The sequence below is a fragment of the Rhineura floridana genome, chromosome 9 (assembly GCF_030035675.1).
Source record: "Rhineura floridana isolate rRhiFlo1 chromosome 9, rRhiFlo1.hap2, whole genome shotgun sequence".
Classification (NCBI taxonomy): domain Eukaryota; kingdom Metazoa; phylum Chordata; class Lepidosauria; order Squamata; family Rhineuridae; genus Rhineura; species Rhineura floridana.
Window position 1 is genome coordinate 27,410,565 of NC_084488.1, and position 72,089 is coordinate 27,482,653.

At 40.6% G+C, this 72,089-nt stretch overlaps 2 protein-coding genes across 13 annotated transcripts; one reads left to right on the forward strand and one right to left on the reverse strand.

Annotated features, from left to right (window-relative positions):
• The first annotated feature begins 8,190 nt into the window (after positions 1-8,190).
• On the forward strand, positions 8,191-40,196 carry GUF1 (GTP binding elongation factor GUF1). Of its 3 annotated transcripts, none has more exons than XM_061585528.1 (18): positions 8,191-8,622; positions 11,628-12,059; positions 13,868-13,979; positions 15,967-16,115; positions 17,315-17,395; positions 20,395-20,472; positions 21,733-21,816; positions 23,442-23,506; positions 23,839-24,042; positions 25,612-25,751; positions 27,846-27,969; positions 28,168-28,300; positions 30,947-31,090; positions 34,057-34,190; positions 37,007-37,108; positions 38,005-38,124; positions 39,357-39,393; positions 39,805-40,196. In XM_061585528.1, exons 2-18 carry the CDS (start codon positions 11,907-11,909, stop codon positions 39,940-39,942), a joined length of 1,998 nt encoding a protein of 665 aa, XP_061441512.1. In that variant the 5' UTR covers positions 8,191-8,622; positions 11,628-11,906; the 3' UTR covers positions 39,943-40,196. The 3 variants fall into 3 exon arrangements, with proteins under 3 accessions (XP_061441512.1, XP_061441514.1, XP_061441513.1); XM_061585530.1 differs by lacking the exon at positions 8,191-8,622 and adding an exon at positions 8,671-8,768; XM_061585529.1 differs by lacking the exon at positions 8,191-8,622 and adding an exon at positions 10,165-10,253.
• Positions 40,163-50,803, reverse strand: GNPDA2 (glucosamine-6-phosphate deaminase 2). Of its 10 annotated transcripts, none has more exons than XM_061585533.1 (9): positions 50,668-50,803; positions 49,191-49,396; positions 48,502-48,665; positions 45,879-45,980; positions 45,521-45,703; positions 45,167-45,351; positions 44,020-44,194; positions 42,937-43,019; positions 40,163-42,514 (listed from the first exon to the last, which is right to left on the reverse strand). In XM_061585533.1, the coding sequence occupies exons 2-9, from the start codon at positions 49,274-49,276 to the stop codon at positions 42,509-42,511; spliced, it is 984 nt and encodes a 327-aa protein (XP_061441517.1). In that variant the 5' UTR covers positions 49,277-49,396; positions 50,668-50,803; the 3' UTR covers positions 40,163-42,508. The 10 variants fall into 10 exon arrangements, with proteins under 10 accessions (XP_061441517.1, XP_061441516.1, XP_061441521.1 ...); XM_061585532.1 differs by having other exon boundaries at positions 49,191-49,415; XM_061585537.1 differs by lacking the exon at positions 50,668-50,803 and adding an exon at positions 50,444-50,661.
• Between the last annotated feature and the right edge of the window lie 21,286 nt (positions 50,804-72,089).

Sequence of the window (72,089 nt, forward strand, 5' to 3'; positions counted from 1 at the left end):
AGATCAGACTGTTAAAAGTGCAGCAGCAGGCCAGTCAGGCCATTTTCTTGTGGTGTGAATTCCCCACCCCCAAGCCCTTGGATACTGTATGAGTTTTCCTAAGTACAATTGCCCTAAAGTTTTCTCTCTTTCTGCCTCAGCTCTTCACTTGGCCTTCTCTTTCCCCTTTTCTTGTCCTCCCCATCTTTTCTTTCTCTCTGTTTTGTTTCTCCTCATTCAATGGTTTGGTGTGCAGCTTCTGTCTCTCCCTGCCCTCCTCCGTTTCCTTAAGTTTGCTCCTGCTTCTTCCCAGCTGCTTTGAGCAAATAGTGCTACTCTCCTTCTCCCACCCCCTGCCCCTCCTACTTGCCACGGAAAAGGCATGAGCCATGAGGTGATTTTAACTTACAGGAAAAAGTGCACAGTCATTAGCACTAACTGAGTGGGTTAAAGAGGAAGTGATTAATAGAAGTGTAGTAATGGGGGATTTGGGGGCTTGAAAGAGACATCTAGTTCAAAAACCCTTCTCAGTGGCAGGACCCACCATGTGCAACAGAACCCTGAAGTCTTTCTTGGAAGAACAAGGCCTGCTGTCATCAGACCACATTAGATTCTTTTACAAGGCAAAGGCTCCAAAGTTCATTTGCCGCCTATAAGCTTCTAGGACAAAGTTTCCAAACAGGTGAAGTATGCCACAATTTACTATGGGGAAAAAAAGGGGGGAGGACTTGTGAGTCATCATTCAAGCTGACCGGAGGTACAATCTTAAATATGTGGTTTTGTTGAGTTCTGAGTGAGCAGAATCGTGAGAATGTATTATAAAAGCAGCATTTCAAGTGTAAATTTGATTTCAATTGTTGGGGTATCAGTGAGATTCTGTTATGCCATTCTGTTAATCTTATGGATAAAAAAATTATTCTACTACCCCCTGTGTGTGTGTGTTTATTTTTAATATTGTTTTAGGCTACTTAGATGTGTAGCAGCCAAGGCCAGCACCTTTTTAAAAAAAGTAACTGAAATGTAACTGTAGTGATTACTTTTGAGAAAAAGTAATCAGTTACTTTCAGAGCAACTGTATTTGTAACAGTATGTACTACTTTTTTTGGTCAAGTAATTGTAACTAATTTATTACTTTTTAAAAGTAATCTTCCAAGCTCTGGGCTGCATTAACAGAAGTATAGTTTCCAAATCGCGTGAAGTACTAGTTCCCCTCTATTCAGCACTGGTCAGGCCTCATCTTGAATACTGCGTCCAGTTCTGGTCTCCGCACTTCAAGAAGGATGCAGACAAACTTGAATGGGTTCAGAGGAGGGCAACAAAGATGATCTGGGGACTGGAAACAAAGCCCTATGAGGAGAGACTGAAAGAACTGGGCATGTTTAGCCTGGAGAAGAGAAGACTGAGGGGAAATATGACAGCACTCTTCAAGTACATGAAAGGTTGTCACATAGAGGAGGGCTGGGATATCTTCTCGATCGTCCCAGAGTGCAGGACACAGAATAATGGGCTCAAGTTGCAGGAAGCCAGATTTCAACTGGACATCAGGAAAAACTTCCTAACTGTTAGAGCCATACGACAATGGAACCAATTACCTAGAGAGGTAGTGGGCTGTCAGACACTGGAGGTATTAAAGAGGCAGCTGGACAGCCATCTGTCGGGAATGCTTTGATTTGGATTCCTTCATTGAGCAGGGATTTGGACTCGATGGCCTTGTAATGCTTAGGATAGGTGAAACTGACCATAGGGGATGAGGGGAGGAAACACAGAGGAGAGGACTGGGATGGGAGCAGGCAGAACAGGGAGGGGAGAAGGACAGGTTTAATTATTTGCATGTTTATTGAATTCAGTGCGATTTATTCCCGTGCAATCATGCTTAGGATAGGTAAAACTGACCAGGGTGGGAGGAAGGAAGGGCTGGAGTGGGCAGGGGAGGAGGAAGAAGGGGGAGGGGAGAAGGAAGGTAGAGGAGAGGAGAAGAAGGGGAAAAAGCAGGCCTGATCATTTGCATGATTATTGAGTTCAATGGGATTTACTCCTATGCAATCATGGTTAGGATAGGAAAAACTGACCCTGGGGAGGAGGAGGGGGAAGGACCATATTGGAGGGGGCAAAGGAAGGGGGAGGGGAGGGCAGGTTTGATCATTTGCAGGCTTATAGAGTTCAATGGTATTTACTTCCATGCAATCATGCTTAAGATAGATAAAACTGACCATGGGAAGGAGGAAGAGGAAGGGGAGGGGGAGGGGGAGGGAGGAGCAAAGGAAGGGGGAGGCAAGAGGCAAGAGGGAGGGAATAGGAGGGAGGAGAAGGGAGGGTGGATTTGATTGTTTGCATACTTTTTGAGTTCAATGGGATTTATTTCTGTGCAATCATGTTTGAAAATGGAAATGGACTGCCTTCAAGTCAATCCTGATTCATGTTGACCCTCTGAATAAGGTTTTCATGGTAAATGGTATTCAGAGGTGGTTTTACAATTGCCTTCCTCTGAGGCTGAGAGGCAGTGACTGGCCCAAGGTTGCCCAGTGAGCTTCATGGCTGTGTGGGGATTCAAACCCCTCCCAGGTCGTAGTCCAACACTGACCGCAGGAGGGGGAGGGGGAGGGGGAGGGGAGGAGATTGGTTGGGTGGGTACTGGGCAGAAGGGAAGCAGCTTTCCTTTATTTATTTATTTATTATTTGATTTATATCCCGCCCTTCCTCCCAAAAGTAGCCCAGGGCGCCAAACAGAAATGATAAAAACACTTTAAAACATCATAAAAAGACCTTAAAATACATTAAAACAAATGTTAAAAACATTTTAAAAAAAGCTTTAAAAATCTTTTTTAAAAAAAGGGTTAAAAACATTACAGAAAATATATTAAAAGCAATTCTAACACAGATGCAGACTGGGATAGGTCTCAACTTAAAAGGCTTGTTAAAAGAGGAAAAGTCTTCAAAAGGCACCCAAAAGATAGCAGAGAGCAAAAGGAAAACATTGTGAACAGTATCATTGCTTTTCAGCGTTTCCCCCACCTTTTCATTCTACAGCAGGCACATGTAGCCTCCCACACAAATTTAAACCAAAGCTGTCCCTGGCCTCATCCATACCAGGCATTTATTTCACCTTGGACAGTCATGGCTTCTCTCAAAGAATCCTGGGAAGTGTAGTTAGTGAAGGGTGCTGAGAGTTGCTAGGAGACGCCCTGTTCCTCTCACAGACCTTCAGTCAGAGTGGCTGACTGTTAAACCATTCTCTCAGGGGAATAGGAGTCTCCTCTCAGCACCCTTCACAAACTACACTTCCCAGGATTCTTTGAGGGAAGCCATGACTGTCTCAAGTGAAATCAAGTCTGGTGTGGGTGTGGCCCTCTGATTAGCCAAGCCCAGCTGGGAACTGCAGCACAACTGGGGACTCACATTTTTCTCATAATGTGGGGGTACTCACACTCTAGACATCATTTGGAGTGTATGTGATCTATTTAATTCTTTAACTTTCAATCCAAACTCCTGACATATCAACATGCCACTTAGTAATATGTTGTATGCAAACTGTCTCAAAGATTCAGAACCTTCCTGAAAAATTAATGCAATCATGTGAGAAGGAAAACACACTTTCAAATGTCACATTACCATACAAGAGGAGGAGAAGAAGGTAGCCGGGGGGGGGATTTGTTAGCAGTAAAACTCCCCTCATCAATAATATTCAGTTGTTTTTTTAAAAAAACCTTTCAATGTGAAACTTCTTTAAAATGATGTGATTTGTCAAATGCTACTTAAAAATCAAAATCACATAAAAGAATTGATAGATTGCCTCAGCTTTTCCTGAGATAACATTCTGGCCGTTCATACCAAATATCAGGTGGAATCATTGTGTGGTACAGTGGTAGAGGGCTAATTAGCTCCAGCACAGGCCCCAATGACTCATGAGGCTGTTTCCCACAAACCACGCCCATCTGCCCCACACCTGATGCCATACATGCCATCAGGTGTGGGGCAGGTAAAGATGCGGCTACAGAGGAACAATTGGAAACTTAGAGTGAGCTCCCAACTGTTCCTTTGCAAGCAGGACTCTCTTTGTCAGCACCAGTCAGTTGACCAGCATTGACAGGAAGCCCCCAGTGAGATTGGGTTGCATCTCAAATAGCTTCCTCTGCATAGGGAAAAAACTCCAGTGCTTCATGTCTGAGTTTAGCAAGAGAGAAAGAATTCATTCTTCCTTGAATGTTAAGTGTGGCTTGTGTCTGAAAAGCCTTCAGCTATCATTGTCTGCAGCCTGAAATGGAGTCCTCCCCACGCTGACCTGCAGATTTGCCAGCTGGATAGGACTCTATGCCCAGTCTGTTTATTCATAATAGCCTTTGGGAGGAAGAACTGGAGAATAAAGGTGTATGCATAAGATAGGTACTCTTGAATAACCGTCTATAAAAGGGGAAAGGGCACCTGCGATTTGCTAGGCGTTGATGGACTGTAACTCCCATCAGCCCCAGCAAGCATAGCCAATGACCACTGATGATAGAGTCGAAAAACATATACAGAGCTGCAGGCTCTTCACCCCTGCTACGAACAAATGTCTGCCTTCATTCTTCTTCATATGAACACAGTCTCTAAACTCTTTCACACCTTATATCAGGGATGTTTCCTCCAAGGAATTATGCTCTAGCAAGCTGCAGCCAATCAAAAACACCTTGTGGTGCATGCTACTGTGAACCTTGTCTTAAAAGTGTGGTTTGCTTTACTAAACAATATGAGGTTACCTGGCAGGACGCTATCCACACACTCTCTTGAATGCAATGAGTGAAGCAGTACTTTGGAGAAAAGGACTCCATTTTGTATGTTCATTTTGGTGCTTAAACTTTATTTTCAGACTTTATTTTGAAGAAACAAATTCATCATTGAGTTTGAGCCAGCCACTTAAGGAAGGAAATGTTTATCTCTTTCAGAAACCTGTTCATTAACTTGTATGCTGAAACAATGACTCTATAACACCATCCTGAGATTCAGCAGACTAGGTCCTAAACCAATTTTATTCACAGCGTCCTGCTGATTCTGCCCTTGAGAGTCTGTTCTTACATGACAGGGTTCAGGCAGTATTCCATCTTCAGTCTTAATCATACTTGCTTGACCAGATGCTGATTAGCTGCTTGAGGTACATTCCTATGCTACAGAACTTGGAGCTACATACTAGCTATGTTTATTTGTTTGGGTTTTCCCCCGTCTCCTATAGGGTAAGTACTTATCTTCATGTTGTGCACATTACAATGGCATTTTATTTTAGCATATATTTAGTCTGCGTTTGGATGTGCTAGTGAACATTTTGTTGGCAATTAACATAACTGACAATGTCAAATGCTTCTTTGGCTGATGACCAGTCAGTCCAACTAGAAAGAAAAACAAAAATATTTCAGCCTTTCCTAGAGGTGGGAAGTCATATTAGGACACCTGTTTCTATTAAGTCAGCTGTCAGTTCTATGATTACAGAGGCTGCAGATCCCTGTTTCTAAATAATATATAGAATTACTTCAGGTCTTTGATTCCTACAATAATTCCATCCTCAAAGCTTTATAACTGCCACCTTGGTAACAGCATTTGTATGTTGGCAGCTGATGAAGGCGGAAGCTGAAACATTTTGTTAATATAATAAAAACCTCTGTTTGGTTAATTACAATTATGTTTATATATATATATATATTAGGTGATTAACGGAATCCTTATAGGGATCCAGAGCAAGCTTGAGTGAAGTTCTGTTTGTTGCTTTCAAAACTGTCTTATATATGTGTGTGTGTGTGTGTGTGTGTATATATATATATAATTTATTTATTATTTGATTTATATCCCACCCTTCCTCCCAGCAGGAGCCCAGGGTGGCAAACAAAAGCGCTAAAAACACATCAAAACATCATAAAAACAGACCTTAAAACACACCAAAACAAAACAACTTTAAAAACATTTTTTAAAAAAGGGTTAAAAACATGTTTTTTTTTTTAAAAAAAACATATTAAAAAGCAATTCCAACACAGATGCAGACTGGGATAGGTCTCAACTTAAAAGGCTTGTTGAAACAGGAAAGTCTTCAAAAGGCGCCGAAAAGATAACAGAGATGGCGCCTGCATAATATTTAAAGGGAGCGAATTCCACAGGGTAGATGCGCCACACTAAAGATCCATTTCCTATGTTGTGCAGAACGGACCTCCTGATAAGATGGTATCTGTAGGAGGCCCTCACCTGCAGAGTGCAGTGATTGACTGGGTATATAAGGGGTCTTTCAGGTATCCTGGTCCCAAGCTGTATAGGGCTTTGTACACCAAAACTAGAACCTTGAACTTGGCCCGGTAGCAAATGGGCAGCCAGTGCAATTCTTTCAGCAGCGGGGTGACATGTTGGCGATGCCCTGCCCCAGTGAGCAGTCTTGCCATTGCATTTTGTACCAGCTGCAGCTTCCGGACCAACCTCAAAGGCAGCCCCACATAGAGTGCATTACAGTAATCCAGCCTGGAGGTTACCAGTGCATGGACAACAGTGGTCAGGCTATCCCGGTCCAGAAACAGTCGCAGCTGTCTTATCAGCCGAAGCTGGTGAAAGGCACTCCTAGCCACTGAGGTCACCTGGGCCTCTAGTGACAAAGATGGATCTAGGAGCACCCGCAGACTACGAACCTGCTCTTTCAGAGGGAGTACGACCCCATTCAAAGCAGGCAACTGACCAATTATCCGAACTCGGGAACCACCAACCCACAGTGCCTCTGTCTTGCTAGGATTCAGACTCAGTTTATTGTCCCTCATCCAGCCCACCAACAACTGCCAAGGTGCTGAAAGACAGTCACCCAGTTCTATTCTCTGAGAGCGACCCTGGAGATAGGATCGGAACCACTGTAAAACAGTGCCTCCAGTATCCATCTCACCAAGTTGGTCTAGAAGAATACCATGGTCAATGGTATCAAAAGCCGCTGAGAGATCAAGTAAGAATAATAGGGTTGCACTCCCCCTGTCCTTCTCCCGATAGAGGTCATGCATCAGGGCGACCAAGGCCAATTCAGTCCTGGCAACCAAGAGGTCTGTATCTTTAAAAGTTGTGCAGGGAGAAGGGAGAATTCCACCTTGTGGTTTTTCCCATTACAGTGTTGCAAGAACACCTGCACTTGGCTGACTTTCTCTTCTCCTAAAGATACAGGACCAGTCTCAGGCCCTGAACCTGGCAACCCTAGCAGCAATGTATGGAGGAGGGGGAGAAAGGGTGGGAAATTTCTGTCCGCAAAGATGGCCATCTCCGACCCCGCCCACGAGGCTGGCCAATCAGTGCTTTCCCAGTACCTTGCCTACAACCCACGCAAAAGGATCTTCAACCTGGGCCAGCTATTAAGCTGCAACTGAGCGGATCCTTCTTTGCTCTGTTTGCCCATGTAGACTGTAGAGATTAAAAAGGGTTGCATTGTCAGTTTCATTGTATGGCAATACACTTCCTGGCTGGTATTGATACTGTACTATTTTTTTCTTCGTTTGTGGAATTACAAGTGACAATTTATTATAGCCATCAGAGGAGATATGCAGAACTTTACTGTGGCTGGGATTGGGCACCAGCCACTTTCTCTTTGCCCCCACTCAGAAGAAGATACAAAAACAGTAGTGCCTCCACTTTCATAGGACATTTTGTGCAAGAAAAAAATGATGGTGTAAAACGTATTAAAAACTCCCCTGTCCTGTTGATGCAAAAACAATCCTTAGATATTTTCTTCATGTCGCAGTTGGGGAGAGTTGTGGTTTTGGGAATGGCTTACAACAGCCCTGAAGTGTAGCCCAACAACATTATTCACCTATTGCAAATGGGGGAAACAGGCTGAGAGAGTAGTTTATAACAAACCTGCGATGTAGACCCTTTTTAATCCATTTTAATCTATGAATTAAATTCACTGTAGTCCTACAAATATGCACCTCTGTTTGCAGACGATAAATCTACGTGAATTTATTTATTTAGTATCCCGCCCTTTCTCCCAGCAGGAGCCCAGGGCGACAAACAAAGCACCAAAACACTTTAAAACATCATAAAAACAGATCTTAAAATACATTAAAACAAAACAGCATTAAAAACATTTTTAAAAAACATATTAAACAATTCTGACACAGATGCAGACTGGGACAGGTCTCAACTTAAAAGGCTTGTTGAAACAGGAGTCTTCAAAAGGCGCCGAAAAGATAGCAGAGATGGCGCCTGCCTAATATTCAAATAGAGGAAATTCCACAGTGTAGGTTCCGAGTCCGACACACTAAAGGTCCGTTGCCATCTCCATCACCTCTCCGCTCTCCTCCCGCAATGCTCAGCAGAATACGGACACAGTTGTGCCGTGTGCACTAAATTGCACGTAAAAGAATTGCGCTTTTACCCCTTCTGACAGCGTTAAATCGGGATCCCATATCAAACAGAAATCTAGAAACGGCGTTAGAAACGGCGTTCTGTATGTTTAGCTCTAACATTTCTATCTCTACAGCGTTCTATATTTGCAGCTCTAACATTTCTATCTGTATGCGCCCCAAATCCATTTCCTCCCATAGAGGTACGAAAATATTTCGACGGAAGGTATTTCCCCGTTTTCTCCGGGATACATCGATTACTTCCGTGTCAAGCAGGATCTCAATTCCTAAAGTCTGTGATGTCTCAATCTGTTTAGGAAAGGTGGGTGAGCGCGTTTGTTGAACCTCGAGGTTAGCTAATGAGATGCCGGCCAGCCTTAATGGCGGCGGCCTCGTCCTCTCTTGCTCGATGTGTTAAATGAGGCGGCGAGAATCCGTTAGAAGGGTTACTGGGGTTCTTTGTTACGGGTGGGTTGTTCTCAATTGGCCGAAGAAACCTCTTGTTCCTCTTTCCTTGTCGCCGGGGTGGGGGTAGTTAGGACCTCCGTGTGTGCCATTGATTTAGTTATTATATTGATGCCTAGTCTTTCCTGGGCATGTCTGATTATTTTCCTTCTCTCGTTTATCCTTACAACAACCCTGTGAGGTAGGTTAGGCTGAGTGACTAGCCCGAGGCCACCTGGAGGGCTTTATGGCTGCATGGTGGTTTGAATCAGGACCTACCCGATTTTAGCTCAACACTATACCAGGGTGGATCTCCAGATTTGTGTGTAGGCTTCCAAGATAACTTGTCTGTTGCCTTTTATAACTGCATGTCTCTCTGAACTCGGATAACTGCATGTCTAGGAGTTTAACATTTTGCAGAATTCTCACATGGAAGACCTATTTATGAGCTGGATAAGGTGTTAGCTCCCCTGTCTAAACCCCATCAATAGTTGCTGACATAAATAATATGTACATGTGAGCAGTGTAACATATGAAGTGGAAGCACGCAGCAGATTGCACCAGTAACTATGGAACAGAATTGGATTATTACAAGTGCATACTTCATCATCATAGAAGTCACTGCTGCTATCTTCTGTCTGTTCACATTTCAGATGTTGCTTTGCACACATGGAAGCAACAGAACTTTTTAAAAAAGTTATGGCTATAGCAGATCTGGAACTATTCTACACATGATGCAGAATGTGGTGGTAAAACCTGTACAACAAACTACAGAGAGGGAGAGAGAAGTCAGTTTTGAAAGTCTGCCCCCAAACTACTATGTAAGAGAGAACATACAGTGACTGCTTGTTTTATGTGGACAGGCTCTCAGAAATGTCCCCACTTCTACTTGAAGTAGAACATTCTAGAATTCTCCCACCTTGTTCTATCTCTATAATTTCCTGTTTCTAGTAGTCAGGCTGTGAATGTTGATGCTTATGTAGCCAAAATGGCAACATGCACACGCAAGAGGGATGCATCAGTAGGCTTAAGGGAGCCCTAAGGTTTGCAGAAATCCAATTTTAAACCCTAAGGAGTTACCCCTTAAAACATCTGAATGAAGACTGAGAATGTTCAGTGTACCTGAAAGGCTATTACGGAATAAAATAGTAAATAGGGTGGGAGGGAGAATGGAATGGTCATGGTGGAGAGCATAACTGACTGGAATACTGCAGCATTTTGTTGCAGGTCCTTTTTCCCTAGCAACCAGGATGCATCTTTCTTGTGCTGAGTTCCCCTGAGATCAGGTAGTGCCTAGAAACTATTATCTGCAACTACTACACAGCAGGTGTCGGTGACTGTTAAACAGCCTCCCTGCCCCAAAAGGCAAACATGAAAACTTTGCAAAGAGACTTAGGCATGTCTCCTGTTTTGTAGGAGCTAAAGACCAGGGACTCATTAAGAATTCACCATATAGTTAACTTACAGTACAATGGTGTGCATGTCTACTCAGATGGGCCTTACTTCCAGGTAAGTGGGTACAGGAAGGCAGCCTAGGCTTTGGTTTGGGGTTGGTATTGGGGGAAAATAGGGTTGTTGTGCCTTTCACAGCTGCATAGCAGGCAAAACTTTCTAATATGGAAATACAATTATGGGAAATGCTATGGCATGACTACACTCTAATTTTGTGTTATGTCATGCCCCCATGGCAGCTATTTTGTGACTGATGCCCCTAGCACCCTCTCAAAATTTGAAATGTGCCCTCTGGTCCAAAAAGGTTAGCAATCCTTGGTGTAGATTGATTCATATACATAGACAGCGTGTAACCTGCATAAGTTAGCACCTACATTTGTTTTCTGCTATGCAAATATGTCCTGGGAAGGCATGGCCAATCAAAGCTTCCAAGCATATCTACATACAGTGGAAATCAATGCACATTTGCAGGTTTCATGTTCATTCTTTTATGGAAATGCCTTTCATGTAGTAATATAACAGTTGAATCAACTCTGAAACAAACACAAGCCAAGTGAATAATTGTTGAACCTAATGGAGGTGAACTTGAATGGAAATAAGCATGAATGGACTGTTCAAGCTATGGAAGCTAATTGTGGGCAATGACTGACTAATTGGTATGATTATTCCATTAAAGCTTTAATTGCAGATTTAAAAGTCTATTAAATGGTTAATAGGTCATGGCATTAGGCTTGTAGAATGGATTCCTCAGCAACGGGCTATGGAACTCAGCGGCATTAAAGTCTGAAGGAATGCTCATTTTTGCTATTGTAAACAAACTGCTTGCTTCTGCCAAAATTAACAAACTGGTTAATTAATTGCAAAATTAAAATAATGGCCAAAGAGCACACAGGATAGGAACAGGATAATCAAGTATATGAAGAACATAAGAAGAGCTTAGTGGGTTTTTCTAGTCCAGCATACTCTTTCCAACGGTGCCCAACCAAAGCATAGGAAGGCTTACAAACAAGGCAGGAAGGCAGCTGCCCTCTCTTTTTTGCCCCACTGTCATCTGATACTTGGAGGAATATTCGCTCTGACTTGGAGCTTCCACTTAACTGTCTTGGCTATTTATTGTTGATTGGCCTATCCTTCATGAACGCATCTACTGTTGTAACTCTTAGGGATGGTAAACGCAAATGAAGGAAGGAACTCTGAGCTTGGGTTACAGTAAACATAACTGTTAGGACAAGTATTAGGTTCTTTGCAGTGGAGGGCATAAGCTTATCAGGCAAGGTCTGTCACGTTAAGATTGCTTGTTGCACAAAGTAATTCCTCTCTCTCCCCCTCCCCCCAATATTAATGATTTGGTTGCGACAGGGGAAGGAATACAGTTTTAGAACACATGAGATGTACTGCTAAATATTAAGTTTCAGCTTTCTCTTTTCACAGGTATAGCCCAATGTGTAACCCATGGAGAGAGGGTGTAACCACCATGAACCTTTGGATCTTTCTGCTCTGTACAGAGAACACATAGAGACAAGTTCATAAAAACAACTTGCTCCATCTTCTGGAAATGTGTTTTTGTTAAGGATCCCTTTGGCTGATTGTAAAAAGAAGCATCTTGGCGGAACACTATGCTGAACCAGTGGCTGCATTTATGCCCTGTTCTAAGCACTTTGCTTGTCGTACTACAGTCTGAACGGTGACTTCTGCAGCTCACCTAAAAACATGTTTGCACTTGTAAAAAAGGCATTATGTCTTTGTGTCAGCCTCAAGAGGTCATATAATGCTGGCATGTTTTCATATTTTTCTCCGGGACTAGAAAAGCCTCCTGGACATTGTGTCACATTCCCCAGGCAATATTGCTCAGAGACTGGCAAGGTGACAGCTGTCTGTGTACTTATAAATATATCTGTAGGGTAGGGTTGATTTCAGCATTATTAAGCTCATTTTGTAACAATATAGTTGAGAAGTAAATATATGACAAAAATTTCCATAGCAAGTTGGGGGTATTCATGCATTGGGGTTGGGTTGTGTTCTGCAGTAGATGACATCAGGTACCTAATTCCTGCTACTACTTTACAAACAACCGTGTGCTCTGCAGCCATCTGATGTTTTCCTCTTAGTGTTTTTTTAATGAGTATCGGGGAAGTGAATGTTTTCTCAGTAATATCCCAGTTTTAAGTACATTTACTTGGGAGTCCCATTCATTTCAGTGAAATTTATCTCCCAAGTATGTATGTTTTATTTATTTAACAAAACGGAGAAGAACATTGGAAGACCCTACAGGATCAGGCCAATGGCTCATCTAGTCCAGCATCCTGTTCTCACAGTGACCAACAAGTTGCCCATGGGAAACCCACAAGCAGGACTTGAGTGCACGTAGCACTCTCCCCTCCTGCCGGTTTCCAGCAGCTGGTATTTAGAATGCTTATGGAGGCAGAACATAGCCGTCATGGCTAGTATATAGTGCTAGATCAGTGGTTCTCAAACTTTTTTGGTTCGCGGCACACTGTAAAACATATAAAAAATTTCTGGCGCACTTCGTGTACAAAATTAAAAATATATTAATATATTTTAAACTTTGAATAAAAATAAACTATAGAAAACTATTACTTATCCTATACAAATGGGTTTCTTCTCATTTTTAAAATATACTTTCATAATATTTGATGCACACCTAGCCACCTCTTAGGGTGCACCAGTGTGCCTGGGTGCACCATTTGAGAATCACTGTGCTAGAGTGTAAGAAACCTCTAAGTGGTTTACAAAAATGAGTTGCAGCCTGAAACATAATAGTTAAGAGTTATTATTAAGAACGACATATCTGCTGTTTTTGTTTGTGTGTGCATGTGAATCTTCATAGGGTGCTGCTCAAAACATGTATACTCTGCGTATGAGTGTAACATAATCTAGTGTTCCCCAACTTGATGCTGTGCAGATGTTTTGGCAAAGCTGCTAGCTGGGGTTGTTTATTGAGAACTTGCAGCCCCAGTTTTGAAGAGCTGCACTGGCTGCTAATTTGCTACTGAGCCAACTTTAGGTTGTCTTGTTGACTTTAAAACCCTAAACTATTTCTGATCTGGAAACCTGTAAGAATGTCATCTCCCACATACACCTGCCCGTATGGTAAGATCTTTGGATGAGGCCTGTCTGGTAGTGCTGCAGCCTGCTGAGTTTCATCTTGCAGTAACCAGGCAGATGGTCTTTTCTGTTATGGTGCCCAGTTTGTGGAATCATCCCCTCCCCCCATAAAGCAACTGCTGATTTTGTTAAATTTTCAGTGCATGCTAACAACATTTTTATTTGCCCAGGCATTTGCTACTTATTTAAGCTGAGTTTTTTGTAGTGATGGCTGAGGTTGATGGGAGATGTTGTCCAAAACATCTAGAAGTCACAGGCTGGGGGAGGCTGGCATAACTAGATTTAGTAAGGAATTGGTTAGATTGGATCAGAATGGAGATGGAAAATAAACAAATGCTATCAAGCTGCTAAAGATGTACATCAGAATAGCAAACTTGTGTGAGGCTGGAGCTCCTCTCTTTTTCCTCAGTTTGTATCTTGGAACAGAAAATGTAAAATTGCATCTTATGGTTTTAATAAATATAAGTGCATTGGCAAAGATGCAGGATTTGTCCATTACCCTAGGCTATCAATGTTTTGTGACAATTTTCCTTTATGTGCTTTAGGACACGGTAGATATGGCATTGTTTCCTGTTGAAAACATTAGAAATTTCAGCATAATAGCTCATGTAGACCATGGGAAAAGTACTCTGGCAGACAGGCTGCTGGAGATAACAGGTGAGATAATTTTAGAGTGTGCCTCATGTTTTATATCATTCTGCGGTATGATTTATTAATTAGATTTATATGTATACTGCCTTTCATTTCAAAGAAATACCAAGACAGTTTACAGAACATTATGACATCATAAAACAAAATAATAATAATAATAATAATAATAAATTTAATTTATATGCCGCCTATCTGGCCAAAGACCACTCTAGGCGACGTACATAAAGAGTTAAAATACAATACAATAAATACAATAATAAAATAGGACAATGCAGCAACAATAATAATAACGAAGGGTATAAGGCATTTGATCATAACAGTTAACCCTCCCCGGAAGTCCCAAAGGCCTGTTGAAAGAGCCAGGTCTTTAAGGCTTTACGAAATGTATTTAGGGAAGAGGCATGCCGTAGATCTTGTGGGAGGGAGTTCCAAAGAGTGGGGGCCGCCACTGAGAATGCCCTCTCTCTGGTTCCCGCCAATTGAGCTGTTTTTGTCGGCGGGATTGAGAGAAGGCCCTGTGTGGGAGATCGTGTCGGGCGGCATAATTGGTGGCATTGCAGGCGCTCCGTGAGATAAACTGGGCCAAAACCGTATAGGGATTTAAAGGTTAATACCAACACCTTGAATTGGGCCCGGAAAACAACAGGAAGCCAGTGTAGATCGAACAACACAGGCGTGATGTGATATAAGAATAAAAGCCATATCAATAAAACAACAGGAAAACATCAGAATCAATTATGGTAGCTAGAGATGTAAGGACTCAGTATTAATAGTCAGCAAAAGCTTGTGCAGAGAGGTATGTTATAATTGCTGTCGGAGGCACCCAGCAGTCAGGGCCTGTCTGATCTCCACGAGATAGGTGCCACCATGTGGAAAGCCCTTTTCCTCACTGCTATGAGGGAGTCATCTGCAGGCTGTGGAATGGCCTCCACCACAGATTGCAGTGGTTGGCTTCATCTTACTTTGTTATGCATGCACAGCAATACAATTCTCATGCAAGAGGTCTGTCATATACTGACCATTATGTAACAATATAGATTTAGCAATATTTTCATACGTAAAATATAGTGCTTTCTCTAGGGTAATGGCTCATAAAATTTTGTTTATTGCGGTGATGAAGTGAATATTTTATAGAAATGGGACTCCAAAGTTTTGTTTCTATTTCAATGAGTTGAAGTTTCATTACGGCTATTTTGTTGTTGATATCTCTGCTGCGAAACTGCAGTCAGGTTGCATTAAAAAAAAGTATTCACCTTGTTGCCAAGAGAAGCATAGATGTTTCTCCTATTCCATTTGCCCATTCTCTTGTCCTCCCCTTCCATGCCAAACACTTTTAAAAATTGAACTCATGGAGGCAAAATGTGTTAAGCAAACATATGACTTGTTGGCAGAATCTGGATTTGTCCACTGAATGTGCACCACTCTTTTTTTCATTGGTGAATTGTCTTTTCTTATCATGAGGATTGTAGACAGGCCTTCTATACAGACTAACATCTATACAGATGGCAGTATATGCAGTTTGCTGAAGCTTCTGCTCTCATAATTTTGTATGGAATACCTATTTGGTTACAAGATTATGGGAAAGCCCTGGTAAGTCAGATGCAGCCTGCTGGCCTTCGATTGACCATCTATACTTTGGCATTTAAGACAGGACAAGGAAAGGCACACGGCCCATCTGAATGGCTGAACTTGGGTTTAATATTGCACATTAAAACATTTGGGCACCAAAACATCAATTTTGCCTTGCACCATCGATTCTGAGGATATTTGCTTATCCATTGCTTCAATATATTTTAGATGAATTTCCCTGAATATTATCTGGCTGCCATGCCAAACATTGGAACTATAGCTTTCTTGATAGGAATAGATTAAGAAAGATAATACATATAAATTCTCTCTCTCTTTTAAATAGCCATAAGCCTACGAGAATGTAAATTTACAGTATCTTCTTACTCATGTGTACATTAATTATTGAGTATGTTTGACCCTTTAGGAACAATTGCCAAAGCTGACCATAATAAGCAGGTGCTGGATAAATTGCAAGTGGAACGGGAAAGAGGAATCACTGTTAAAGCCCAGACTGCCTCTCTCATTTATAATCACAAAGGAACAAATTATCTCTTAAATCTCATTGATACGCCTGTAAGTTAATTGTTAAAAGTTGTGGAAGTAATGCATATCTGAACTGTAGTGTATGTTCTTTGGTTTTTTTGTTTAAGCTTTTTTTTAGTGCTTTTAGATCTTTTGCATTATTGTTATTTCTTGTTGCTGGTTTTACTTTGGTTTTATTCTGCTTGTGCTTTTATTCTGTTTTAGATTTTCTGTTTGTTTTCTTTGTATACTTTATGTTTTAACTTTTACATTAAGTGGCCCAGTAGCTTTGGTGGTATGTAAATAATCCTTGAATAACCATGGGCTGGAGCAAAATTTGCAGCTGTAGTCTAGCAGTTCTGAACAGGCTGTGCAGCTGGGCACACGCAGGGATGCTGTGTTCTGATATATTAGCAGGCAGGAAACCTTTTGCACATGTGGTAGGTTGGATCAAGCTCCATTGTTACCAGACAGGAGTGAAGTAAAACTGCAATTAATCATTGGACACAGTGCAGTTGTTAAACTAACAGTTAATCTATTCAATAGAAGAAGCTAAGTTAATGAGGAAGTTTACAAAGATTGAGGCTGATGAGTCATCCAGAAAACTTCATCATTTGGCACAGAGACTCTTTGTTGACTCTCATGGCATCTTCATCAGAAAGTCCAAATGCAGAACAGTAGAGACCTTAGATCCTATACTTTCCTCAACCTTATGCCTTCTAGAAGTTTTGTACTGTTAACTCCCATCAACTCCTAGCATGGCCAATGGTCAGGAGACATCTGGAGGCCACCAGGTTGGCTACCACAGAGTGTAACAAATTGATGGAAGTCTGCCCAATATCCCTCTTCCAGTAAAACTATCATTTTTGAACCATTTCCTCAGGAATTACAATTAACTAATGACAGGTCAAGAAGTTTTCATAATTAGTTTCCTAATGGGGTTAGGCTCTGGTTTGGATATTATGGTGACCCATTCCTCCAAGATTATGAGGATGTTGGCGGTGGTGCCATTTCCTCATGTCATGGAGACTTGTCCATTATCTCACTGGCCTCAGATAGCTAGATGTAGCTTCTGTTCCATCACTTCATGAATTTGTGAAATATCAGAAACTAGATTAAGGTTTTTGGTAAGTCTGCAGATAGTGGGTAACACCATGGCTTCATGGCATCCTTTCAATGGTATTATTAACCAGATTTTGAGCTGCCAAAACATTGTTCTTGAAAATCATGTATCATGTTTTCCTCCACAGGGCCATGTAGATTTTAGTTATGAAGTATCACGATCATTGTCTGCTTGTCAAGGTGTCTTGCTTGTAGTGGATGCAAATGAGGTAGGAGTTTTGAAGTACATTCCTTTGCTCCTTGCTATATAATTGATAATGGTAACTTCTGTTTTGTGTGTATGTTTTTTTTTTTCTGGAGCAATGAACAGTCTTCCTCTTCCAAATGGTTCAAGAAAACTTCCATCTGTCATTGTGGATAACTTTTAAAAATAATAATGGGAAAGGACAACTTAGGTGTCCACCTTAGGCAATGTGTGATCATCACATATTGTATGGGATTATTGGGTTTGTAAGAGTTGGATCCTGTGTTATGGCAGAAAATATGTCTCTACAAGTGCTAGGGGTTGCACAAGTGGTAGGGATCATAGCCTGAAATCCTAAACACACTGACAATGCAACCCTTAACAAGTCTTTTCAGATATAGGCCCCAGTGCGTTCAGTGGGACTTCCTCCCAAGTAAATGAGTATAAGATTGGAGCTCACTATGGACTAAAGCCCACTGGACACAATGAAACATGAAAAGAAAAAGTACTGCCTTCAAGTCAATTCCGACTTATGCCGACCCTACGAATAGGGTTTTCATGAGGCTGAGAGGCAGTGACTGGCACAAGGTCACCCAGTGAGCTTCATGGCTATGTGAGGATTCGAACTCTGGTCTCCCAGGTCTTAGTCCAACACCTTAACCACTACGCCACACTTACTTCTGAGTAAACATGCATAGGATTGTACTGTTAAGCTTTGTTGTGAAAGCTCTGTGGAGGATTTAAATCTAATTTCTGGCCAAACAAAATTAAGGTATGAAGAACCAAAATGATTGCAACATTGGTAATAATGCTACAGTGGGACTGAGTTGGAACTAATTTTTATTTATTTTATTTATTCCACTTTTAAACTGCCCTCCATCAGTTAAGATCCCAGGGTGTTTTACAACACGTACATGAAAAGAATAAAATTAAATTTGCCAAGCAATAAGACCATCAATAAACAATAATTAGATTCACTAATAGGCAACCTTGTGGTTTAAGAATGCAGCTATAGCCCACAGATATTTCTATCAAACTTTAAAAAGCAGGGAAATTGGGCAGCTATAGTGAATGCACCAGGGGAGCAGGAGACCTGACCTCCTCTCTGAGATACTGTACTGCCCTACAAATTGGTCAAAATGCAAACACCATTTGGGTTGGTCTTTCACAGTCCAATCCACTTGCTGTGTAGCTTGGAAGAATTTGGTAACGTGCCTCTGAGCATATGATGAGTGGTGGCAACACCTGCCATCTCCAAAGATAGAGAATTATATTTTTGTATGTTTGTTGGTGTTCTTCTTACTTTGCTTCTTTCCTGTGTTACTAATGTTTCTACAGAGAATCTAAACTAGAACATTTTATTTCCCTCATTATTCATCCTACAAATCTGTGTCAAATTTATTTTATTAATTTCAAAGCCTTTTTATTGGTCAATGTCATGATGGTGAAAGCCTTTTGTGTTTCAAATTGGAGGTTATGTTCTATTTCTATTTTGGGTGCATTAAAAGTTGAATCTGAAACTGCAGTTTAATGTAAAATCAGACTGATTACAATATGTTGCTACTTCAGCAATGACTCTAGCTGTTGGAAAAAAGAGGATGCATGTTTTCAGCCCGCTGTGTTTAAACCACTTCATTTAAGGCAAGGTGGGCACGGTCAATTAAAAACATAGAGCACACCTAGAATTTTTCTAGAATATATTTCACCTCCCACTGTTTTATCTTGTGCAAATTGAGACACTCCTGAGGTCCACTGGAGACTATTCTGCAGAAGTCAGTGCCATTATTTCACAATTATGTTCGGAGGTTTTTTTAGTGTAAATTTTGCAAAGTGTTGCTGTACTTCTCAAAAAATCACAGAAATAGAAACAAAGAAAATGATTTCCTATAGGAAACTTCACTAAAATTGCAAAGTAAATCAGACATATTTAAAGTGACCATCTGAACTATATGAACTGTCTTAATAATGTTGCTTCCTCCCTGCTAAAACAAGATCAGCACAACAAATGTCTTCCTGTTATATGGGCTGATTGCAGGTGTTGCCACCACTTACCATATGCTCAGAGGCACATGTTACCAAGGTCACCTAGGGAGCTTCATGGCTGTGTGGGGATTCGAACCCTGGTCTCAGGTTGTAGTCCAACACTGACCTGGGGGAGGGGCAGGGAGGGGAGGGGGAGGAGATTGGTTGGGTAGGCACTGGACAAAAGGAAGGCCCTTTCCTTTCCAAAAGGAAAACATTGAGCTGTGAGTCTGGCGTTTAGAACAGTGACAGTTGGTTCTTACTGAGCATGCCCTGTGTTATTATAGGCTGCCAGCCAAAATTTCTTAAATTGATTAAAAATCAACCAGGCATTTTTTTAACTTTTAAACTGCAGAAGATGAACTTCAGAGTATGGGGCAAAGTCAGTAATAGCATTACAGGTACTCTGTGAGCATGGCTGATTTTAAATGAATTTCAACAGATTATGAGAACTTGGAGAAAAAAGTCCAAAAGGGCTCTGGGGTTTTTTTCTCTCTTTTTAGACTTTGAACTCTTGATTCTCTGACTGTTTTATGCATCGCCATGAAAATTGAGAGTGTTGTTAAGCAAGCGTTTCTGAGTTCAGGACTATACAATTTGTAAGGTTTTGTTTTGAAATGAGCTTATGGGAAGCATCAGAATGGCACGGGGGGTATTTTCAATTTAACATTGTGGAATGTGAAAAATCCACGCTATAGTATACAGCCACTCTCATGGCTGTGTAATAAGCTATTAATAAAAGTGAAGGAATAGTTAATACTGTCTTACACTGAGTCAAACCCATTGGTTAATCTAGCTCATAATTGTCTATACTGAGTGGCAGCGGCTCTCCCAAGGCTCTCTCTCACCTTACTTAGAAATGCCGGGGATTGAACTTGGACCTTCTGCATGCAAAGCATGTGCTCTGTCACTGAGCTACAACCCTGCCTCTTTTCTCTGGGACAGACTTTTGGGGGGAGAATTACATGCACAAACTCTCAAATGTTTAATACTGTTTTCTAGGGTATTCAAGCTCAAACGGTTGCAAACTTTTATCTTGCCTTTGAAGCACAACTATCAATAATTCCTGTTATAAATAAGGTAATCCTTGCCACACTTTGTACAATATTAATAATTCTTCGATAAAGCTTTAACATAGAATAATGACTTTTCCCCAGCACCCCTTAGTGCACTTGGGACAGAGGTGAGCCACAGGAGGGTAAGTTGCCATTCTGATTGTGGGTCACCTCTGTGGCTTTCTCTTCACTGGTTTATGTTTTTCTGTCTGTATTTATAAACTATTATTACTTCTAAGGCCTTCCTATTTCTTCTCCCCATTTTGTTTATTTATTTGCAAAAATTTCTATACCTGCTAACATTAAGAAGAAAAACATCATGACAGTGTACAGCATGAAATACATCACAAATCTGTAGGTCAGATTGACACATCAACATAGCTGGATCATGCCTCAGGAAAAGCCTGGGTGAACAGATGTGTATTAAGCAGGCGCCCAAATGCCAATACTGAAGGTATTCCAATGGTCATTCAAAGCTCATTCCAAAGAACAGGTGCTGCCACACTAGAGGCCCTTGTCTTAGGTGTCATAAGATGAATCTTGGGAGCATATGGCACTACTAAGCTTCTTACTCTTTACACTGCTGAATTAATATTTTGGTTAGGCGTCCTATTTCCTTAGCACTGTTTTATCCTTGACCGTGCAAGCCGCAGTTCTGGGAGCAAGCCTCACTGAAAACATTGACACTTATTTCCAAGTAAACAAGCACAGGGTTATGCGTCACGGCTGGCTTCTCCCTGTGCTTAGAACTCTCTGCCTCCTATTTCCTCTTCCTTTTCTTCAGTAGAACAACAGAATTTGAAACCTTGTTTATTTCTTCTGTGATCTCTTAAGCTGTTCTAGTTTTTGGTTCAGCATCTGTATTTCCTTATGTTTTGCTTGATTTCCCCTTTTTGTGTCACCTCCCTTACTCTTCCCTTTGTATCAGTTGATTTTAGACAGTGAACCTGCAGGCCGGGGATTTGTCTTTTTAAAAATGTTTTGAACACTATCTAGTAATTGTATTTGCTTTGTACATAAAATATGATGCTGCTGAACCAACTGTTTCCAATTTCACATAGTTGCTCTAAATAAACACCCCCTCCTTGGCTTCAGATCACTAGTTTAAGAAAGACATAGAAAGTTCCTAGGTTGCTAGTAAAATATGGAAAAACGAATATGTAACTATAGCAGACATTTTTAAAACACCAGTGAATATTGCTGCCTTCTCTCAGTTTTTTGCTCTAATAGGATTTGTTTATTGTCCTAATCATTGAGCTGCTGTAACAGTAACTTTGTTTTGCAGATTGATCTAAAGAATGCAGATCCTGAGAGAGTAGAAAATCAAATTGAAACAGTATTTGATATCCCCAAAGGAGACTGTATTAGGGTAAGACATCTTTTTATAAATGTGTGTTTTGTTGATAAACCTCTTCAACAGGGACACTTACAGGTTATTTTTACTAAACAGTTATATTCTTACAGCACACTCTTATGCATTATTTACTCAGAATCAGTGAAACTTAGTCCCAAGTAAGCGTGTGCACACTGTTTGTCATAAATTCAAGTCCAGCAAAAGAAGACCCATACACAGGAGTAGTCTTCTGCACACAAGGTGTCTTCTTGGCTGTATGGGGTAAAACACCATTGCATCTAGCATCCAAGGTAAAGCTGATCTGTGCTAGGAATGGGTCCGTTTGCAAAATTCCTAATACATTGTTGGTATGATAACCTTTTATATTACTGATCACTTTGTTGTCAGGGGGATAGAATATAGTGGATTGTTACTGTCAAAGCTGATTACACTGATGATCTGTTTGGTGATCCTTGTATGCATCGGTGTGATTGGATCTGTGGACTGAATCCATGGGTTGTAGTCCATTAAATATTTACATATGTTTAAATATCATGTTGCTCTTCTGTAGTTTATTTGCAATAATTACAGCATCTGAGACTCAATCAAATAGGAATGTAGGAAGTTCCCTGATACTGAATCAGACCACTGATTCACCTAATTCAGTATTTTGAGAGCTGCTGTCAGTGTATGCGAGTTCTTCAGAGGAGTCTTTTCAGATGTCCGATATGGATCCTAGGGCCTTCTGCATGCAAAGCACGTGCTCTGCATTGAGCTGTGGCCCTTTCGCTACTGCTTGAAAAGTGCAATTTTTTTTTTTACAGTGTCAAATTTTCCTGTTTATTGTTAGAGGATTAAAATGTTTGAAATGAGCTTTTTTTCTACGCAATGACTGTCCTGTTCTTTCTTGTTATCCAATATGTCCAAATAAAGTAGCGTTGGGGGAACTGCTGGCTCACGGCCGTAATTAGGCTCATCAGGCCTCTTTGCCAGGCCACACCCTCCTGTCACTCATTTAACATCATATGACATCAGGTCATCAGATGCATGACAGGTAAAGCTGTGGCTGCAAACAAATAAACTAGAACCTTGGGATTGTTTCTTTTCAGCCGTGTCTTGTATTCAGTGTTGAAATCTGGCTTCCAGTGAAAGCTATGCTTTTTTCAGCAGTGATCAGATCATCACCTGACTTCATATGACATTGGGTGATTAACATAAGGGGGGTCCTGCCCACCTGTCAAGGTGGCCAGTGGAAGGTTGGTCAGTGGAAGGTTGGTTTTGGATCCAGTACTTACCCCAGAATGCAGGATATTACTTCCTCCTTTTGTGGAATGAATTCTTAAAGTCATTGAACAATTACAATTGCTTAATACCAAGTGCCCTAGGCTTAGAGGAAGGCAGTGGTAAACCACCTCTGAATACCTCTTGCCATGAAAACCCTATGAATATATCCAAAAAAGATTCTTAGGGTTGCCATAAGTCGTAATCTACTTGAAGGCATATAACAACAGCAACTATTCACTGTAAAGCATTTTTAAAATATAACTGGGCATCATGCATGAAACATAATATATAAATAAAGATGACACTTTTAGTTTATTACTGGGCTTCAATAGCATTCTCTTGAAATAAGGTCAACTTTCATTTTTAATTTACTTTAGATTTCTGCTAAACTGGGAACAAATGTTGAAAGAATACTTCAGGAAGTTATCGAAAGAATCCCTTCGTAAGTTTTCTTTTCTTTTCTGACATATACTCTTGAGAATAGTCTGTATTGCAGTTAGGCCTAGCCTTTTACTTGAGCCAAGTATATGTTGCCATTTGAATCTCTTTAATAATATCCCTAATTTGATGATTAGTAGATTTGTCTGGTAAATAAGACGTGATGAAAAATCAGAATATGGAGATGCTTAAACATTTCAGTTTCTGTCTGCCAATCATATTATTACTTGCTACATTAACTGGAACTGTTGTTATGCGAGCACTTTGAAAATATATATCTGGTACTCAAAAATAACTCTCAGTATGCATTATATATTTATTTATTTCTTATAACAGGCCCAGTGCTAGCACACGTGACCCATTGAAGGCTTTGGTGTTCGACTCCACCTTTGATCATTACAGGGGTGTGATTGCCAACATAGCATTGTTTGGTGGAGAGGTTCATAAAGGCCATAGGATAACATCAGCTCATACTAAAAAGGTTTATGCAGTTAATGAAGTGGGAATTCTGACACCCAATGAGCAGCCAACACATAAATTGTAAGTGTAAAGTTTTTGAAATAAATCAGAAAGTGTTATTTGTGAGGCCTTTGGTGATGTCTTGATCCTTGTTCCTGTGGCTGCCATGCCAGCAGCAGTAAGACAGATTTTCCTTCAACTTTCCATTTTCCTTTGACATGTAGGGCAAAATATGGAGCAGGGGCAAGTTTCTTGTTAAGACCAGCAGATGAAATTGGCTTAATGGCATTTAGGAACTGCTTCTTGGTGCCTCTGCCTGAGGACAAAAGACAACGTGCTGGTCATTGAAATGAACATTTCAGGCAACAATAAAATGCTCATATTTCACTTTATTTGCAAAAGCTGTGTAGCAGTTGTATAAAGATTGTAGCCAGCTAGCATGGGGAATTGATGTAATTGTAGGCAGTTGATTATGTATATCCAAATTCCTAAATAGCTTATTCTGCCAAGAAAAAGGTTTGAAATATTGAATATTCTCCTATTCTGTATCTGTGTAAGAGTGTCTTCCTGCTGGAGGGGCAAGCCTCATCTCCATGGAAACATGGAGGGGAAGAAGCAAAGTGGGGTTGTGGTCTCTGAACTATGTCTGTGCAAACTCTAACAATACTGTGATCCTCTCCTGCCCTGGTGTAGCAGTGCAGACGGGGAGGGGCATGACAGGGAGAAAGTGGCATTTTAAAACAGGAGAGGTCTGAGTAGATTGGGAGGGAAGGAATACTAGGGATTTTTTTTAAGTTTTAAAAAGGTGAGATAGAGAAGATGAGTACAACACAGAAAATAACAAGGGTACAACAGAGCCTTTCCCAGCTCCCTTCTTAGTGCAGTAAAACCTCTCCTGTTTAAAACCAACACGTTTTTCCTCTCTTGTTCCTCCATCCCTGTTTTACTTAAACCTCTTCTGTTGTTTAAAACCAACACTTCCCCCCTCTCAATTGTCCGCCATTCCCGTTTTACTCAAACTTCTCCTATTGTTTAAAACGGAATGTGTGTACAAAGGGGACTGCAGAATAGGAGGGGAGAAGGCGTGGTCCATGTGCAAGGGAGAGTTGAGAAGATGGAGGAGGGAGGGAAAAAAAGATTCAAGGTGAAAATTGTGTGTGTGCAAAGGGAGGAGGAGTCATGGAAATGGGGGTGGTCTGTTTGCTAGAGGGAGTTGAGAAAAGGGAGGAGGAGTAAAGAAAAAGGGGTGAAGGTGAAAATGGGGGGGCAAAGGGGGTTGCAAAAAAGGAGGGAGGAGGAGTCACGAGAATGGAGGAGAAGATGAAAACAGGTACAAAAGAAGAGGGGGTGGCAAGAGGTTACCATGTGTGGGTGGTCTGTGTGCAAGGAGAATAGAACATAGAAGCGGGGAGGAATGGACATGTGGGTGAAAGGGAAAACAGGTGCAAAGTAGGTCTGCAGAGTAGAAGAGGGAAATGGCTTCAGAAATGGGGTTGGGAAGGTGAAAAGAGAGCTTAGTAGTTGCATGGAGTGGGAAGGGGAAGCTCTGCAAGGCTACCATGGCGGGAGTGGTGGGGGGTTGGCGAGTGGAGCAAGCAGGAGCACAGCCCCAAGTAATACATATTTCTGCGTGATGCCAATTTCATTTAGATATGCTGGCCAGGTTGGCTATCTCATTGCTGGAATGAAAGAAGTCACGGAAGCCCAAATAGGAGATACAATCTATTTGCATAACCAACCAGTGGAGCCATTGCCTGGGTTTAAATCAGCAAAACCAATGGTCTTTGCAGGTGAGGTGCACATATTCAAAAGATGGGAAGTGGTTTAATGCATACTAATATTGGAAAGGTGCTCAGGTGCATTAAGGGATCCTTGTTACTGTGACCTGACTCTGCTGCTGCTGCTGCAGTAACGTCTGAATCAGCCCAAATTAGCCTGCTGTCAAAACCAGTAATTTATTTAGGCCACTTTTATGCCATCTTGAGATGACTTTCCTACCTAACCTTCCTTTTCTTCACTGGCTTGGAAGAGTGAGAATATAGGATCTAAAGATGCTATTTATGTATCCCCCAGCAGGAGTGGAGCTGAGATGTGGGGTGGAGAACTTGCAGGATGCATAACCTTGATTGACAGCAGGGCACACTTTCATTGGATACAGCTTCACAGTGGCAAGGCATAGTATACGGCAAGGATCCTGTTTCTGATAAGGCACATGCTGTTGGAATTTCCTGGCCCAGCCTGACTGCTGGCTCCCATTGGGAATGTGAAGAGGCCACCACAGCTGACAGCTTTAGCTCTTCCCATGGCTGTTGCTCTGCCACCAGGGGGTGCAGCAATGATGTCAGCCTGTGAAATGGGTTGGCCCATCCCTGTAACCCTAAAGCCTCTAAAGAGATTCATCCTCGTGTGAGGGAGTAAGGAGCCCACCGGCACACCCTTTCAACTAAGGATCTCTAGTGCCATGTGTCAGATGCCACAGTAGTTGTGACAAACATTTTAACATTCCCACAGGTGCAATATCAACCATATGCAGAAGAGATTGTTAAGTGGAAGGCAAAAAACTGATGAGCAGGACTGTCAAAAATGATCTTGGGTAAAATTCTCTGCCCTGTCAATCAGTAGTTAATGCTAGGTCTATGGCTGTCTGAAACAGTAGTTAAGGCTCTGTCTTAGTAAGTAAAATGTAGAAAGAAGGTGAGATGTCTGGTTAGGCCAAGAACACTGTGGATAGGTATGTGAAGAGCCCGTCTTTATATCTCTGGTAAAGTTCTGCTTCTGGTCCATCCAGGTCAAATGTATGTCCCTCCCTATTCTTCTCTGGTTTGGAAGTGTGAGAATATAGGATCCAAAGATTAATGCTCTTCCCCACTGAGAGCATTTGCAAGTAGGGAACTTTAAAAGAAAATATGTGTTCCAAGACAAAAGTCTCAGTGGAAAGCTCTTTATCAAGTTCTGATGGAGTTTAAACGATCCATCTTGTTTGGCTGTTGATCAAGCGTCAGCGACCTTGCACTGTAATGCAAGTACATTCAAATAATATCTAGAGGGATACCCTTGTCTTGTTGATAGTGCTTTCATTTTGTGTTTATGGTGGACTCCTCTAAATTATGTGAGGTGATGCTTTGGTGCCTGTGAAGATTGTTGCTTATTACCACAGTGACTTGGGACAAGTGGAAAGAACAGTGATTTTTGTATAGGCTTTTGAATAATTGGGTCTTTTCAGAATTATTCAGAGCCGGTTGTACCTTATCAGATTTCATTGTAACAAATGATTTCCATACATGGAAGGGTCATTAAAGCATTTCAGCTAGTTTATTCCAATGGAAACTTTTCAGGGGGAGAATTTTTTTAAAAACACTTTTTGTGGGTTGTATCCAAGGGTTGCATGAGCAGAAGGCAGCTCATGCAACTAATCTTTCTCTCCCTCCCTGCAGCCCCCTGTACTCTGGGTTGGAGGAGAGCTGCATAGTGGGGGTTGTCTCATATGGGGCTGCAAGAGGGAAATCACTCCCAAACTGGTGAATCTTGCTCTAGAGGGAACAATTTCCCTCTCCCACTGTAGCCCCACATGACACAGCCCTCACTGTTCAGCCCCCGACCCTCTGGAGAGGTTCTTCGGTGATACTGGCTTCTGCGGGGGGGGGTGAGAGAAAGGTCAGTTGTGCAAGCTGCCTGCTCTGACGCCATGGTTGAATAAAGCACTCTGTGAAACGAGCTTAAATCTTGATAGTTTTAAAACCTGGCACGTTATTTGTGGGCTGGAATTGAAACAGGCATCTGTCGTCTGCAGAGAGAAGTTTTAAGTGACTCTAAAGAAAGTGTTGAATGAAGTGGATGAGGATATTGATCAGCCACTTTTATTAAGGTTTTCTGTGTGTTGACAGGAATGTATCCAGTAGACCAGTCGGAATATAGTAACCTGAAAAGTGCTGTAGAGAAACTGACCCTTAATGACTCCAGTGTTACTGTTCACCGCGATACTAGCCTTGCCTTAGGAGCTGGATGGAGGTGAGCCTTACTGTATTCAGTCTGCCGCTTTGGGTTTTGCCTTTGGGGAGTATTTGTGATGTGATCATCTTTAGCGCAATGCAGCATGAACAACCTCTCTTCATTTGGCTAGGAAGCTTAATGTTTGTGGAAAATTATTTTTTACTGCTATGTAATTGACAATAAAGATTGAATGCAGTGTACATGTTGTATTTACAGGTTGGGCTTTCTTGGCCTTTTACATATGGAAGTTTTTAATCAGCGTTTGGAGCAAGAATACAATGCATCTGTCATTTTGACAGCGCCCACCGTGCCCTATAAGGCTGTTCTTTCATCAGCAAAGTTGATAAAGGTGATGTAGGGTTTTGTTTTTGGTTTTTGGAGGCCAAAGCAGGAGAGGAGTGTGGGACGCTCCAGATGTTGCAGGACTGTAACTCCCACTGTCCCTAACCACGGTCTGTACTTGCTAGGACTGATGAGGAGTTGGAGTCGATAACATCTGGAGGGCCACAATTCCTCATCCCCTGGTATAAAAAAAAGAATAAGTGATACATGCCACACAGGCTTGATAGGTAGATTGTTGCTGAAATAATTGGAATTAAACAAGTAAATCTCAAGAGACCCGCTTCAGATACCATGTTGGGCCAATTGCCAAAACATGTTTTTGATGATCAGGAGCATCGTGCAGGCTCATGTAACATCTCCCATTTCTCCCATCCATGGTTAGCATTAACTGTGTTCTAACCGGTACCGTTGTATTTTCTGCTAACTTTCCGTTCAGTGTCTGGTTTAAAGACTAGCTGTGATTAGCAATAACTGGTTATACTGATTCAAGCATAATGCTAAAGCTAACATTAACCGGGGAAAGAAGTGGAAAGGAGTGTGAGCCTGATGAACAATGGCAAAATAAGTGAGCCCGCAGAGCACTTCAGATTGCTCGACTGTGGTTTGTTGATGGTAGTGTGACATGCTGGTTTTTTTCCTTTTGTTGAACAAACATCTACATTTTGTTAATTAACTGGTACTAGTGATGAGCTTCTGCAATTCTATCTGTCTTTGAATCCAATCCAATATATTCTTAAACTGTCTCTTTTCTTAGTTGTCCCATTTTCAGAAGCCTGTCTGGCTTCAACTAGAAGTCAGGCAGTTATTGTTTGCAGTCTCCGTGCTGTGGAAAACATTTCTGCAGACATGCAGCAGGCATCCTCGCTGCTAAATTTTAGGCGTTATCCTGAAGACTTTTTATGCCAACAAGCTTATTCAGTTGTTTAAATTTTCTTATGACGAGCCAGTTGTGTTTATGATTTTGTATTGTTTTTATAATATTCTATGTCCTACTATATTTGTATACATGGCTGTATACCACCTCGGTATTTTATGAGCGGGCGGTTTATAAATATTTGTATAAATGAAATAAGCAGCACATAGGTTTTGATTATTGGATTCTTAGTTTTAGGAGTTTGAATAATTACAAATGGACCTGCAACAAAATGCTACAGTATATCTTCACCCCTAATAGGAGTTATTAACCAGAGTGCAAGCCAGCCTCTTTGCCATGCCTTTACATCAGGATATTATAAGCCAGGGGTACCCAAACTGTGGTCTGCGGACCACGAGGAATCTGCAAATCTTCCTGGTGAAGGAATCTTCATTCAGGTGGTCTCTGGTATGTCTGTGGATTTGTGGCTGAAGACAGGAGCTGGCACACCTATCACATTAAATATTTATATTGATTTTAAATTGTATTTTTACTGCTTTTATTTCTTATATATTGTGGGTTCTATCCAGTGCTACTCCTACTCAAGGTGGAGCCATTGAAATTCATGAACCTAAGGTAGTAATCTTCATTAACTTCAGTATGTCTCCTCTTGAGTAGGACTAGCCTTGGATACAATCCTGTATTTTATAAAATGCATATATAAGAAATAAAAGAAGCAATAAAAATGCAGTTCAGAATCATACAGCATCTAGCAGAGTGTATTACAATTGCAACAATAAGCAGAAAAATAATAATCAAGTGGTCTGCCAAGACCCCTAGCAGTTTTGAAGTGGTTCATGGGGGGGGGAGTTTGGGGATCGCTGCTATAAGCTTTAGAGCAGCCTTTCCCAACCAGTGTGCCTCCAGATGTTGGACCACAACTCCTATCTTTCCTGACCATTGGCGATGCTGGCTGAGGCTGATGGGAGTTTTGGTCCAACAACATCTGGAGGCACACTGGTTGGGAAAGGCTGCTTTAGAGGCTCAAGTAAGCCAGTTCAGCCTCCCCACATTTTTCTTTTCCAGCTGACATACAATGTTTTGTGGCAACTGTTGAGCACTGAGCATGCCTAGTCCTCAGTGGGCTGCTTTTTATTTTGGGATGTTTTATTTTGCTGGTTTGGTTTTTGAAGTTTTTGTTGTTCTGCAAACCTCAGGGTTCCTCAAGATTGTGGCCGTCTTGGCAGTGTTTCTGTCACACTAGGTGCCGAGTTTGCTATAAGGAGTGATATCCTAAATACTTCTAGTCCAACGTGTGCTTTCACAGAAGAGGCTGCTCACTGCATTGCTCTGTGAATCATCTCCTTCCAATAAGCCTTTATTCAAGACAGATAATTCTGACCTGCTCTGCTCTGGTTGCGATTAAATCATTGCAGAGACCCAGAGAACAACAGAACTATAGAGAACTATACCCAGAGAACTATAGCAATGTTGGTTGACTGTTGTGTTTCTGCATGAGTCACTGGCTCTGGGCTTGCCTCACTCAGAAAGGAAGGAGTGGACATTTCTAGCCCTAGAAGGATAAGAACTAATGTCTGGGGATAGACAGTGTTTTCCATTACACATGCTAAAACAAAACCTTTGGAGATGTAAAAGTAATATGCCTCCAATTTGAACTCAAAAATAAGTGCCATTTCAAAATCATGACAAAAGAGTTGAGGGATTCACTTGTTAGCCTGAATGATATGTTGCAAAATACTTTCTCTCACCCCCCCTCCCCGGCCCGCTTTTTTTGTTTAGGAATATGGGCAAGAGGAGATCACCATAATTAATCCTGCTGAGTTTCCTGATAAGTCAACAGTGGTGGAATATTTGGAACCTACTATTTTGGGCACCATCATAGCACCAGATGAATATATTGGGAAAATAATAAGCGTCTGCCAGGTTGGTTTATAATTTTAAAGTTTGTGTCTGCTGTCTGCCTTCAAGGGTTGAGAACATTAACAAATTAAATGAGGCAATTTTAATTTGAATTGAACCAGTCTGGTGGTTTTCGTACTTTTAGGGAACAACTTGTCTTATGAAGAACCTCACATATTGCAGAAGATTCTGGGGCATTGTCTTGGTTTACATGGGATGCTGGGCAGGTATCTTGACCCTCATTGTCACCTGTGTGAACTGAGTATGTGCCCAAGAACACACCTAACACTTCCCTGCATCTGTGCAGTACAGAGAATGTCAGTGCTGATGGGCAAACTTTTCAGAAAACCCCAGGTTCCCCCAAGAGAGTTTGAAAAACCAGGACCTTCAGTGTGTGTTTTAATTCTGGCAAGCACATTGACATGGACTAAATCATAATAAACAATAATAAAGTTTTTGAGTGTTCAGAGCATGTTTTATACCAGTAATCTTTCTTGCAATCCTGTGAGGCAGTATCATTACAGATTGGAAATCGAGCTGAAGGAACAGTAACTTGCCTAAGGCCACATACTCAGTTTGTGACTGTGATGAAATTTCAGTTGACAACTTCCGAGCTCTCATAGCTCAGACTCTAAGCTGATACAGTCTTTTCAAAGAAAAGTTTTTTTCCTTTGTATATGGGAGAGGAAGTTACATGTATTGGGCTACTATAATTATTTACTTAACTAGTTGGTCACGCACTACGGTCACCAAACAGGCCGTCTTTGCAGTCCCAGGACCCAGTTCCCAACCCAGGGCAATTGATCTTGGCAAAATATCTCCCCTTGCCAAGGCTGAGCAAACCAACAATAGCCCTGCAAGGTAGGCAGACTGACACCACCCCTTAATCTGAGTAACCACTCTGAGTCAGAAAACCCAGAGCCCAGAAATAGTTCGACCAGGGATTCCAAAAGACAAGAGCCAAACAGTCACTCCTCATCCCGGAGCCCTAAGCAACCCCAAAACACAGTTGTCAGTGGCCAAGGTACAAGATTCAGAGCCAAATTTCCTCTCCTGCAAAGAACAGACATGGGTAAATAAGTAGCTTTATTTGAATAAAATATAAGCGCACAATTAATAGCAGCAAAACATTCCTTAAAACCCACACCCTAAAAAAAGGGGGCTTAGGCAAAATACAGAGTTCAGACACAAACCAAAATAACAAAACTAACTAACCTATTCTACTTACTGAAGAGGTAGTTGTTGCAAAGTCTCACCTCTCCCCAGAGAGGCATAGCTTGGGTAGTGAAAGGCAGTGGAACCCCAGTCAGGTAACCGCCTGTCCAGATGGAACCCAGGGTAACAAAGGCTATAGGTTTCACCCCCTATACTTAAGGAAAAGTCCCTAGTAACAGACCATACTAATGTCAGGGGGCTTTCTTATGACGTTATGCTTCTCGAGGCTTCTCCAATCTTCGCGCCTAACAGGCCCCATCCTCCCCTCAGTTCTCAGGCCAGTTTGACCTTGGTGCCAGGCTCTCATCAGATAAACAGGTGTCTCTTCACAGGCCTCCTAATTAACTGCAGCTGAGAAACTAGGATTTTTCCGCTCAGAGGCCCCATATCTGAACAAGATGAAATCCCCACAATTCTTTGCATCAGAGCCATGTTACAAGCAACCATTCTGAACAATTCTGACAAGTTCTTGACATAGTTAACTAATTAAATGCAGATTTATGCAGATTTAAATGCAGATTAAATGCAGAAGCGGATTAAAAACTCTGGAATTGGTTCACAGATACTTTCAGGCTTACACAGCAATCAATACATATCATAGGACATACTTTTTTCACAAAAATACTAAGAACTGAATTTTATAGCATGAAGGTACCAAGGGGACCGTCCTATCCAGTGACTGCTCTCAAAGAAAACATCCTTTACAGATGCTAGTTTGATTACCAAGGGAGAAGAGGCCATTCCTTCCTTAGGCTACTTACTCCACTGTTAAGCTTCCTAGCTTTAACTGCTATTTCTTCTAAGGTTGATACTAAATCCACTGTACTGTAGTTTGTTTCATGTTTTATCCTCAGTGGCTAGGATGACTTGTTTCCCATTCCTTCAAAATATTAGATGACTGTCAACCAATTCTTTAGCTTCTCTAGGCTAAGCACACCTTTTCCTTCAGCCTCACTCGCTGGATTTATCTTCTGAAGCCTTTCCAGCTTGTGTCAACATTCTTCTTGAACCTTTAATGTAGGAGTTGGACAAACTATTCCAGAAAAGTGGATGTGGCACAGTAATTTCTTATGTACTGGAAATAGGGCTTCTGTAGAGACAAATTACTTTAAGCAAAAAAGAGAGGACCTGGGACATTCAAAAAAGGATTAGGCAAATTCATGGAGGATAAGGATATAAGTGGCTAATTAGTCTTGATGGATATGCTCTGCCTCTGCAATTGGAGGCAGCATGCTTCTGAATACCAGTTGCTGGGAATCGCAGGAGGGGAAAGGGCTGTTGTGTTCAGGTCCTGCTTGCGGGCTTCCCATTGGTATCTGGTTGGCGACTGAGATGTTGAACAAGTTGGGCCACTGGCCTGATCCAATAGTCTGTTCTTATGTTCTTTGTTCCAACCAACTTACAACTTAAATTACAGTTTCTTTTATTCAGTACAGCTTGGTCTCCTGCAGATATTTCTCACCCAGCAAGCAAAGTTATAGATGATCAAGTAAAATAATCTATGATTTTCATGGAACTTTTGGTACCTTAGCAATAAGAATTGTGAGGAATTTGGGTGATGGAAAAAGAACTGCTGAAGAACATGCAAACGACATAGAAAATAAATCTTCCATAAAGAAACACTGAAGCTTTAATGGCTATTATACTTTCCAGCCTTCCTAATATTAGTCATTCAGCTTAAAATTCACCCACCGTGTTGTAGATTTTAACATTTAGTGAAAATTTCTATCATGGGATATTCCAGTTGACGTCAAAACTACTGTGTTGCTTGTCAGACCCGAAGGGCTATTCAGAAGGACCTGGTGTACATTGATGACCACAGAGTCATGATGAAATATTTCTTTCCACTGAATGAAATTGTAGTAGACTTCTACGATGCTCTGAAATCCCTCTCCTCTGGATATGCCAGGTAATGTGATTTTTGTAATAAAACAGGACATTCATTGTATGTTGAATTTTCAGTCTTACAGGTGTGCCCAATACCTAATTCCCATGGACCTTTAAGAGTTTGGAGAAGAGATAGGGTCTCTCCAGTGCATGGCTTGAGGCCTATTGGGGTCTTGCCCCTGTTGTGGGGCAGAATGGACACATGTAAGCGTCTCACAGCACAATCCTATACGCGTCTCAGAAGTAAGCTCCATTGATTTCAGTGGGACTTTCTTCCAGATATATATGCATGTAGTCCATTTCCCAGGTTTATATGCATGTTTAAGGGCATGTAGATGGAACAGGCTGTCTTTGTTTTTGTTTTTTTTTTTTCAATAATTTTTATTCAGATTTTCATAAAACATACAAGACAAAATCATAAAACATTCAAAGACAAAAAACAAAATCAAAAATAGTTAAACAAAAAGAAAAAAAGAAAAGAAGAAAAAAAAAAAACAAAAAACAAAAATAAAAAATAAAGAGTAAAATATTGACTTCCCATTTGTCAAAGATCAAATCAGTTATAAGTCTATAATATATAGCAATCCTGTCTCTTAAGTCATATTATAAAATCACTTTCCTCCAGTAGTTATCTTACTTAATCATCAAATCTCATAAACATTACTTTATTCTTTCCACAAAAAGTCAAAGAGAGGTTTCAATTCTTTAAGAAATATATCTATCAATTTTTTTTTCCAGATAAGCATATCGATTAATCCATCTCATTACTAATTATGATAATCTTATTGTCATAACCATAGTCAAAATAAACATTTCAATTAATCCATCACATCAGAATCTGTTAGGTTCAGTAATTTCAGTAGCCATTGTTCTATTATCTCTATTAGTTCCATTTTCCATCTTCCATCTTCAGTAGTCTTGTTAAGTCCAGTAATTTCAATATCCAATCTTCCATTATCAGTATTCCATAATAATCTTGCTGTCAAAGCCATAGTCATATAATAAGAGTCTGATGGGAATTACCTCTATCCCAAATATTTTCTTGCCATCCATTCTGAATAAGTTGCTGAAATACTGCTGTAAAATCATATCTCTGTTCTTTTTTTCAAAATACACTGGGTCATCTCTTAAAAGTTTTTCCATTGTCACATGGCTGCAGTTAATTCCATAGATTTTCTCTATATTGGGCTCCATCACATCATTCCAGTCCAGAAGATAATCCATGCCATTGATAACTTTATCTCTAGAATCTTCATTAATTTCTTCAGAGATAACATTGAGTTCCAAACAATAGATTTTATTTCTAAAGTCCATAGACTCCAAATCTTGTTCCTGTTCCACGTTTGTTCCAATCTCCGGGATCTCCTCTCTCACAGGGACCCCTATTCCAGTCTCCAGGGTCTCCTCTCTCACAGGGACCCCTATTCCAATCTCCGGGGTCTCCTCTCTCACAGGGACCCCTTCCAGGGTCACCTCTCTCACAGGGACCCTTATATCTTTAATCTCCTGCTTCATTTTACTCAATTCAATTTTCGTTATCTCAATCTCATTCATTATTCTCTGAAACATAGTTATTTCCAGATTCTCAGCCACTTTCTTAATTGCCATTTTAAAAGAAAAATATAGGAAAACCACTTCTTATTTCAGCAACAATTGGGTTAATACTCCAAACTTGGTGACATCACAGTATAAACAGAGCAGACAGCCTTATCTCTCCAATAGTTAAGTAAACAAAATGCAGTTCCCAGGATCGAAGCAATTAATGGCAATCGTCAAGAAACAGATTCGTCAAAATAAAATAGACCAAAAAGAGAGTAGTCTCAAAACAGTATAATATTTTTCAAAATAAAAATCTGGAATAGAAATCCCTCTTCTGTGTGTATCTTTAGAATGCAAATCCAGGACAGCTTTTTGCAACAAAAACAGAGATAAGCTATTAATTAGTGCGTAGCAGAGAGAAGTTACGGCTCCCCAGTGAGATGTCAAAAACCGATCAATCTGGCAAATCTCTTTTAAACAGCAACAATTTAAGTCAAGTAAAAGAAAAATATAGAAAGAAGGGTGCTTGCCTGTTAGTGCGTTCTCTCTTAGAAGATAAGATGAACGTTCGCTTTAACAGATAGAGCTTGCTGTTGAAAATCCGTCCCACCTTCGTCGGCTGGACCTCGTCCCATAAATTAATGAGATCTGGTCGTCCCAACAAAAATAGGCTTTGAGGTTAATCTCTTCGTTTCTCCCTACCCGGGAGAAGTTTAATCAGTCAAAAAAAAAAGAAAAAACTGACTGATATATCTGAATAAGCTTCTTTTGAGGCAGGAGCCCGTCTCAAAAGCAGGCACAGGCTAAGTCACCCTTCCCGGAAGTGGAACAGGCTGTCTTTGAAACCTTATAAGCTTTAGGTGGGTTATTTCCTTACCTCACTATTTTAAGTCCTCTAGCACAGCCTTTCCCAACTTTTGGGTCCCTAGATGTTGCTGGTCTACAGTTCCCAGAATTCCCAACCATTGACTGTGCTGGCTGGGGCTGATGGGAGTTGTAGTCCAGCAACATCTAGGGACCCAGAGGTTGAGAAAGGAGCAATGACCTATTGGACTGATGCCTTTATAACTCTGTTTGAACTTTGTATCTTGGTTTGTTACTAAACTGCAAGTAGATCTGGTTTGGGATTACAAATTTTCCCACCATATATTATTAGTATTTGAAAAGGGGGACATTTTACTGAGGGAGAAAAAGTCTGTGTCTTATCTTTGAAGAATTATTCAAGTATTACATTAAAATGCTGTCTTTCAAGAAATTAAAAGGCCATTTTGAGTGCTGAAAATATTTTTCTCTCTTCAGTTTTGACTATGAAGATGCAGGATACCAAGCTGCAGATCTTATCAAAATGGATATTCTTTTAAATGGAAATGTTGTAGAAGAGCTGGTAACTATTGTTCATAAGTAAGTAAACTAAAAATGTATTCCTATTTTATGGTGGGTATCTAAGAGATGGAAGTTATTTCTGATACTTCCTGAATTATGAAGAAACTGAGCATTTTTAGTGAAAGATCAGCAATTTTTAAAAAAGATTATCCCCAAAATTGAAATGTGAGAAATACATCGGGAAACTTATCTGGGTTTCCCATTGGACAGAACAATTCTACAGCGTTGTTTGCGGGGGGTGGGAGTCTGTGGTGGAGGAGCTGCCAATTCTTAAGCTCTGCTGGGCTCACACTGACTGGGGCTGAAGGTGGGGTGATGCTTTTCCGTCTGTCAAACCGTTTAAAAAAAATGCCTTTCAGGGCATGTTGCGAGGGTTTTGGATCATGTGAATCCAAGCTACCCCACCCATTTTTGTTCCTTAACTACTATTGGAGCACAAGCAGAGCAGCACTTGAAAGTTCCATTGCTGCCCACAGCAGCCTGTGGGTTGGGAGGCCCACAATATCTTATGGCCTGAGACACCCTTCCAGGGACCATAGGATTGTGCCTAAAATGTGATTTTCTGATTTTGGTTATATTTTAAAAACTGCCATTTTGGTTTCTGTTTTGTTGTACAGATTGATTACAATACTCGTTCTTTCTTCCAATGATTTCATTGCATTGTGGCACAATAATTCATCTTTTATGTAATTAAATTGAAACATTTAAGGAATTCTAAATCTTAAGAGCAGGGTAGCCAATGTGGTGGCCTCCAGATGTTGCACTACAAATCCCATCATTCCTCGTCATTGGCCATGCTGATGGGAATTGGAATTGAACATCTGGAGGCCACCATGTCAGCTAACCCTGCTTAAGAGTGATGGGTTTAGACTTTGATATCAAACTGTGATGTTCCTATCTTTTTTCTTTTTCAGGGACAAAGCATACACAGTTGCTAAGGCTATGTGTGAACGATTAAAAGATGTTATTCCAAGACAACTATTTGAGATAGCTATCCAGGCAGCTGTTGGAAGCAAAATAATTGCGAGAGAAACGTGAGTTGTTAGTGATGACTCTCCTTTGTTATATTTTAAAAGGTAGCTAAAGTGCAATTTTTTATACAGCTGTGCTTGATACTGTTACAAACCAAATAAAGTTTTTCCCCTTTCATCTCTAGTCATTAATTTATTTTCTAGTATTTACCCAATGCATTGAAATCCCAGTCTCTTAAAAGGATACTAAAGACAAATAGAAAGTAGCAGTTTCATTCAGGCGTGCCTTTCATTTATTGTTTCTACCTGCTTCCAAAGCCTTTCAGAGATGTTTCCTTTAGTCCTAGTGGATGCCAGCCTTCTTTCAGAGAAGGTATCCAGACCAAGGGCCCATATTAATTAATTAATGAATTTTATACCCCACCTTTCTTTTCATGAGAGAAACCCAAGGTGGCTTACACGATTCCCAGGCAGTCTCCCATCCAGGTTCTGACCAGACCTGACCCTGCTTAGCTTTCGCAGGGTGCTGGCCTCATGTGCCTTCAGACCATAGCCTGGGATTAATGTACAAGGAGATTGGAATGACAGGTGTTCACAAAGATCCCTTGGAACCAGGCCTTAAACATTAGTGGGTTGTATTTAGCTAAGTCCTACTTGGAGTAGACCCAGTGATATTAATGAACCTAGATTAGTCATGTCTATTAACTTTAATGAGCCTACTCTGAATGGGACTAGCATTGAATACCATCAGGTACCTGAAGGTTTCCTTACATGTATGTCATGTGACCAAGGTGGCTGGTGTAGGTTAGCAACTGCAATCGTGCGCTGTGGATTCCTTGAAGTTTCTGAACTGTCTTGAAGAGTAGCTCCACACAGAATGCAGAATGTGGCATGTAACTAAGACAGTAACAAAATACCCATTCTGAATTAAAAGGAATGGTCTTGTGAAAGAAAGGATAATCACATTTCCCTGTTGTACCTCTTTGCAATTAGAATGGAAAGTACAAACTGGGATGTTGGAATTCTCTTAGTGAAATAGTCCTCTTTAGATATGTGAGTAGTCATGGAGCTATGCTGACACCCAGTGGTTAAAACACACTAGAAAACAAATTTCGTTTAAAAACAAGTGCTTGTAGTTGCTACGTGTCAATGGGCATTAGTCATTTGAAATCAGATGCTGATTTATTGTTGATGGAGCTTTTGTGATATAGCACTAGACCACATTATGTAACATTTTTGCACTACACTCTCTAAACATGCACTTTGGTTTAAGCATTGAAACTTCTTTCTTTCAGAGTGAAAGCTTATAGAAAAAACGTCCTGGCAAAATGTGTAAGTATCTGTGTGTGTACTATTTGATCATTACTTTCCTTTTCTTTCAAAAGTGTTTGGTGTTTGTAGAATTATTTTTTCGGTGTGCTGCTGCTTCTTGAGTTCTGGTGCTAAGAGATCTATGTACTCCCAAGTTTTTCTCTTGTGCTTTGGATTCATATTGATGCATGTGCTTTCAGGAAAACTCACAGTTTATGGTTGTAGATCCACAGTTTGTCAGGAGTTTGGATTTTTAACAAGGTTATGCTACTTATTTCACTCACAGCTCAGTGTACCGGTTTATCTGGAGCGACCAACTGTTGATAGTACAGCTGTCACAATTCTGCATAGTTTTAACACAGCCTGTTGGTCAGTATTATGGATATTAATATGTAAAATCTGGAGAAACTTAACATGACTTTTTTAAAACAGTATGGAGGAGATATTACACGGAAAATGAAGCTATTGAAGAGGCAAGCAGAAGGAAAGAGGAAGTTGAGAAAAATTGGGAATGTGGAAGTACCAAAGGATGCATTCATCAGTGTCCTAAAGAGACAGCCTGACAAGTAGTTGGAAGTAACTGTTTGACAGACTAGTGCTGTTTACAAGGTGGGCATCCTGCCTTGAATGTAATCTATGTGAATATATACAGCTCAAGACTATGAAGTTTTATGAATGTAAATATACACTTTTGAGAAGAAGTCTACTTATAAGAACATTTACAAATGATAATAGGTGGCTAGAAAGCCCATGACTGTTCAATAAAATATTCTGGCTGATTGTGATGGCATAATGATAACATAACACAACATCTTTTATTACATGAGCATATTCTGATGAAATTCCTTACTTTAGCATATTATGCACACTAATAACTCATTTTTCTTTAGTCTTTTGATTATAATCTAGCTAATTACCTGGTTTGCACAACATGGTAAGAACAAGTCTTGACTACAGCTCATGGTTAAGGAAGAGAGTTGAACCATGAGCCTGGGATTGGAAAATATGCTTTGCTGCTGCACTGAGTAAAATGCCTGAAATCTGTTCCACAGCAGTTGACACATTCATGATGAGCCATGGTTTGGCTTAGCACTAAATGGAAACGCTGCCACTGAGTTGTGCAAGCTCTTGGGCATACTGGGTAAATGAACAGAGTTGAGTTGTATGATCTATGTCATTGTCCTGTCAGCATAAAGATTTGTTTGCACAATGGGATTTCTCCACCCTCCCCACAAGCATCTCCTTAATTAGTTCCAAGGGTTGCTTCAACCCTCTGGAGCAGATTTGGGATGGGTGCAGGGGAAGTCACGTAACACAAGCAGAAAGCTTTGCACTAAAGGGACACAGTAGTTGGATACCACCCTTTCTGTTATGTCCACTTCAAAATCTAATTTGGCTTGCAAGCCACTGTGTAAAAAACCAAGCTCTGCGGGACCCATGCACTCCAGGGGCCTTTGTAGGAAGAATGGATTCAGTTTTGTCCATAATCCATATTAGCTTCAGATTTTCAAAGAGGTTTCCTCTTTTTTACTTTAAAAGAACTGAGATGGTAAGTAATGTATATAATTGTATATCATTTTTTTTTTACAAACACATTAGCAGTTTTGACACCGGCTGCTTAGCTTTTCCAGGCATTACAAGGCAAGGTTGTCATTTATTTTATTACATTTATATCCCACCCTTCTTCCCAAGAGCTCAAGTTGGCATAGATGGTTCTCCCCTTCTTTATATTCTCCTCACAACAAGCCTGTGAAGTAATTAGTCTGATGGTGACTTACCCAAGGTCTCTCAGTGACCTTGAAAGCCAAGTGGGGACATTCAAATACTATATTATACTGCCTCCTTGCCCTTAATCCTGGTTGAATAAACTTTTTTTTAATTCTCTACTGCTATAAAATACCCGGAGCTCTTCAGACAGTACTTCAACACCCTTATTCCTTGAAATCTCATGGACCTACAGTTGAGAAACAGACACATTGTGCACAAAAGAGTAAACAAAAACAGAGCGACATGAGGCTTGGTAGGGACCCTGATCTGACTCATGGCAGGATAAAACCACCCTAAATTACCTCATTATTCAGACCTAGCATAAAGTAGCTATGTACTTTTAGTATTGAGCATTTTCGGCAGTGGGGAATTCCTTATATGACAAGCTTCTTGCCTTCTAGGAACTACTTCAGTGTTCCAACTTCATTCGGCCTTCCTTGAAACAAAAATATCCTTTTCCACAGGCACCCTGGCTTCAGGAAACAGTCTTCCCTTTTAGTAATTAGCTGGGTTTAAAAATGAAGTGTAGACAGGATAAATAGCTATGTTAAGTTAGAATTACAAGAGCATGACATTCTTACTGAGACTTAACAATGGGGATGTAATGGTTATATCGGCATTCAAGATGTGTATAATCCAGTTTTCTTCCACCTTGCAGGATTATCAATAGCTAGCCTTCTAAAACCTAAGTAAACTTAAATAATTTAACAAAACTAAAAATGAGCACTATAGCAGAAAGATACATGGCTATGGCTGTCAAGGTTAGTCTTGAAGCTGTCAAAACATTTTCTGCAACATAGGTATGAAAAGTCTCACATTGTTACTGCAGCGCATGGAGATGCCCACGGATAGATTTTAAGGCAAACAGCAGCTGAGGTTTCAGTTTGACTGTATGTGTAAATGTTTCAAAGTAAAGTCCCCAATCATCAGTTACACAGCCCATGACAAAAAAAAGAAAGAAAATGTTTTTGTATTTGGAGTTTACACAAAGCTTTTCTTCGCCTGTGGACAGCTTGCATACGGCTACCTTTATAGTCAGAACAACTGTTGCACTGGTTTCCATAGCATACAGGTAGCATGTGACAGGCAAAACACATCTGGGTAAGAAAGCAAAGAATAGCACTTGTAACAGTGCTAAGAGGAATGTATATATGTACATTTGGACCTTTGGGGGGGGGGGGAAGAGACAAAATACCACAGTACTTAAGGGCCTCCATTTTAGCCAGTTTTCCAGCACATTGCATAGCGGTAAGTTTATCTGCTACCCAAAAACACTGCTGGGGGGCAGCCATGAGTCCAGCTTGACTTCTCCTTCAGTTTTGCTCTTTCATACTGTACAGCGGGTCCACAAGTTTGTTGTGCACGTGCATTAAACCTTGAGAAAAGAGAATCAATGTTAACCGTGCTTCCATGTAGATGAGCTGCCACTCTAGATCTCTCTTACACTCCTTGCTATGAAGCAGAGTGAGAACCCTGTGACCTTCCAAATACTGGTGGACTCCAGCTCCCATCATCCCTAGTGTGGCCAGTGATGATAGGAGTTGTAGTTCAGCAACATCTGGAAGCCCACAGGCTGCCTACTCCTGCTGTATACAATTAGGCACTATGGATTAGGCATGAAAAATAAGTTTCTCTTACTTGAGGCCATGCAATAGATTGATTTTGTTTTACTATGTCAACCATATTACAGTGAAAAGGCTGAAAGAATCAATTCCCAGCCCCTTGCATTGCCAATTTCTCCCCATTGCCCAGCAGCGCTTCTGGGCTTTATGAATGGTATGATAGGCAGAAATTCACCTGGTTTTCCCAGCATGGAGATGCTCTGACTGAAACCTTTAATGTTAGAAATAGAGAAGCTTGGCCAGATGAAGTTGGGATCACTGAGGAAAATGTTTACATATTCCAGATTAAACACAATACCAAGGAAATTCTTCATTACTACAAGGCAGGTTTGCACTTCAAGGTTCAAGCTGTACCTTTAAGAAACCCATCAAGGAATACATTACTAATTGTTTCCCCCCCAAAGCGCTTATTTTTTAAAGTATTTCTTAATATATCAGGGGAAGAGGGGAAAAGATAAAGTCTACACATGCAGCAGAGCAAGATGGTAGAATTCAGTTACTGGAATAGACTAACTTGGGCAAGACAAAACTGCCACTCTGATTTGTCACCACAAGACAAAACTGCCACTCTGATTTGTCACCACATTCTTTAGCCTAGCTGTTTCACTGCACTTACAGTGTCAACAGTGATGGCTTCCATGTTTCCTTTTAAGAAACAGGCTTACCACAGTCATAATCACCTTTTTTCCCTTCTGCTAACAGTTAAATGCTGGGTTGCGTCATGCTGTTAACTTTATTCCAGAGGCATTTAGGGAAGGGGGTGTTAGCTATCAAAGCACATTCATGCATGCATCTACTAATCTGTTGATGGGAACACCAACTGATGGCTTTTGTCAAAAAGCTGTTGCAGTTACACCACAAGGGAAAAAACACAATAGAAAAAACCTTTTCATATCTTCTCAAAGCACAATATTTCTCAAAGAAGTCAGTTTTCATATGAACTGGGACTCCTTAAGTATCATGTTGAAATGGAAATGGACTGCCTTCAAGCCGATTCTGACTTACGGTGACCCTATGAATAGGGTTTTCATGGTAAGCTTGTATTCAGAGATGGTTTACTATTGTCATCCTCTGAGGCTGAGAGGCAATGACTGGCCCAAGGTCACCCAGTGAGCTTTATGGCTGTGGGGATTCGAACCCTGGTCTCCCAGGTCATAGTTCAACATTCTAACCACTACATCACACTCATGTTGAGTATCCTTATATGTACATGCACATGTAAATCAGCACTTTGTTTTTATCAAGGGATAATGCTCACCTTTAAAATACTTGACAGTTTTAACTCTTAGTTCTAAGGTAGCATCTTCATCACATACAAAGATGGTGTGAGGATGTTGCTGAAAAGCAGAAACTGTCCACATGTGATTGACGCCCTCTTCAATTGCCTTGTACAAGGCAAAAGCTTTGTGTGCACCAGTGATTAGAATCATAACCTGGAAGAGAGGAAAATGTGAATGTATTTGTGTGGTCACCTAACCCACCATCATTTTGCTCAAGATGTGTTGCCACTTGCTACAGCAGGTATTAAGCATATATTTCCAGCTGATGTTGTGTCAAAGTCCTATAAGAAGGTGCTCCTAAACTCTCCTTTGTGTAGGCACTTCAGGAAAGAAGTTTGATGGAACCAAGATGGGAAAATGTGTCATGTATATACACATTTCCAGTTAAAGACTACACTGTAATTTGAGAAAATTATTTTGTCCTCTGCAATCAGAGTGAATATGCACAAAGGATCCCAAGATGTTTTTCATTACCCAGCCTCTTTAGGGAAACCCATAAGAACATGAAGGTTTTTTTTTTTCAGGTACGCAAACTGACTCTCCCACCATATTGGTTCTTTGAGCACATAGGACCATCATCACCTCAATCCCTCCAACATATAAAACAAGGGAAAGCTTTGGCTGGAGTACAGTGCTGGGGAAAATGAGAGGAAGCAGCAGGACTATGGCCTGGGAATATCACTGACCCTCCCTCCATCTTCACAAACAATGTTTCTCCCTGCAGCAGAAAATGTGTACATTATCAAGAAATAGTATCTTTTTTGTCTTAAATGAGATTACATAATGGCATCACCTCAAGATGGAGGAATATACAGGGACTGTGATTTGATTCAGTTCGAACAGCAGCTTTGCTTTCTGACAGGGCAAGTGGTATGAATGGAGACTGGGTGGGTCGGTGAGTTTGAGGATAAAATTAGATGACTTCATGTCCCACTTGGAGGAAAGAATAGGTTACCAGACAAAATATATTAACTGTATTAAGATCGAACCATACAGAATATTTGGAGCAAACATTCATTTTGAAATAGCATTGTTTTGCATTGAAATAGATCTATTATTTACAGAGACACTGTCTGTCAAAATGTAATACAGAAATATCCAGGTGAGAAGGAAAAATATGCTTACTTCTCTAGCATCCATCACTGTCCCCACACCAACTGTTAACGCCATAGTAGGAACTTTAGATAAGTCTCCATCAAAGTATTTTGCATTTGTCAGAATGGTGTCCATGGCTAGTGTCTTCAGTCTTGTTCTTGATACCAAACTTGAGCCTGGTTCATTGAAAGCTATGTGACCATCTGGACCAATGCCTTGAAAGAGCACACACAATGAAGCTGATGTGTATGGGTATCTCCAAAAATCTTAAATAACTTTATGCAACAGTAGGTGACATTCAGTCTATGCTGTAATTATTGATACTACTAAGTCACTGAGAAGTTCAATTTTTTTTGCCACTGTTTAATTAAGGTTATTTTTTACCTCCAACAAATAGATCTATTCCCCCAGCTTCTTCTATCTTTTTTTCAAATGCATCACACTCTGCCTTTAGATCTGGAGCATTTCCATCAAGAATATGAGCGTTATTTGGATCTATATCAATATGCTTGAAAAAATTGTTCCACATGTAAGAATGGTAGCTTTCGGGATGACTTCTGGGAAGTCCTGGAACAAAAGATTTAACACAAAAGGCTAATTTACAAGAGTTGCTCAATTACTGGATTGGAAACAACATTTTGAGATTTACATTTAAACCACCCAGTCGTACCCTATTTTGCATTAAAATATTTGTGAATTCCAGTCTGTATCAGAAATGCAAACATATTTAAGACAGACCTACCCACGTATTCATCCATATTGAACGTCTTCACATATTTGAAAAAGAGATCTCCTCTTTTGTGATATTCTATCAGTTTCTGGTAGCATCCCAGAGGTGTACTTCCTGCATTAAGCAAGTTGTCATTATTCCATGCACTAGGAAAAATACCTTCACTGTACAAAATGTAAAATAGCTACAAATCCTGTTGCTCTCTAAATCTAATTTTCAGGATTGCTGTTTTGCACACGCATGGGGAAAAAAACTCCATTTACACCAGAAAATAAGTCTTCCTTCTAGTGTTAAAATGTATTTGCTTATTATTTATATCCCTCCTCCAATGAGCTCAGGATAGCATACATGGTTCTTCCTCCACCGTTTATCCCACAACAACCCCTTGAGGTGTTAGGCTGAGAAATGACGACTGGCCCAAGGTCATTCCAGTGAGCCTCATGACAGAATGGGAATTTGAACCTGGATCTTCCCTGTCCTAGTCCTCCAAATTAAAAGTGATTTGCAAGAATGTCTGCTTTATGACAAATACTGTTCAGGATAAAATCAAACTGTTTTCTCACTGTATATATAAAGTGTGATGGTTTTTCTACAGATGAGATACCAAAGAACTGCACAACTAATTTTTCTACACTTAAAGGTATTTTTGGCTTCTCTTTCTCAACATAGCAGCCATTCATATACATAGCAAACCAAGGACAGTTTCAGAAGAACTCTTTTAATACTGAAGCCTGCAGTTCCAAGGAACCAAGCAAGAACTTCTATGGGCATGTGCAAGACAACCCAAAGTAGCTCTTTAGATTCCAGCTTATTGTACCTTCTCATATGTCACAAATGAAAATAGGACACACTTGTACTTTTTAAGCTGGTATAGCACAGTGGGGAGGAGAGCCTGGCTGGGAGTCCAGAGTCTGTGAGTTCAAATCCCTGCTCGTGTCTCCTGGGTGTCAAGGGCCAGCTAAAGATCACCCCCACAGTGAATGGCTCAAGGGTTATGTGCCCTGCCACCTGTGCAGCCGTGGGCAAGCTGCATAGTCTCAAGGAGCCCAGTTGCCCCCCAGCTGGCAGTTGCGGACAAGAAAGGGGCTGGCTTGTGCAGCTCTGGCAAGCTGAGCAGATCCTAGCCAGCTGGGAAGTACTAGCCTCAGAGGGAGGCAATGGTAAACCCCCTCTGAATACCGCTTACCGTGAAATCCCTATTCATAGGGTCGCCACAAGTCGGGATCGACCTGAAGGCAGTCCATTTTTCATTTTGTACTTTTAAACATTTTTATTCTCACATTAAGGGTTATTCTTGTCAGTATCCCCCTCCCACTATTACAAATTGCAGAACACTTCTCTTCCTGCTGTATATAGGGTTGCAAAGCTTTCAACCAGCCCTTGCTGCAGTGCCTTTCACGGCAGCTTTATCCATAGTAGTTCACCAGTGAAGCATTTCAAGGCATGGAGATAAAACAGCATCAACTTGCGGCAGACCAAGCCCACGTTTCAAGGCAGAGCTACAGGCACTGACAAGTTGGCAAGGCCAATACAGACAGAGAAGCCAGCATATGAACTCGCCCTTCCTTGGCAGCAAGTCCCACTGAAATATATATAACTTAGTTCCAAGTAAACCTGGTTAGGAACTTATTGAAACTTTTAAAAGCATTTCTTTGGAGCTTAACTACGTGCAACATGTACACTTAACAAAACTCCAGAAATGCTGCTTTGGGAATAGGCAACTGGCAGTAAGTGTATGTGTGAGCAATACCATACATTTTCTGCATCTCCCGTGGAAAAGTGCATGTGGAACTTTGCAGGAGGAAGTGTGGTTTGGAAGGGGGAGCTGGAGGAGAAAATCAACCTATATCCTTTCTTTACTCCAGATAGGTCTCTCCTGAGACTATTTGGTTATCTGCATAACATTTACTTCCACCTTAAGCCTGTAAAACCACTTGGGGAAGCAAGTTAATCAGAAAGGGAGAACACAAAGCAGGCTGAATGAGGAACAGAGCTTGGGTGGGCACTGGAGAGAAGGCAGTTATTCCACAATTACACTCAGGAAGTTGAAGAACCAAGAGGAATCTTGCTCAGCAATCAGAACACAGGTTTACATTTGGTTCCAATTGCTCAGTTTATTGCTTTATTTTCCAAAATGGCACTAAGCTATAGTTGAGGGGCAGAAAGGCGGGCCAGCGCCATCAAATGAGCAAAGCCACATTTATGGATCCTTAATCCAACTACAACAACCTCCCGACGATGTAAACATAAAAGCCAAATGCATTACTAATGCATAATTAGCAATTGTTCCTTGAAACAATCAGTGATGGCCCTTTACTTAGCAAACTTGTCAAAGATCTTGCAAATATTACCTACGTGCATGCACCCTCGCAGTTTGCCGCCTTGCATCCATGGCGGGACTGTCTTGCGCAGCTTATGTCACGCTCTTGGAAGGCAGTGGTGGCATTAGGCAATTACTAATAATAATGTTGTTTCTATTTAATTTGTGTATATTGTATTGTTTATAGTGTATATTATTGTATTTTTATACCTGTGTTTATTTTTCTTGTAAGCCGCCTTGAGGGCCTTTGGCCCAAAGGCGGGGTATAAATAAACTTATAATAATAATAATAATAATAATAATAATAATAATTACCTGTGGGTAAGCCAAGAGTGAAATACCTACTTGGACTTGGCTTGAACTGGATGATGCGATTACAGATATACTTTGCAGCCCATTCACTAGCCAGGTCATAGTTATCAAGTATCACCAGCCTCATCCTTTTGAGAAACACCTCCCAAAGGAAACTAAGATTGGGGCTAAGGGAAACAAAAGGTACAATTATTCAAAAAGGAACTTAGACTGCATGCTTGAAACACGGCCAATGCAATTTGTAATCAAGTGAGACAAACAAAGGCCACCAATCCTGTATTGTATCCTACCCAGATATTTACTCTCCCTTGCCACCTCTCAGGCAGGCAGCAAAACCAGGAAGGCTTATAAAGTCCCTACCGGTCCACTTAAATCAGATGGGAGAAATCTTTGCCCCTCCGGAAGTTGCTGAACTACAGCTCCCACCATCTTTTGCCACCAGTCATGCTTGCTAGGGCTGATGGGAATTGTAGTTCAGCAACATTTGGAGGTGCAAAGGTTTCCTCACACCCGACTTAAATGAATGAGGAGCGCTATTCGGCTATATATGTCACAAGCAGCCAAGATCTGCATTAGGGAGCCCTCAAGTGTTTAGACTTCGGTAATACAACAGCAATTGTTCCTTGAAACTATCAGTGATGGCCCTTTACTTAGCAAACTTGTCAAAGATCTTGCAAATATTACCTACGTACATGCACCCTCGTAGTTCGCCGCCTTGCATCCACGGCGGGACTGTCTTGCGTGGTTTATGTCGCGCTCTTGAAGGCAGCGGTAGCATTAGGCGACTTTGGATTTTGCGGGGCCTCCTACGGCTTTATGAGACATTGCGAGAGCGCTGACAGATTCGCGGGATTTCCCGGGAGGTGTGGCTTGGTCGCTATAAAATGTGGTTCGGAACCTGGTGGAAACTTAATCCGCTTTAAATTGAGTTAAATGAAAACCTCATAAGGATTTGAGGGTTGGCTTTTTTAAGTTTCAAAGCTATATGCGCAAACACTCTAAATATTTTAGCTTTTTCCTAGCAGCCGTAGAGAAGCATACAGATTAGATTTAAAATATTCTTTTCTAGGAAAAGATGACTTTGAAACAATGGTTGTAACAGTTACAGCAATCACATCAATCAGTTTTATGCATATTTATTCAGAAGTCAGTCCCACCATATTCAACGGGACTTGTTCTCTAGAAAATGTTTAGACTGCGGCCTTAGATAGGCTAAATAAGCTAGAGAATATTGCTTATTTTATTAATTTATGTTGTAAGAATATACAAGTTTTTATGTGAGCTCTTTGGGTAACTGAGCATTTAATAAAGAACGTGCATAGGGATTATAACAAAATTTGGGCCCGTTAATTGACTGCCTTTTCGGTTCCTGATTTTTTTACCATCCAAAGAAGTATTCTGTTAGCTGGTTTCTCACAGAATATTATCTCACTTGTTCTATAGGTGGGACCACCAAGACTTCTTGATAGTTTGAACAGGAATTATTCAGTGCTTTTTATACCCATCTGGCTTTATACTGCAAACCCTACCTAGACAAAATCAATAGTAACTCTCCTACAGAGTGTAACAAAGCTGGATTTCAGCCACAGTATTTCTAAACCTACAATCATATGTGGCCTTAAAATGGAGAACTGACGTCTGAGTAAAGCACGCATAGGATTGGGCTGTACAGAAAGAATACTTATTATATTCCGGGGTGGAAGAGGAAGACCTTGAAAATCTCTCGAAAATTTAGGCTGCAGTTATACACACGTCTCTGGAAGTAAGTCCTCCTGAACTCAACAGGATTTACATCAAAGTAGGCAGACATAGGATTACACTACCAAAATATCCCACACCACAAGCCGCTCCCCAAACAAGCACAGGACAGCATTGCAGTAAATAGACTATTTGGAGACTGCCAAATGACTGAATTCTATAAAATAATATTCCTTATTTCACATACATGGGGAAAAATCCCCCAAAGATTAGCCTTTTTGCTTCGGAAGCGTTTTACAAGAGGGCAAACCAGGACTCAGGAGCCAGCCCAGACTCATCACTCCGTTCCTCTCTCCCCGCCCCGTATTCACCGAGTCACAATCGCTCGCTCACACCCAGCCCAGTTCACTGAATCTCACGCTACACAACAAAGCAGATAGCGAACAAGAGTAAAGGAAAGAAAGACGCTACCCCGGCCCGTTGAAGCACTTCCGGAACAAGCACAAGCCCACTTCAGCTGTTGCTGTGTTTGCAAGCGCCACAGATGGGGAACGGTCAGACCCTTGCCGTGACGAGCTGCCGGGAAGGAGGGGAGGAATCCACTGCGTCTGCGCAAGCTGGGCTATAAAGGGCTGCGAACGGTTGTTCGACTTTTTTGGCCATCGTCGCAGTGGGGGTTGGTTATGTTTTGGAAGAGAGCGTTTAAAAAAGATTTTTAGAAGGGAGAAAATAAGACATGCCTTCAAAAATAGAAAGAAATAGTAATGTTTGTTTAAAACTATTTTTATTTATCCAGATAGCTTATATAGCCTTAAAATGAATGCCTATAATCTAGAAAAATGTTAGGAGCTGAAAAATTGGTAGAGGTTTTTTCAGTATAAATAGTAAGAAGTTTTGTATCTTAAAGACCAAAAATATAAGTTTTTCTCCACCCAAAACTTCGTTAGATGCATACATTCTTGGTTAGCACATATATGAAGGAACAAATTGCAAGGTGGTAGTTGAGTGGTATTAGTCAAGTAAATCTCTGATGATTGGAGCTTAAATTAATGTTAAAGACTTATTTCATGCATGAATTGCTTCATATTTCAGGATTCAGCACACACGCACATAAACAAAAATTTAGCCTTTTACAGAAGCAGTTCAGTATTCACACTTGCTGAAATTACTATTAACACTCACTGTATAATTTTAGAAGCTTTTTTTTCTAAAAGCAATAAAAAAACCAAGGCCCCTTGTATCTCTTATTTCTTTAGTATTTGCATGCCAAATTTCAGATTAAACTTAACTACTTACCAAGATAGACATCTGAGTAGGTGTCTAACTTGTATGCTCCCTGGTGTAGATTGTATTTGTTCATTTTTGCATATTTGCTTTACCTTTTGATACCCAGTGTGCTGAATAAAGCACAAATATGGAGGAAGGATTGGTGCCAAAAGGGGAATTCTTAAAATACAGCTTAAGGGAATCTTGAAGAGTAAATGTTGTCACAAGTTGAAATAAAACAGGATAGTGCTTTTGGGATGCTTGTAGGTTGCTCCTTGATGAATGTAGTTGGACAAATTTCATGAATCAGATACATAATGAGATTTTTAAAAGCACCCATTTTCCCATTTGCCGTGCTATGGAAACGTTCAACCAGATTTTCAGTACATCATGGTGGTAGTTGGTTAAATATGTAGGGGTCTGCAACTGGATGAGCTATTACCTCCAGATTCCTAGCTGTCATTAAAAAAGAAAAGTTTCTAGCACTTTTAGAACCTGAGATATGAGGCAAAATTTACAAGCGCTAGACTGATTTGTTTTATGAAAAACTAGTTTGTTTGCACCTTTCAGATAAGGACACATTCAGACAAGGAATGTGAAGGTATAGTGATTGCTGACATTTAGAAAAGGAGATGTAGTTAATTAGTTAGAGAAACAAAACTTCCCATGTCTAAACTTTAGGTAAGATTTCCTGGTTTAGTTTTAGGTCTTATGTCTATTGCTCTTCCCTTATGGAGAAGTGATTGCTCTGCCATAGAGAACAATTCAGATATTTAGAATTTTAGGGTAGCTGTAATGGGGAAGTAACATGTCAACCCAAAAACACAAAGGTAGCTGTCTTTGGACAGGAGATAGGGAGCTTTCTAACTTGGATCTTACCTTATTAAAAAAACGTGATTTCCCTCAAGTTTTAAGCATTTTAAATATTACTCTGCCGATGCAGATGAAATCCATTATTTTACCTGTATTGCAGGTATGAGTGGGTCTGTGGGTAAGAGAGCATGGGCTATTATGCCAACCCTGCAAAGGGAGAAGGGACAGTTATGGCAGTCTTCAAGTGAAATGGTTTTTTGTATGCGTGGAAGGGAGGAGGAGGAGGATGTAGCAGGGAGGCCTGTGAAATGGATTAGCAGTGCAATTAAGGATTAGAGGAGTCAGGGAATGAACTGATGGTTTTAGTGCTGAGTGGAAAGATATCTAGATATTGGTATACATGAAGCTGGACAGCAGGTCTCCATACTGAGGACCAATGGAGGGGTAGACTTGGAATATACTTTTCAGATTCCTTTTAGTAATTTTGTCTGTGATGCAGATGTACTTAGAGACATGGTTGGCCCTGTAAAGGGGATCAAGTCTGCCAAATTGCAGGTAGCGAGCTCCAGAGGGTTTGGTGCAGGCCACCTTTAAATTTGCTTTCTTTAAAAAAAAATGCTGAGTGCTCCATTATGCCCATTCTTGTGCTCCTGTACTTGCTCTGCCATGTTAAGACACGTGTCTATTTGGAACCTGAGTGTGATAACCTACCACCCATGTGTCCCATTAAACACATCTCCTTGAGAGGAGGGGGATCTTTTGCTAGAGATAAAACAAGCACTTTCCCCTGAAATGTGCCTAAATAGGATGTGTATGACCCCAAAAACACAGGTCCAAACCAGACCTTTCATTTATTGAAAGAAAAGAGAAGTATAGCATTACAAATTTACTGGGTGCGTGGCAACATTAATCATCAATACACTAACCCATTCTTAACTACACTAAAGAAATAAAAGATCCCTATTTCTATAAGGAATGACAGGTAGGAGAGATTACCTGTCCTAGGCCCAGGAGTGGGCAGTGGAATACAGCTGAAGTGATGTGAAGGAGCTCAGACGAAAAGGCAGGAAGAAATCTCTTTGTCTCAAGGTTTGCACCAAGACACAGACTGCCTTCCCATTCTGTGACCTGAAGTCCTACGCCACATTCCTTGAGAGTGTAGTTAAGGACATAAGAACATAAGAAGAGCCTGCTGGATCAGGCCAGTGGCCCATCTAGTCCAGCATCCTGTTCTCACAGTGGCCAACCAGGTGCCTGGGGGAAGCCCGCAAGCAGGACCCAAGTGCAAGAACACTCTCCCCTCCCGAGGCTTCCGGCAACTGGTTTTCAGAAGCATGCTGCCTATGACTAAGGTGGCAGAGCACAGTTACACATTTTGGATCTCAGAACACCCTCTTAGGCAGTGGTGTGCTGGTAAATATTTAACAACCGGCTCTCCGGGAAAAAAAGCATATATACACGTACATAAGTTTATTATAAATTTTACTGATACCATCATTCATTGGTGATCATTCGTGGCTGAGTAAGATTGTCTTCCAAGATAAGGTCTTTAACGGTGGGTCCGTAAGTGACTGTGGAGGCCAATTCTGGATCCACACAGCCTCCCACAGTGAGGACATAGGTTTCCAGATGAAAGATGGTCATGATGAGGATTTGCTTGACGTGCCTTCTGCTTAGCTAGTTTGTCCCTTTCGCCCTTGTTGCAGGAGCCTAAATAGGCTATTGCCTGCTATAGTTCAATACTGGGAGGCCCTAACCAAACTCTCAAGACAACACAATTGATTCTTTGATTAGAAGTCTTTATTTGGACACAAGCAATTGCTTGGAATAATTGCACAGAGAACAAGTCTCTATGTAAGCCTTCCCTTTCATAAAACACACATCTTTCTTATATACTCTTTTCAAGGTTGCACTGATTACTCAATCTTCAAGTCAACATATGTCAATCAATACAATAACTCGTTATAAACATTCCTAACATAGCATAAGCATTATTATATCTTCTAAAATATGCAGGTCAAGATAACTTTTTCTCTTCCTTTTCCATGACACAACTACTCCAACCTCTTCCCTACATTTCCATCATATCTCCTTTGATAAGTATTTGATCTCTAAAGCAAGCATATATTTATAACCTTTACTCTACTTCTTCTCACAGTCTAATAAGCACAATTTCTACTAATACATTTTAGTAATACATTTTGGGCCTAGCCACTTTGGAGAGCTCATGCAAACCTGAACCAAAATATTTCCGCAACACCCTGTACTCGTGTTTCTTCAAAGTCCATAGCACCTTTGATAATGGCTGACCTCCAATTGGGACGCTCATGGGCCAAGGCTTCCCAGTTCTCGATGCTTATGTTACTTTTTTTAGATTAGCTTTGAGAACATCTTTAAACCTCTTTTGCTGTCCACCGATATTCCGTTTTCCATCCTTAAGTTGGGAGTAAAGTAGCTGCTTTGGAAGACTGTGATCAGGCATTCGAACAACATGGCCGGTCCAGCAAAGATGTTGGAGGATCATTGTTTCAACACTGGTGGTCTTTGCTTCTTCCAATACGCTAACATTAGTCCGCCTATCTTCCCAAGTAATTTGCAGAATTTTCCGGAGGCAGCATTGGTGGAATCTTTCAAGAAGTTGGGAGTGGCGTCCATGTTTCACAGGCGTACAGTAAGGTCGGTAGTACAATGGCTTTGTAAATAAGCATTTTGGTCTCCCTGCGAATATCCCGATCCTCGAACACTCTACGCTTCATTCGGGAGAATGTGGCACTCGCAGAGCTCAGACGATGCTGAATTTCAGCATTGATGTCAACTTTTACAGAGAGATGGCTGCCAAGATGGGAAAAGTGATCGACATTCTCCAGCATCGCACCATTAAGCTGGATTGATGGTGCTACAGAAGGATTGGTTTGCACTTGCTGATGAAGCACTTTGGTTTTTTTGATGTTAAGCAAGAGGCCAAGCTTTTCATATGCTTCTGCAAAGACATTTAGGATAGTTTGAAGATCTTCCTCTGAATGTGCGGAGACTACATTATCATCGGCATATTGAAGTTCTATGACAGAGGTTGTAATTACCTTACTTTTTGCTTTCAGCCTACTGAGATTAAAAAGCTTTCCATCTGTTCGATATGTGATTTCCACGCCAGTGGGAAGTTTCCCCTCAACAAGGTGTAGAATCATGGCGATAAAAATAGCAAATAAGGTCAGAGCAATGACACATCCCTGTTTGATGCCTGATCCCACTTTGAATGGATCACTTTGAGAGCCATTGTTATCCAAAATTGTTGCCGTCATGTTGTTATGGAGGAGTTGCAAAACATTCACAAATTTATCAGGGCATCCAATTTTCAGAAGGATGGTCCAGAGAGCAGTTCGATTTACAGTATCAAAGGTCTTTTCACACCTTAGACTCCTCTGTTCTGTCTTGGACACATGTGCTTATTTCCACCTTGGATAACTGCCATTTGGGACAGGATCAATCTTATCATGTCCACTAGGAATATGACTAGAATCACTTGAAACAGTAAGATCACCACAATGGGGTGTATTAAAAAGGATAAACTCCCTTTTTCCCCTTCACTCCAGCCAAGCAGTCCGATCCATCACTGATGTCTCTATCTTTTTAATTTTTGGCTGCTATGTTGGGTGATGGCCTGGCATTCATATGTTATTTGGAGTGTTGCTTGCTCTCCCAATTGCTTCTGCAACATAGGGTGAGAAAGTAAATTTTGAAGATCAGAGAGCCCATAGCCTAAGGCAATGGGGCAGAGGGTTTGGAACAAACTTGGATTAACTAACATTTTCTGAATTGTTCAGACTGAGACCTTAAAAGAAAAATCACATCCCACTATTTCCTCAATACCACAGAAGCATCTATTAATATATCTTAACATAGTACTTATTAATAACAATATAATCACAAAACGTTCTAAGGCACACGCACCCATGTCCTTAATATACAATAGTTGAACTTTGATTCATTTCTTAACATGAAGAAGCAATAAGAAACAATCATTCTGAAAGAAAAACAATCTTGTTGTGATTCCAAACTATTATCTTTACAAACAAATCCTAAATCCTTAACATTAATGGTCACCCATCTTGTATGCTTAATTATGGCCCACTGGTGAAATTCCTGGGCATAAAGGACTAAATCTTGATCTACCATGATTGCCTAGGGGAATTACAGGATAAACAGTAATGATTTCAGCAGCTTCTACCATTACAATAAACAATCTTAATGCATGATTTTGCCTATCATATGTGGCATTCATTAAGCTCCATCAGTCTTCAGTTTCCTTTCTCCCTTGGAAACCTGATTTCGAATTAAGGTCTTAATTTCCCTGGGTATAAGCTCACTATTGGTCTTGTGGATAAGTTCCAAAGGCACTGTATATGCCCAATTCTGCATTTGGGTGCATGGAATGGCCAATGAAATATTCTGTTGCAAAGACTGTATGTTGTTTACAATGGCATGATTATCTTTTTCAATTCCCTGTGGCCACATTGGAGCTAAACTTGCTATGATTTTGGGAATTTCAGTGGTCTTCTCCAGAGCTCCGGTGATAGGTTCTGTCATTTTACTTATTTCTTCAGTGGTATAAATACTGTATATTCCGGTGTATAAGACGACTTTTTAACCCAGGAAAATCTTCTCAAAAGGGGGGTCGTCTTATATGCCGGGTGTCATCTTATAGGGCGGGTGCTGAAACTTCCGAGCCTTTTGTATAGTATGAGGGGGGGAGAACCGCAGCCGCGGTCTCCCGTAATGTCACTGAGCTTCAGGAGGCAAAGGAAGCCGTATGCACAGGCTTCTTATGTAGCGGGGTGAGAGCCGCAGCCGCGGTCTCCCGTAACTTTACTGAGCTTCAGGAGGCAAAAGGAAGCCATATGTACAGGCTCCTCATGTAAGTAAGCTGAAGAAGTCAGGAAAAAATGCCGCGGAGCGGGCCAGGAAGCCGCGATCGCAAGCTCCTGATTAGAGCTGCGTCAGCTGCCAGAGAACAAAAGGAGCCGCAGCCGCAGCTTCCCTGAAAGCCGTAGGCAATTTACTGGGGGAAAAAATGAAAGGAGCCGCAGCCGCTGTCTCCCTGAGAGCCATTAGGGAATTTGCTGGGGAAAAAACGAGGTAGCCTTAAAGTTGTAAACTTTGCCATGATTGGCTGGTTGTTGTATACTGGGTACCACATGTCATAAGCAGGGGTAGTCTTATACGGCAAGTATATCCCAAACTCTATATTTTAACTGGAAAAGTTGGGGGTCGTCTTATACGCCCAGTCATCTTATACGCCGGAATATACGGTAGTTTATTGGCTAATATTTCAATATTGATGGCATCCAAAAAGGCAGCTCCAGTACCCAACCATCCTGATAAATCCTGCTTATTTCTCATCCCCCTTCCCATAATTTAACCAATTGTCCTATCCCGTTACTAGTTTCCAAATAGGAGGCACATAGTGGAAATTCTCATGTAACAGTTAATTTGTCAAGAGAGACTATAACCTCCTTAAGTGCTGCCCCAGGTTTTATTAATAATTGTTGAGTTGATTTAATTTTATTGCATGAGGTCCTGTAACGGGATACTCTTAATAAGGGGATTAAGCCTTATAATGTTTTAAAATGATAACACCTATTTCCAGAATATATGATCCCGGGGTGTTATATTTCTCAATAACAGAAACAGAACCTATTGACCTAAAAGGGATACAATGTTGTTCATAATGGCAATAATTTTCCTGGATCGGAATTATCCAGTCCAGAAGACCTAAAGTATGTATTTCTGTTACGTCCATTGAACCACTTCCAATTTGTAATAGTTCTGGGATACTCTTGCCCTGCTGATGAAGTCAAGACGAGAGCCAATTTATCGGTGGGTCTTCTTTTCTTGGCATTTGCCATAAAAACATGGAAATGCAACAGTGATCCCTCTCCCCAAGTGACCATAGAAATGAATAAAATGTGGCAAACTTCTTCCTGAATCATGTCACTGCCCTGTGACATTTCACTGAATCGTGGGGTGCAAGAAATCTTGGTGTCCACCGAAGAATCATGGCAAAAAGAAGATCCTGTTTCTAGGGACCCTGGGTACATCTAATTAACCGAGTGTCATCACAGGCAGTGTTCTATAGGATGGGTAGCTGATGGAGAACATCTTTTGCGAACTGTTTATTTATTTGTTAGATTTTTATACCGCCCCACTAGCATAGCTCTCTGGGCGGTGTACAACAAAAAATACAGATATATACAATAAAATCCCATAATATAATACACCAAAAACATATATAAAAGAATGACAAATCTAAAATCAGTTACAGCAAATTTTAAAAACTAGCTTAAATTAGATTAAAATGCCTCAGAAAAGAGGAAGGTTTTAACTTGGCGCCAAAAAGATAGCAATGTCGGCGCCAAGCGCACCTCATCGGGAAGACTATTCCACAATTCGGGGGCCACCACTGAGAAGGCCCTAGTTCTTGTTACCACCCTCTGAGCTTCTCTATGAGTCGGAACTCGGAGGAGGGCCTTCGATGTAGAATGCAGCGTACAGGCAGGTTCATATCGGGAGAGGCGTTCCAGCAGGTATTGTGGTCCCGCGCCGTATAAGGCTTTATAGGTTAAAACTGTTGTAGCCTAGAAGCATTACTTAGTAACCCTGGAAATTGACAGGCCATTTCCACCTCTGGGTCTTGATACCAGATCCAAAAAATTGTGGGGATGGGCTCTATGGCATTATTCTCCAAGATGCCTGTCTTCTACTCTGCATGTGCTCCCAGCATTCCAAATATCATCAACAGGATAGTGGACATAATCTTGTGCTTTAAGAAAATGATGCAGAGATTATTCCTTTCCCTCCCACAAGTCAATCAATTAATTTGCCCCAAGACATTCTGTAACAACCATAACCAAAACAAAAATAGTAACTGACTATTCTTTTAACTATTTTTTTCTAAGTATCTCAAACCTTCTGTCTGTATCCTGTATGCCTCAATCTTAAAACTATCCCTTTCCAATGGGAACTGGCATTCCTTCACCATACCACTCTTTATTAAAGGTGATACTACTATGCTTTTACCTGCCATAGAGAGGCTTCAAACACTTCCATGAATGCCTCTGCAATCCCTTCTCGCGTCCTCACATCCTTTCTCCACTAATCACTTGCTTAGACAAACTAGACAAACCTTTTCTTGGTATTAACAAACTGGAAAAAAAGAAAGCTTGCTTATTGCACCATTTAAGCAGTGCCCAATTCACTTGACGAAAAATAAAGAAGGGGGGCGAAATAGCAACTCTTTACTGTATGTTGGTAGCTCTAGACATTCTTTAATAAGAGACAGAAGTGGCAATCCTTGAAGGATACCATATTACATTTTGGGCAATGAAGTCCTGAATTTGGAATGTATGCACACAACTAAAACTGGAGGGAGAAAGCACATGAGGTGGTTTGTCCTTCCACTCCTTGGTTGCAAGAACTTGTATCTTCAGTAGGGCACAAAAAAAATATTTAGTATTGCAGGCATCTTTGTCGGTGTCTCTGTTTAAAGTCTTACCCTCATGTCTTTGCCTGCCCACTATCTGAATGTACTTTCCCTGTTTCTTACCATGGGTCATCCAATGTCTCTGGTGCCTCTTCCCTTTCCAAATCCAGCTTGGTCATCTGGCATTTCTCGCTCCATATATGGCAAGAGCCTTTGTTGTAGAATCTTGAGCATTACTTTACTTGCATGGAATATTAAGGCAATAGTTCGATAATCACTGCATTCCCTGGGATCCCCTTTCTTTGGAATTGGGATGTATATTGAACGCTTCTGGACTGTGGGCCATTGTTTTCCATATTTCTTGACAAATATTTGTCAAAATTTGGACAGATTCAGTCTCAGTAGCATGTAGCAACTCTATTGTTATGCTATCTGTTCCTGGTGATATGTTTCTTACAAGTGTTTTAAGAGCAGCTTTCACTTCACATTCTAAAATTTCTGGTTCTTCATCATACAGTCCCACACCAGCATACAACATTCCAAATACAATTGTGCTTCCATTTCTACCATGGCAGGGAGTTTCACTGGTGAACATCCTGTTTGCAGAGCAATTGCTCTGGATTCCCTGTTACTCAGCCTGTCAGGGACTGCATGCAGATGTGTTATTTACAACAATGTCAGAATTTGCATGCACAAAGGGTGACAATGAAGAAAGCAGCTTCCTATTGGAAGCAGGGCTTTTCAACTTGTCCATTTGCATGCAGATGACATCAGAAACCAGCTGCTTTTTTGGAAGCCAAATTGCAATAGTTAAAAAAAAAATTTCAAATTCCAGATAGACACTTTCTGAGCTAGAAGCCCTATAGTTCCAGTTTTGCTTTGATCCAAAGGCTGTTTGCCAGCAAGAGATTGTTCATTGGGAAAAGCATTAGCAACAGAACTGTGGCTTACTAGACGCAAGGGAAAGATTCAAATCGGTATTTCTTTCCATGGAAGTGGGCACATCTTGTATGTTTTCAAGCAAATCTGAAGCATTTAAACAAGGACCAACACTTTCAGGATATGTTTTTGTATGTTCCTCTTCAAGGATGTTAATAGGACTTTGCTCAAAGACTGGAGTCTTCCTGGTTTCACCTGTTTCTGGGAGGAGAATTTCAGCTTCTTTGGTTAAAGAAAACATTTCCTTTTGTACCAAAGAGGGTTTTACACTGTGATCCATGACACACTATTTTAGGAGAGAATCACCTCCCCCCGTGGCTACAGATATCATACAAAAGACCCCTGGTTTTTGCAGCCTGGATATTCTGGCCACTGCTCCCAGTTCCAAAGTGGTGGCCTCCACATTCATTCTGCCCCATAAAGCTGGCACTAACGTAGCCACAGTCATGGATGGAGCAGCAGGAACTGGGCAACCCTATGCTTGGTTGTGGACATCTGGCATGGCTTGCCTCTGCTCTTCTGAGCAAAGTTCTATAGTGGCAGTAGGCGTAATGGGGGCAGAAACAGAAGAGGAGGTGCAGGGGGCCATATCTTGAGCTTGTGCATGTGCTCTCTTGTTTAAAGCATTCACCAATACTTCAGTTGTTTGTGCTATTGATCCTTATCTTCTCTCAAGTTTCTAAGCACATTCCAAAGCTGATTATGGATGGGATCTCCAAAATCCACCAGTTCATCCCCATGTCAGGGCAGAGTAGGGCCATTACTTTGGAGGGATGGAGAAAAGTTACTGCGATTGCTACTGGAGTTACTGAACCCAGGTCATTAGCCCTATTGGAACCAGGGGCCAAGAAAGGGTGCTTCCCCTGACTGGTGCACCTTACTTCTTATTTTTCTCGTGTTCTTCCTTTAAAAGGTCTGACAAATCACAGCATGCTTTATAAAGTCCCCAAGCAGCTGCAGTACTTTATCAATTTGAAGGCTTGTACTCTTTACAGTATCACTCATGCGTCATTCATTATTTTTATCAGGTCATCTGTTTTAAAACAATGATCACCCCACACGCACCTTCCCTTATAAATCAACCATTTCTTTATTTTAGATAGGTGCTCGTGATGCATAAAGTGTTTTGCTTCCTCCATGGCTGCCTCTTTTGCCATAAGTTTGTATTGTATTTATTTATTACGGCCAATTAGCCACAAATACACAAAGTTATAAAATACAAACATATATTTCATTACAAAAGTATTAAGATTAAATTAAAATATAACGGTCTAAAATTTCGCGAGTAAAACAATATTACTCTTTAAAACTAATGAGTATTACATATATGGATTTAAGCATTGCTCAGAAACTTACTCCTTGTATCTATAGCCACTACCGAGAATTTCGCTATTGCTAGTGATATTTGCGGTGATTGATCTTCCAAGAGATAATCTTCCGGGGAAATCCAGGGTTTGTGTGTTATATTTGATAAAAGTGGTGATATAAATTTCTGCCTAGCAGATTTATAAACAGAACAATAAAATAAAACATGAGTATTATTTTCTACTGCTCCTTCCCCACAGGGGTAATGACGATCAGTATACGGAACCTTCGCATATTGTCCCTCTAGTACCGCTGAGGGGAGAACATTTAATCTAATCAAAGTGAATGCCTTACAATATTTTGGGATAGTTAAATTCAATAAATATGGCATTGGGATGAAATTTCTAGGATTGTACCTTTGATTTTTAACAAGCATTAATTGGTGCTGAAGATCAATGTCCTTTAAGCGTTGACGTATTTTTAATAAAGCATTTTCTAGACCCATACATTGAATAGTATAGAGTGAGAATCCTATTTCTAGCAGTTTGTTTTGTATTAAATTCGCCCATGGCGATTGAAAGTTATCTGTTAGAATATCTGGTGATAAACCTACTGGGTTAAAAATAAGTTTTAACCATACATTAAATCTGAGAAGCCATATCCTAGACTCTATAGTTTGGGCCCCTGCCTCAAGGCGAAGGATGCAATTGGGTATACATTTTGGAATGGACAGAATTGATCTTAGGAATATATTTTGAACTACCTCAAAATCATTAAATTTCGTAATTACATTTGCTTGGATTCCATAGGTCAATTGGGGAATAATTTTAATGTTAAATATTTTTTTGAGCTGGGGAAAAATATTGCCCACCTTTGGTGTAATAGAATGTCAGAAGCATTTTCATCGTTCGTCTAGCATTGAGGATCATTGCTTTAGAGTGAAGATGATGCGCTCCGGAAGATTGGAATATTTGGCCAAGATATTTATAGGATTGAACTTGCTCAATTAACTGATCATCAATTCACCATCTATGTTTAGTTCTCTTGCTAGTAAAGGCTACAATTTTAGTTTTCTGATAATTAATTGTGAGAAATTCAGAAGAGCAGTATTTTGCAAGATTGAACAGCAATCTCTTTAGATCTATTGGTGTTCTAGATAGCAATGCCACATCATCTGCATACAGTAGAATATTTCTTGGTTTTTTTGCTAGAATGGGAGGATGAGCAGAGACAGTGGCTAGATTTGAAACTATATCATTAGTGTATAAGTTAACAAGCATTGGGGCCAATACACAACCTTGTTTAACCCCTCTCAATGTTGGAATAGTATTAGAAAGATGGCCCTTATTACTACATCTAATTTGAAGTGAGGTATTTTGATAAAGGCCCTGAATCAAAATAAGTAAACGTCTATCAATACCCATATTATTACGTTTAGTCCATAAGTGGGTACGGGGTATAGAGTCAAAAGCAGCTTTTAAATCTACAAAGGCCATATAAAAAGCGCCTCCTTTATTTCTATTATACTTGGCTATTAGGTGATTTAATACTAAGGTATGATCAATTGTTGATCTCTTTGAGCGAAAACCCGCTTGCTCAATTGCTAAAATATCATTCTGTTCTATCCAATTTATTAATTTAGAGCCAAGATGTGCTGCATAGAGTTTACTGATTATGTTGATAAGACTAATTGGTCTGTAATTAGCCGGATCATTTAGTGGGCCTTTTTTATGTATGGGAATAATTGTAGACATACCCCAATCATCAGGTATTATAGTTGAAGAGTCAATAAAAGTAAAAAGAGAAGCCAATAATGGAGCCCACCATTGTTCGTTACTTTTAAAGACCTCCGGGGGGATGTTATCTGGTCCTGGGGCCTTATTAGATTTGAGATTAGTTATAAGTAATTTTATTTCTTGAATTGTTACTGGAGGCCAATCTTGCGCTTGTGGAGCAAGTGAGTATTGGTAAAGTTTAAGATCAGTTTGATCTAAATATAGTTTGTAAAAGTATTTTTCCCAATTATAGGCCGGAATAACAGCATTAATTTGGGAGTAAGATTTCGGCCATTGTCGGGCATGCCATAAGTTTAGAAGTCTCTAGCACCAAAAGCCAAATGCAAAGAATAAAACAGTGCACACATTAAACAACTAAGCCTAGTCTCAAAATAAGTGCAGGAATGAAACACCTTCCAATGCCACATTTCCAGATCAAGTCACTCCTGAGGAAAGCTGTTGCCACCAGCTTCTTCTCCCAGATTGACTCTCTAAAGGAAAAAAGGAGGGTATCTAAAGGAACAGGAACCAATTAGGAGTCTCTGCCAGCTAGAGCACTGAACCTTCCTAGTACAAATCTTGTTTCCCAAGTGCCTAGCGTCACTGGCTCAAGCTACTTGTAAGGCTTCTTTCCAAGGGATTTTGCGGAAGGGGAGGAAGACACAAGTATTCAAGGGCTTTCAAAATGGATGGGACCCAGTTTAGGGAACCCTCGTAGTAGCTTCTGGGCACTAGTGGGTTAACCTCTATCCAGCATCAACCTTGGCCTAATGCTTTGCCACAGTGGTCACAACCATTTGCCAAAGCTTTGTTGCCAGTCCAGAAGGGGAGGGAGATAACAATGTGCCAAGGAATTTCTATAACTTAACCTCTAAATGTTAACACAGAATTTAAAGGAAATCACACACATTCCAGACATTCAGAACTTGGCTACCTGTTTCCCTGGATTGCAGGACTATTCACACATTACTTTATTTCCTGCAACCCTTGCTGCCCGCATTCTCCACCAATATGTTAAGTCGTGTCTATTAGGAACCCAAGCGTGTGAACCTACCACCCATGTGTCCCATTAAATACACCTCCTTGAGACAATCTTAGATTGTTAAAAAAAGGTTTCTTTTAATAATTTGGTCTGTGATACTGGGCATGGACTGGCAGCAGCAGGAGAAAAATATGCATGCAAGGACATTAAATTTTGCTAGATTGGCTCTAATTTTTGAGATAATGGATGCCCCCATTGAAAAACATAACAAATTCACAAAATTTAATGGTCAGCCATAGCCTACCCACAAATGACATGGAAATTGTCTCAAATCATACAAAAGTAAACACATGAAATACCTAATGGCATTGTATTCATTACAATAACATTAAAACAAAGTAAGCTGATTCAGATAATCACAATTAATGCATAGAAAAACGCTGTGTGTATGATTTTCTTTTATGTGGGGCATCAGGACAATCACGTTGGAGGCTCCAGCAGTAGTCTGCCATCATGTGTCTGTCCCATCTGCCTTGATACCTTTCCTCCATCACCTTTATATCCTGATGGAACCTCTCCCCTTGTTCCTCACTAAAATCACCAAGATTATCCAGAAATCTGTCTAAGTGGCTATGGAGATAGTGTACCTTTATGCTCATATTAGTACCCAAATGTTTAAAGTTAGCGAGCATGTTTTGCACCAATTCTCCATAATTGTCTGCTTTGTGGTTACCCAAGAAGTTCTTGACAACTGAGACATAACTGTACCAGGCAGAAGCTTCAACATCATTCATAAATTTAGTGAAATTCAAATCATTGATGAGTTTACGAATTTTAGGACCATCAAAGATTCCTGCTTTTAGTTTTTCCACAGTCAGTCCAAGGAACGATCTACAAATTTATTTGAAGCAATTACCATCTTTGTCCAAGGTCTTAACAAATTGCTTCATCAGTCCAAGCTTGATATGGAGTGGTGGGAGAATGATTTTTTCACTGTCAACCAATGACTTGTAAATGATGTTCACTGCACCTACAGTCACGTGTTCCCTTGAAGGCCATGTCACTTTTCCCCAATGATCTTGCTTTGCCCTACTGTCCCACAAGCAGATGAAACAAGGGTACTTCTTGTATCCACTTTGCTGCCCAAGCAAGAAGTTCACCATCTTTAGATCAACACAAATAAACCACTGGTGCTCATGATAGCAGAGCTTCTGCAAGACCATTTTGATATTTTCATATTCTTCTTTAAGTTTTGTTGAGTGAGCAATTGGAAGAGATGCATAGCGGTTACCATTGTGCAATAAAACACATTTCAAGCATCTGGTGGAGCTGTCTATAAAAAGCCGCCAATCTTCTGGTCGATATTCCGGTAGTCCCATTTGGAGAAGAAGTCCAAGAATGTTATTGCAGTATACAAGTTCTTCATCTTGGCTGAAGTATGGAAGAAGTCCCTCCTCTCTTGTCCGATAAGCTGTTATGTTAGCTTCCGGCTGTAGACAGTTCTTTTTCATTAGCCTGGATGCTAAAAGTTCAGATGCTTGCTTTGACAGACTGAGGTCTTGTATCAGATCATTGAGTTCTTTTTGGGAGAACTGCTCAGGTGTTGAAAAGCTTTCTTCATATCCACTTCCAGGGCTACCACCTGTGCTACACTCCACGTCCAGCATTTCTTCAACATCTGACAATGGAAGGTCAGGCAGTGAGGTAAACACTGGTATGGGCACGTCTTCGCTGTGTGGCACAGGTTGCCTTGCTGAGTGCAAATCAGGATACTCCCACTTATGTTTCTTGTAGCGATTCAAGCCTTTCACATTCACAACACAAAAATAACAATCATCATGATGGTTTTGCGGTTCTCTCCACACTATAGGCACACCAAAGTTTAAACGTTTCCTTTCTCCATTTTTCCACTGCTGTAGGCACTCTACACAGGTTTTGCAAACCTTATGGGGAGCCCAAGACTTATCTTGATCTCCAAGCTTTACTCCAAAATAAGCAAGATATGCTTGTTTTACAAAGTCAGTGATGTTTTTTCTTTGTTTTTGCAGAGTGTATTCGCCACAAATGTAGCAGAATGCATTAGGATTGTTTAAGCAGCCTCTTCGTGACGAACTCATATTCCTCTTCAAAAAAAAAAAGTATCAATATGATATTATATGCAATGGATAAACTTGCAAAACAATGTTCAAGAGTAAAAAGTCAGACCAAACCCTGCTGCATATGCCAGCAGCTACAGGTCGTATTGGGGTACAATCGTCATTTGAGGGGTATCCATTATCTCAAAAACTAGAGCCAATTCGGCAAAACTAATCTCATTTTTGGATTTAGCACCCCCAAAATACCCTAAAGTCATTCAAACATCCTTGGCAACTAAACAAAAATGTTTTTTGGTTGGGCTGTGAATTGTCCTGTGACTATTTTCCATGGGGGTTACTGAGAAATTCAACTGCGTTAGTAAGTGTTGGTGACTTTCTATGTATCATAGCATTTCCTTACCCAATTATTCCAGTCCTTTTGTTTGGTTTCCTGACAATAAATTGTTATTTTTTCCCTTAAAAGATACACTAAAACAGCAAGGCAAACTGCAATGACAACTGTACTGTGGGGCAGGGAGACAGAAGGAATGGCATTCCTGCCAAAGTGGGGGGGTGTTTGCTGCCATCCCGCCTTTACAGAAGGCTCGGGAACATTCCCAAAGGGTTTGAAAATGGGTCACATGGGGATCCTGGGGCAATGTGTAGAAGGGATGAGCAGGGTTTATAAGCCAGCTGCTCCCTTGCCTTGCAGCAGCAACAGCGTTCCTCCCTTGGGCCGAGAGAGACTTTGCTTTACCTGGAAATCACCTCTGCAATAGAGCTCTCTTCAGAGAACTTGGAAGTTTCATCAGCTTCAACCTTCCCCTCTCAGTCCTGCACCAGGTTTCTTCGGAGTGGTTTGGTTCTGGGTGGCTGCCTTAGCGGCGCATTTGTACCTAGCGGGTGGCTGCTGGCTCCCGCTTGTTTGGGCCCACGTTGTCCCAGGCGGCGGGCTGTGTGTGGTCGTGCCAGCCTTTCCAGGCACTTGGCGGCTTGGCGGTGTGTAGCAGGTGCCCTCCCAGTGTAGCAAGGAGCCATCCCGCTTCAGCGTTTTTGTTTATTAAAGGGTCTTCCTGGATCGTTTAGAAAGGGCTTGTTCCACCATTTTGGCTGATTTATAAAAACCCCCTCTGTTTTATTCATTGTTAGACACGTTTGCTTGGGTGTTTTGTTCATTTCGGCTCCTTGAAGCCTTCTTGTGTGTTATTAAAATAAATAAATAAATAAATCCTACAGGCTGAGTAGGATGTTTGACTTGTACCTGATTGACTAAGAAGTTCGTATATATATCTGCCACTCTGCAGGCTGGGGTAGAAGCATTATCTTGGGGGTCTCAGGTTTAATAGGTTAATTGGTTATTAGTTACTTTTGGCAGGGATGTTCAGAAAAGGGAGCAGGTAGGAAGGAGATTAGATAAGCACCCTAGGGGCACCTTTGCAGGTAAGAGGAGACTGCTGAGACTTTCACTAAGGGCTGTGTGACCTATGGACAAGGTATGGACCACTTTTTTGCCTGACCTGTTGCTTCCGCTTGACGTTATGGGGCACCAAGGGGGCATGGCTCAGAAAAGGCCTCCCTCCTCACCTGTAGAGGTGTGTCTTAGAAAGAAGCATTTGTACAATGCCAACCTTTCCCCTAGACCAGGGGAGTCCAATCTTTTGGCTTCCCTGGGATACATTGGAAGAAGAATGGTCTTGGGCCACACATAAAATACACTAACACTAACAATAGCTGATGAGCAAAAAAAAAAAGGTCCGTGCATAATTTTCGTGATATCCGCCACCACAGATAAGTAAAAAAAGTCCTCGCATAATAATCCTAATTATGCACCACCCCATTCAGAGGGTCTTTTAAAATCGTCGAGCAGGTCACAAGTTTGCGATCACTGATATAGAAATTGTACATATCTAAGTAATAAAACTTCATTAATTTTTTAAAATATTTTTTATTATAAAAGTAAATTAAAAGAGGGCAACATAAAACTAATGGGATATTTGACATTGTTTTTGAGAAACTAATGCATCAATATCTGGTTCGATGGAAGTAGTTGCAATTCTCAGTGAGTTCTCAAGGTGCTCATCAGATATTTTGGTTCTAATTTTACTCTTTGTGTGCTTCATCCTTGAAAATAGTTGCTCACAAATGTAGGTGCTGCCAAAAAGCGATGACATGAATAAGGCATGACTGTGAAGCGAGGGATATTTGTCTCTGGGAAGATAGGTCTTATAAAAGTCCAGTAAAGAGACATGATGAAAATTTTCTTTAAGTTGAATGTCAGATTGCAGCTCTATGCATTCCATTTGAAAATTGGCAGGTAACATATTTATGTTGACTGAAAATGGAGTCGCAAATATACCAAAATATTGATTATTTTTCCGGAAATCTTGAAACCTGTTTTCAAATTCCTGTATCAAATCGAAAAGCAAGGCTGCATATTTTTGCTGTTCACAGGACCATGTTTAGCCAACGTGTCGAAATGCATATAATTGTTTGCCTTAATTTGAACTTGCCATAATTTCAGTTTCATTTGGAACGCTGTTATGGTTTGAAACATTGTATTGATAAGTTGGTTTTCACCTTGAAGACGCATGTTTAACTCATTTAAATGAGTGGTCAAATCCACTAAAAATGCTAAATCTGTAAGCCAGTTTTCATCATCAAGTTCTGGCACAAATTTTGTTTTTGATAATAAACGACTTGATTTCATGTCGCAAATCATAAAATCTTTTCAACATTTTGCCTCGACTTAGCCATCTTATTTCCGAAAAGTAAATGATGTCGCCATAGTCAGCATCCATACTTTAAGGAATTCCTGGAATTGGCGATGATTCAATCCCTTGGCCCTTATGAAATTCACAGCCTTGATGACAATTTGCATGACGTTATCCATTTTTAAAGCTTTTGCGCATAAATTTTCTTGATGTACTATGCAATGATACTTCATCAAACGTGAGTTTCGGGCGGCAATTGCATCATCTTCTATTAATTTTACAAGTCCCTCTTTTTACCTACCATCGCCGGGGCACCATCAGTAACTATACCAGATATGTTCACAATGGACAAAGAAAATCGCTTTTAACGTATTTTTTACTGCTTCGTATAAATCTCTTGATTTGGTTGTGTCTTTTAATGGCACTAAAGAAGCCATTTCTTCAGTGACATTATGTTCGTCATCAATACCTCTAATAAACATGGCAAGTTGAGCCGTATCTGTAGCATCAGTGCTTTCATCCATCGCCAAAGCATAAAATTTAAAATTAGCAGCTTTACTCTCCAAACCTCTTTCGATAGATTTTCCAATTTCTTCAATTTGCCTGGCTATAGTCTGGTGAGACAAACTGATTTTAGAAATATCCCCTTTTTTATCAGGGCAAATTATATCTGCCACGCTTTCCATACATTGCTTAATAAACTCACCATCAGTAAATGGTTTTGATTTTTTTTGCTATTAAATTAATATATAGCAATATAACACTGGAAGAGATGGAATTAGGGTCTCCGCCTAGCATCCCAGAGCTTAGGAGAATTGAACCACAGCATGCTAATCTAAGAAAAACTGCCCAAATCATACAATCGGTTTTAAAACAAAAGCAATTGTATGCACCAAAATCGAATCTTACCAACTTCTAATGGATGTATAGTTAACACACTCTCATTTGAAGAGATTTCTGTCGAATGACGGATATCTTTGTTATCATGGAATATCAATGGATGGGCTAATAAATGTGAGGATCCAGATTTCCTGACTTTCATAAATGGATTTAAAATTATTTGTCTACAGGGAACATGGATTACCTCAGTAAATAATTTGAATTTTACTGATTATCATGTCTTTTTAAGCCCAGCAATTAAAACTTTGGGAAGAGGTCGCCCTAAAGGGGGACTCATAACCCTGATCGCAAAAGAATGCTTGCTAGTGGTTGATTCTTTACCATCTGCACACCCACACTCATTCCTGGTACTTAGAATAAGAGGCATAGGAGAGAAGGCTTTAATATGCATAAACACTTACATCCCCCCGCTTAGAAAATCAGATGCGGACACTATTAAAATATGGGATATGCTGGATGAGATGCTTAGGCAATATGAAAATCAATATCCAAATGATAGATTGATAATATGCGGAGATTTTAATGCCAGAATTGGGAACTCCTGGCAACAGAATATTGACTTCACTAACTGGGACCCTTCTCATCAACATGAGTATGAGAATTGAAACTTAAAAGATAAAAAGACAAATAATCAGGGACTTTTACTGCTTGATCTTGTGTCATCATATGCACTGGAAATTATACATGGCTCCGTAATTGATCTCTCTGCTGGTTCGTTTACTTACTGGTCTCCCCTGGGGGCAAGTGTAATTGATTACATAATTGCATCCCAATCACTGTTAATGGACATCACTAATTTTAAAGTACTTTACAGATCTGAGAGTGACCATTTTCCTCTACAATTAATTTTGTTGTATCCAGTCCCCACTGTATACTCAACTTTTGAACAGGTGAACTCTAGTCCCTTAAAAAGAGTCTGATGGTCCGAAAAAAAGAGGGAACAACTAGCTAACACTCTGTGGAGCCCCGCCCTGGGATCCATTCGTCAGGGAATATTAGAAAATGTTCTAGACCCGATATTGGTTTTTCAAAACATAGTTTTATCACTCAAACCAATGCTGACACAGAAGGCTGTGACAACAAACAGATTTCAAACTTCTTTTATATGGTTTGATTCAGAATGTAGATTAGCAGAAAAAAACCTCAGAGCCCAACTTCGCTTAATATTTAAACAGAATTCTGACAGAACCCATACTCTTTTATTCAGATCAATGAAGATTGCATATAAAAAGCTGTTGAGTCAAAAGAAACTGGATTTTGCAGCCTCCTGTTGGCTGAAATTGGCTAATGCGATCTCCTTAAACCAAGACCATCTATTTTGGGACACAGTTAAGCAAGGGATGGGCTCGTCAAAGCAAAAAAAAGTATCTCAAATTCCAAATTTGACCTGGTATACTCATTTTCATAGTTTATATTCCTCTTTATCATCCTCTCAAACTAAAATCCTGGAACTAGATATTGGAAATCTCCACCAGTGGTCCCCAGTCTCTGTTGATGAGATCACATTATTAATTCAATCGCTGAAATTCGGGAAAGCTCCGGGGGAAGATTTCTTACCCCCTGAAATCTTTAAACACTTCCCCGACTGGTGGGCCCCTTTATTGGCACGTTTATTCACCAAAATCAATAATACCGGTGTCATTCCAGATG

Coding starts and splice junctions, on each gene's coding strand:
- GNPDA2 (XM_061585533.1), bottom strand. CDS start 49,276: ATGCTACCGCTGCCTTCAAGAGCGCGACATAAACCACGCAAGACAGTC. Junction 45,704..45,878: donor CAATATGGATGAATACGTGG/GTAGGTCTGTCT, acceptor CTTTTGTTCCAG/GACTTCCCAGAAGTCATCCC. Junction 44,195..45,166: donor CAGTGATGGATGCTAGAGAA/GTAAGCATATTT, acceptor CCTCTCTTCCAG/GTTATGATTCTAATCACTGG.
- GUF1 (XM_061585528.1), top strand. CDS start 11,907: ATGTTTGCACTTGTAAAAAAGGCATTATGTCTTTGTGTCAGCCTCAAG. Junction 21,817..23,441: donor CCAAAGGAGACTGTATTAGG/GTAAGACATCTT, acceptor AATTTACTTTAG/ATTTCTGCTAAACTGGGAAC. Junction 23,507..23,838: donor GTTATCGAAAGAATCCCTTC/GTAAGTTTTCTT, acceptor TTCTTATAACAG/GCCCAGTGCTAGCACACGTG.